Source organism: Rutidosis leptorrhynchoides, chromosome 1 (genome assembly GCF_046630445.1).
Source record: "Rutidosis leptorrhynchoides isolate AG116_Rl617_1_P2 chromosome 1, CSIRO_AGI_Rlap_v1, whole genome shotgun sequence".
In the NCBI taxonomy this organism is placed as follows: domain Eukaryota; kingdom Viridiplantae; phylum Streptophyta; class Magnoliopsida; order Asterales; family Asteraceae; genus Rutidosis; species Rutidosis leptorrhynchoides.
Genome location: NC_092333.1, coordinates 692,196,691 through 692,268,779, shown reverse-complemented (window position 1 = coordinate 692,268,779; position 72,089 = coordinate 692,196,691).

The following is a 72,089-nucleotide window of genomic DNA, read 5'->3' as shown; positions in this document are numbered from 1 at the left end:
TCACTACAGTACCTACCCGTTAAATAAATTTCGTCCCGAAATTTTAAGCTGTTGAAGGTGTTGACGAATCTTCTGGAAATAGATGCGGGTATTTCTTCTTCATCTGATCTTCACGCTCCCAGGTGAACTCGGGTCCTCTACGAGCATTCCATCGAACCTTAACAATCGGTATCTTGTTTTGCTTAAGTCTTTTAACCTCACGATCCATTATTTCGACGGGTTCTTCAATGAATCGAAGTTTTTCATTGATTTGGATTTCGTCCAACGGAATAGTGAGATCTTCTTTAGCAAAATATTTCTTCAAATTCGAGACGTGGAAAGTTTTATGTACCGCCGCGAGTTGTTGAGGTAGCTCCAGTTGGTAAGCTACTGGTCCGACACGATCTATAATCTTGAATGGTCCAATGTACCTTGGATTTAATTTCCCCCGTTTACCAAATCGAACAACGCCTTTCCAAGGTGAAACCTTAAGCATGACCATTTCTCCAATTTCAAACTCTATATCTTTTCTTTTACAGTCCGCGTAGCTCTTTTGTCGACTCTGGGCGGTTTTCAATCGTTGTTGAATTTGGATGATTTTCTCGGTAGTTTCTTGTATTATCTCTGGACCTGTAATCTGTCTATCCCCCACTTCATTCCAACAAATCAGAGACCTGCACTTTCTACCATAAAGTGCCTCAAACGGCGCCATCTCAATACTAGAATGATAACTGTTGTTGTAGGAAAATTCTGCTAACGGTAGGTGTCAATCCCAACGGTTTCCGAAATCAATAACACATGGTCGTAGCATGTCTTCAAGTGTTTGTATTGTCCTTTCGCTCTGGCCATCAGTTTATGGATGATAGGCAGTACTCATGTCTAGACGAGTCCCCAATGCTTGTTGCAACGTCTGCCAGAACCTTGAAACAAATCTACCATCCCTATCAGAGATAATAGAGACGGGTATTCCATGTCTGGAGACAACCTCCTTCAAATACAATCGCGCCAACTTCTCCATTTTGTCATCTTCTCTCATTGGCAGGAAGTGTGCTGACTTGGTGAGACGATCAACTATTACCCAAATAGTATCATAACCACTTGCAGTCCTTGTCAATTTAGTAACAAAATCCATGGTAATGTTTTCCCATTTCCATTCCGGGATTTCAGGTTGTTGTAGTAGACTTGATGGTTTCTGATGTTCAGCTTTGACCTTAGAACACGTCAAACATTCTCCTACATATTTAGCAATATCGACTTTCATATCCGGCCACCAAAAGTGTTTCTTGAGATCTTTATACATCTTCCCCGCTCCGGGATGTATTGAATATATGGTTTTATGTGCTTCTTTAAGTACCATTTCTCTCACATCTCCAAACCTTGATACCCAAATTCTATCAGCCCTATATAAGGTTCCGTCTTCCCGAATATTAATATGTTTCTCTGATCCTTTGGGTATCTCATTCTTCAACTTTCCTTCTTTTACAACCCCCTGTTGCGCCTCCTTTATTTGAGTAGTAAGGTTAGTACGAATAATTATATTCATAGCTTTTACCCGTATAGGTTCTCTATCCTTTCTACTCAAAGCGTCGGCTACAACATTCACCTTCCCCGGGTGGTATCGAATCTCAAAATCATAATCATTCAACAGTTCAATCCACCTGCGTTGTCTCATGTTCAGTTGCTTCTGATTAAATATATGTTGGAGACCTTTGTGTTCGGTATATATAATACTTTTGACCCCATATAAATAATGCCTCCAAGTCTTTAATGCAAAAACAACAGCACCCAATTCCAAATCGTGAGTTGTATAATTTTGCTCGTGAATCTTCAATTGTCTAGACGCATAAGCAATCACCTTCGTTCGTTGCATTAATACATAACCGAGACCTTGCTTTGATGCATCACAATAAATCACAAAATCATCATTCTCTTCAGGCAATGACAATGATTAATAATTTTATTAAGAAAATGATGTTTTTAATAATAATGACATTTATAATAATAGTGATACTTTTAATGATATTAATACTTATATTAATAATAATAATAATATTAATAATAATCATATTCATATCAAATGTAATAATTATATCAATAATAATACTAATTATAATGATATTAGTAATAATAACAATAATAATAACAATATTAATGATATTGATAATATTAATAATAATAATAATAAATACTATACCTTAAATAACAAGTGGATCTTGGAAAATCCATTAACAGTTAAAAAGAAGCCCAAATGCAATCCAAGTTAGGTTTAATTGGCCCAAGATGTATCAAATATAAACCGATAGGTGTGTGATAACTGTCGTTCGGTCCAGACGAGTTAAGCAGCAACAACACAATCGATCTAGGTTATTGATTCCACAATCGATCTAGGTTATTGATTCCACAATCGATCCATCAGAAGTAAAAGCAGGCAGCTGCAACCTATTGCGAATCAGAGGAGCAGCATCTTTTAACAAGGTGAAGATCAATTTTGGTGTTTGTTCAAACTAGGAAGAGATTAGTAATTACAGGAGCGTATAATTGCAGGTACCGTCTCAATTATCATTATTATCGATTAGTCATCGTCGATTATTATCATCATCGATTAACAATGGAAGACAGAAACAGTAATTGATTTCTTTTTATTTATTTACCTAATTATTTATATAAATATAAGTTTTATCAGTCATCATCGTTCATCGTAAATTATAAATCACATCATTAAGATTCACTGCGATGTAATCTATTTGTGAAGGATTTAAGTATTTTGTTTTCTTTCACTTACTTGTAAAAAGGTTCGATTCAATTCGTGAACAGGTTCAATTCGTGTAAAAAGGTTTGATGGTGTTTTGTGGTGGAGGTTGGTGGTAGGTTTAATGGTAGTTATGGTGATTCGTTGTCCATTCAGACAGAAACATAATAACGTAGCAGTAGCATAATTGGGTTTGAACAGGAACATGGTTCGTGGCTGGTTTTCTTTACAGATATGGCAGTAGCAATCCGAAACATAATGGAGATGGCCATATGATGATAACAAGGATGTATTGGATTGGTATTTGAGCATAAGAAGTTAACCAGGGAATCAATTTGCATCTAAAAGTGAAATGGAAATAGATATATGGTTGTTTGAAGGTGAATCAAAACAGAACCGGAATCAAGTAGTGTTATTTATGGTGATCGATTGGTGTTGAGGATGTTGTATTTGATGATATATTGTGGTGATTTATGAACCAGAAAGCAGCAAACAAAGCAGCATCATTTGTTGATGGTTGTGGTTTAGTGCTTGTCGAGTTATGAAACAGAAGGTAGGAAGTAGAGAGAAAAAAAAAATAATGGTGATGATCGAAGGTTACAACAATTAGGGGGAATTGAAAGTGTGATGGGTTTCATGGGTTTGAGTTTGTGTGTGTAATGGATATGTACATGTATATTTATAATTCGGATACATAAAGTTAGACAAAGATAGATAGAGATAGGTAACAGAAAGGTAAAGTAGAAGGAAAATGTGGGGATGGTTGAGTTGAAATATGCATGTATGTTATATTTTTAAAAATCGAGCATAGAACAATTAGTAGCAGGGAACTTTCAGTAAAGTGGTGGTTGGTTTGTGTTGAAATTCATGATGATGATAGATGATTGATATGTACTCATATATGTAATATGGATTTAAAAGTGGCACAATTAGTAACATAATTTGAAATTATCCAGAGTTACTACAACCAATAATTCAGTAGGCTTCATTTGTTTCTTTCTACAGCTAATATTATTCTCATATGACACTCCAAATTAACTTTTCACTAATAATCAAATAGAAGACTACAAGAAATCAAATTGAGATGTGAGACTACTGCAAATGATTGATAGATGTACATGTACTATGTTTAACTTTATTATTATACTATCTTTTGTAATATTATCTTGTCAATATATTGTAGCAATTTCTAAATCAAACTCCCGTGAACTTGTAACAAAAAGAAAAGAAAAGTATCACCGAAAAAGTACTAATCAGAGTTACATGACATCATATTTAACCAAGATTATTAATAAAAGCACAAAGTTAAATTCAAATTTAATACTATATCATAACAATCATGAGCTAGTTTCTAGTCTTAAACTAGAATATATATATATATATATATATATATATATATATATATATATATATATATATATATATATATATATATATATATATATATATATATATATATATATATATATATATATATATATATATATATATATATATATATATATGTGTCGCAAGTTATTATATACCTATATATATTCATATTTATTTAGAATCCGTTGTTCGTGAATTGTCGGAAACAGTCAAAGGTTAACTGGATTTATGAAAACAGTTCATAATTTTTGAGACTCAACCTAACAGACTTTACTTATCATGTCGAAAAAAAAATACAAAATCGTATCGAGAGTTTGGTTTAAAATTAGTCGTATTTTTTTTTCGAGTCGTCACAAAGTACCATTTCTCTCACATCTCCAAACCTTGGTACCCAAATTCTATCAGCCCTATATCGGGTTCCGTCTTCCTGAATATTAAGATGTTTCTCTGATCCTTTGGGTATCTCATTCTTCAACTTTCCTTCTTTTACAACCCCCTGTTGCGCCTCCTTTATTTGAGTAGTAAGGTTAGTACGAATAATTATATTCATAGCTTTTACCCGTATAGGTTCTCTGTCCTTTCTACTCAAAGCGTCGGCTACCACATTCGCCTTCCCCGGGTGGTATCGAATCTCAAAATCATAATCATTCAACAGTTCAATCCACCTGCGTTGTCTCATATTCAGTTGCTTCTGATTAAATATATGTTGGAGACTTTTGTGGTCGGTATATATAATACTTTTGACTCCATATAAATAATGCCTCCAAGTCTTTAATGCAAAAACAACAGCACCCAATTCCAAATCGTGAGTTGTATAATTTTGCTCGTGAATCTTCAATTGTCTAGACGCATAAGCAATCACCTTCGTTCCTTGCATTAATACACAACTGAGACCTTGCTTTGATGCATCACAATAAATCACAAAATCATCATTCCCTTCAGGCAATGACAATATAGGTGCCGTAGTTAGCTTTTTCTTCAATAACTGAAACGCCTTCTATTGTTCATCCTTCCATTCAAATTTATTTCCTTTATGCGTTAATGCAGTCAAGGGTTTTGCTATTTTGGAGAAATCTTGGATGAATCTTCTGTAGTAACCAGCCAATCCTAAAAATTGACGTATATGCTTCGGAGTTTTTGGAGTTTCCCACTTTTCAACGGTTTCGATCTTTGCCGGTTCCACCTGGATACCTTCTTTGTTCACTATGTAACCGAGGAATTGAACTTCTTCCAACCAAAATGCACACTTTGAAAACTTAGCGTACAGTTTTTATTTCCTCAATACTTCTAGCACTTTTCTCAAATGTTCTTCGTGCTCTTGATCATTCTTTGAGTAAATAAGTATGTCATTGATGAAAACAATGACAAACTTGTCAAGATATGGCCCACACACTCGGTTCATAAGGTCCATGAACACAGCTGGTGCGTTAGTCAATCCAAACGGCATAACCATAAACTCGTAATGACCATAACGCGTCCTAAAAGCAGTTTTTGGAATATCATCCTCCTTTACTCGCATTTGATGATATCCAGAACGTAAATCAATTTTCGAATAAACCGACGAGCCTTGTAGTTGATCAAATAAGTCGTCAATTCTCGTAAGTGGATAACGTTTTTGATGGTAAGTTTATTCAACTCTCTGTAGTCAATACACAACCTAAATGTACCATCCTTCTTCTTGACAAACAAAACAGGAGCTCCCCATGGTGATGTGCTTGGTCGAATGAAACTACGTTCAAATAGTTCTTGCATTTGGCTTTGCAGTTCTTTCATCTCACTGGGTGTGAGTCTGTAAGGAGCATGAGCTATTGGTGCAGCTCCTGGTACAAGATCTATTTAAAATTCAACAGATCGATGTGGAGGTAGTCCCGGTAATTCTTTCGGAAATACATCGGGAAATTCTTTTACGACGGGAACATCATTGATGCTCTTTTCTTTAGTTTGTACTTTCTCGATGTGTGCTAGAACAGCATAGCAACCTTTTCTTATTAGTTTTTGTGCCTTCAAATTAATAATAAGATGTAGCTTCGTGTTGCCCTTTTCTCCGTACACCATTAAGGGTTCTCCTTCTTCTCGTACAATGCGAATTGCATTTTTGTAACATACGATCTCTGCTTTCATCTCCTTCAGCCATTCCATGCCAACTATTACATCAAAACTCCCTAACTCTAGTGGTATCAAATCAATCTTAAATATTTCGCTACCCAGTTTAATTTCTCGATTCCGGCATATATAATCTACTGAAATTAATTTACCATTTGCTAATTCGAGTAAAAATTTACTATCCAACGGTGTCAATGGACAACTTAATTTAGCACAAAAATCTCTACTCATATAGCTTCTATCCGTACCCGAATCAAATAAAACGTAAGCAGATTTATTGTCAATAAGAAACATACCCGTAACAAGCTCCAGGTCTTCCTGTGCCTCTGCCGCATTAATATTGAAAACTCTTCCGCGGCCTTGTCCATTCGTGTTCTCCTGGTTCGGGCAATTTCTAATAATGTGGCCCGGTTTTCCACATTTATAACAAACTACATTGGCATAACTTGCTCTGACACTACTTGCTCCGCCATTACTCATTCCGACACCATTTGTTCCTTTCGTTCTATTAAACCCTGGTCCGTAGACCTCACACTTCACCGCGCTATGACCATTTCTTTTACACTTATTGCAAAATTTGGTGCAGAAACCCGAGTGATACTTTTCACACCTTTGGCATAGCTGCTTCTGATTGTTGTTGTTGTTGTTGTTGCGGTTGTTATTGTTGTTGGGATGATTGTTGTAATTGTTGTTGTTGTTGTTGTTTTGCCGTTTGTTGTAGTTGCGATTGATGTTACGATTGTTGGGATAGTTGTTGTTGTTTTGGTGACTCTTATCACCTTTTTCCTCTCACTTTCTTTTGACTAGCTTCACGTTGGCCTCTTCGGCCGCCTGTTCTTTAATTCTTCCCTCAATCTGGTTCACTAGTTTGTGAGCCATTCTACATGCCTTTTGTATGGAGGCAGGCTCGTGTGACCTTATATCTTCTTGGATTCTCTCCGGTAACCCTTTCATAAATGCGTCGATCTTCTCTTCCTCATCTTCGAACGCTCTCGGACACAATAGGCACAATTCTGTGAATCATCTTTCGTACAAAGTAATATCAAATCCCTGTGTTCGTAACCCTCTAAGTTCTGACTTGAGCTTATTGACCTCGGTTCTAGGACGGTACTTCTCGTTCATCAAGTGCTTGAATGCTGACCACGATAGCGTGTAAGCAGCATCTTGTCCCACTTGCTCTAGATAGGTATTCCACCATGTTAACGCAATACCTGTGAAGGTATGCATAGCGTACTTCACTTTGTCTCCTTCAGCACACTTACTTATGGCAAAGACCGTTTCAACTTTCTCGGTCCACCGTTTCAATCCGATTGGTCCTTCTGTCCCATCAAATTCTGAAGGTTTGCAGGCAGTGAATTCCTTGTAGGAGCATCCTACACGATTTCTTGCGCCGTTAGCTATATTGCTAGATTCAGAGTTATTATTGGTATGTAGCGCGGCCTGTACTGCGGCTATGTTTGAAGCAAGAAAGGCACGAAATTCCTCTTCGCTCATATTCAAGGTGTGTCGAGTAGTCGGTGCCATTTCCTTCAAAATAGTTAAATGAAACAAGTTAATCATACAGAATATTAAGAGTAGTCAATAGTATCTCGTAGCATAATATGAACTCATTTATAAAAGCTTTTTCTTCATATTAGCGTTTTATAAGTTTAAATTCGGGTACTACCTACCCGTTAAGATCATACTTAGTAGCTAATATACAATTCAACTACTACAATTCCATATGAAAAACTTGATTATAATAATATATCACATACAAATATTCTTCAAACTTACAACTTCGCTATATTACATATAAAATGAAATATAGTACACTATGATACAGGACAGTTTTAAAGATAAATCTAGTTAATACGCAAGTTGTTCAGCAAAGGAAATAAAGACACGTAATTCATAAGTCCAGAAACAAGTCATGCATTCTGGTTTTACTAAGACGACTTCCAATCCTTGGTCTTGTCTAAAATAACCGTTATGACCATTGGCTAGGCGGCATGTTGTAATGTCGTCAAAAGGACGAGGGTTTCGTAATGTCCAACAGCCCCGTAATAATCTAAAAACCTTGTTTCTCGCCCCAACTACTGAATCCGTCACTTGTGGGAAAGTTTTATTTAAAAGCTACAATCCGATGTTCTTTTTCTCACTTTGGTAAGAAGCGAACATCACTAACCCGTAAGCATAACATGCTTCTTTATGTTGCATGTTAGAATCTCTTTCTAATTCAAGAAATCCTATGTTGGGATATGTTGAGTCAAAATAGGTTCTTAACCCGTAGCGTAAAATTGCATTTGGGTTCCCCGCATTTAACGCTTTAAAGAAAACACGACGTAACTTACGGTCTCCCCAATGTGATATACCCCACCTATCAAAGGAAAGCCTTTTATAAACTAAGGCATTTCTGGAAAGTCTTTCAAATATTTGACAAGTTAATTTCGCCATAACTAAATTTGCGGATGAATTCTGACCAACTCTAGACAAGATTTCCTCAATCATATCCTCTGGTAGGTCTTCTAAAATATTCGGTTGTCTACCCTTAATGTCCATTTTGTTTTTATACTGTAAAATAGACAAGGATTAGATTCGAAAAACAAACAATACAAGCAATTTTTACATAGAACATAAAAGTACAAGCACACTACAATACATTTATTACACAACATGCTCACACCCCTCTAATCTGAATCACTGTTTCTTCTTCTTCGAACTTGGTTCTTTTTCCTAATCTTCTAGGGATATATGATGTTCCTCTAATAAGAGTCATCGTTTTCCACATTGGTTTAGAAAAACCTGGTGGTTTAGAGGTTCCCGGGTTATTGTCATGATATTGAAAATACGGGTGTTGACGGTACATATAAAGTTCATCGGGGTCGGAATCAGATTTCTCTATTTTGATGCCTTTTCCCTTATTATTTTCTTTTGCCTCATTAAATTGGGTCGGGGTAATTTCTATAACATCATCGGAATCCTCATCAGGATCCGATTCATCGGAAAATTGGTAATTTTCCCAATATTTTGCTTCCTTAGCGGAAACACCATTGACCATTATTAACTTTGGTCCATTGGGTGAGGATTTTATTTTATTTGACCGGTTTTCTATGGTTCCTACTATTCCCCCCTCCGGAACCTCTTCTTCTTCCGGTTCCTCTTCTTCTGGTTCCTCTTCTTCCGGTTCCTCTTCTTCCTGTTCCGTTTCCTCTTCTTCCGATTTTTCGGGTACTTGTGAATCGTACCAATATATATTCGACTCTTCGTTATTATTAGGTGAGTCAATGGGATTTGTGCTAGAGGTAGACATCTATCACACAATATCAAACATGTTAAGAGATTAATATATCACATAATATTTACATGTTAATAATATATAGTTTCCAACAAAAATGTTAAGCAATCATTTTTAAAGAAAACACGGTCGAAGTCCAGACTCACTAATGCATCCTAACAAACTCGATAAGACATACTAATGCAAATTTTCTAGTTCTATAAGACCAATGCTCTGATACCAACTGAAATGTCCCGTTCATATTGATTATAAACGTTCCATATTAATTGATTTCGTTGCGAGGTTTTGACCTCTATATGAGACGTTTTTCAAAGACTGCATTCATTTTTAAAACAACCATAACCTTTATTTTATCAATAAAGGTTTCAAAAGCATTACATAGATTATCAAATAATGATAATCTAAAATATATTGTTTACACACGACCATTACATAATGGTTTACAATAGAAATATATTACATCAACATATGTTTCTTGAATGCAGTTTTTACACAATATCATACAAACATGGACTCCAAATCTTGTCCTTATTTTAGTATGCAACAGCGGAAACTCTTAGTATTCACCTGAGAATAAACATGCTTTAAACGTCAACAAAAATGTTAGTGAGTTATAGGTTTAACCTATATATATCAAATCGTAACAATAGACCACAAGATTTCATATTTCAATATACATCACATACATAGAGATAAAAATTATTCATATGGTGAACACCTGGTAACCGACATTAACAAGATGCATATATAAGAATATCCCCATCATTCCGGGACACCCTTCGGATATGATATAAATTTCGAAGTACTAAAGCATCCGGTACTTTGGATGGGGTTTGTTAGGCCCAATAGATCTATCTTTAGGATTCTCGTCAATTAGGATGTCTGTTCCCTAATTCTTAGATTACCAGAATTAATAAAAAGGGGCATATTCGATTTCGATAATTCAACCATAGAATGTAGTTTTACGTACTTGTGTCTATTTTGTAAATCATTTATAAAACCTACATGTATTCTCATCCCAAAAATATTAGATTTTAAAAGTGGGACTATAACTCACTTTCACAGATTTTTACTTCGTCGGGAAGTAAGACTTGGCCACTGGTCGATTCACGAACCTATAACAAATATGTACATATAATTCAAAGTATGTTCAAAATATATTTACAACATTTTTAATACATTTTACTGTTTTAAGTTTATTAAGTCAGCTGTCCTTTTTAGAAACCTACAACTAGTTGTCTATAATTAGATGTACAGAAATAAATCGATATATATTATCTTGAATCAATCCACGACCCAGTGTATACACGTCTCAGGCTAGATCACAACTCAAAGTATATATATTTTTTGAATCAACCTCAACCCTGTATAGCTAACTCCAACATTACTGCATATAGAGTGTCTATGGTTGTTCCAAATAATATATATATATATGGGTCGATATGATATGTCAAAACATTTGCATACGTGTCTATGGTATCCCAAGATTACATAATATATTAGAATAAATGTATAAGACAATATAAGTTAGCTAGGATATGATTTGTATAGATTTGTTAAACATTTCTCGTAGCTAAAAAGATCAAAAATATCCAATCTTGTTTTACCCATAACTTCTTCGTTTTAAATCCATTTTGAGTGAATCCAATTGCTATGGTTTCATATTGAACTTAAGTTTATGAATCTATACAGAAAAGTATAAGTTTATAGTCAGAATTACAGGTTACAAGTCATTTTTGTAAAGGTAGTCATTTCAGTCGAAAGAACGACGTCTAGATGACCATTTTGGAAAACATACTTCCACTTTGAGTTTAACAATGAATTTTGGATATAGTTTCATGTTCATAAGAAAAATAATTTTCCCAGAAGAACAACTTTTAAATCAAAATTTATCATAGTTTTTAATTAACTAACCCAAAACAGCCCGCGGTGTTACTACAACGGCGTATATCCGGTTTTACGGTGTTTTTCGTGTTTTCCGATTTTAAATCATTAAGTTAGCATATCATATAGATATAGAACATGTGTTTAGTTGATTTTAAAAGTCAAGTTAGAAGGATTAACTTTTGTTTACGAACAAGTTTAGAATTAACTAAACTATGTTCTAGTGATTTCAAGTTTAAACCTTCGAATAAGATAGCCTTATATGTATGAATCGAATGATGTTATGAACATCATTACTACCTCAAGTTTTCTGGATAAAACTACTGAAAATGAGAAAAATGGATCTAGCTTCAAAGGATCCTTGGATGGCTTGAAAGTTCTTGAAGCAGAATCATGACACGAAACAAGTTCAAGTAAGATTTCCACTCGAAATAAGATTGTTATAGTTATAGAAATTGAATCAAAGTTTTAATATAAGTATTACCTTGTATTAGAAAGATATCTTACTATAAATAAGAAAGATTTCTTGAAGTTGGATGATCACTTTACAAGATTGGAAGTAAGCTAGCAAACTTGGAAGTATTCTTGATTTTATGAAACTAGAACTTATAGAATTTATGAAGAACACTTAGAACTTAAAGATAGAACTTGAGAGAGATCACTTAGATGAAGAAAATTGAAGAATGAAAGTGTTTATAGGTGTTTTTGGTCGTTGGTATATGGATTAGATATAAAGGATGTGTAATTTTGTTTTTATGTAAATAAGTCATGAATGATTACTCATATTTTTGTAATTTTATGAGATATTTCATGCTAGTTGCCAAATGATGGTTCCCACATGTGTTAGGTGACTCACATGGGCTGCTAAAAGCTGATCATTAGAGTATATATACCAATAGTACATACATCTAAAAGTTGTGTATTGTACGAGTACGAATACGGGTGCATACGAGTAGAATTGTTGATGAAACTGAACGAGGATGTAATTGTAAGCATTTTTATTAAGTAGAAGTATTTTGATAAGTGTCTTGAAGTCTTTCAAAAGTGTATGAATACATATTAAAACACTACATGTATATACATTTTAACTGAGTCGTTAAGTCATCGTTAGTCGTTACATGTAAATGTTGATTTGAAACCTTTAAGTTAAAGATCTTGTTAAATGTTGTGAACCCAATGTTTATTATATCTAATGAGATGTTAAATTATTATATTATCATGATATTATGATATATTAATATATCTTAATATGATATATATACATTTAAATGTCGTTGCAACGATAATCGTTACATATATGTCTCGTTTCGAAATCATTAAGTTAGTAGTCTTGTTTTTACATATGTAGTTCATTGTTAACACACTTAATGATATATTTAAATATCATTTTATCATGTTAAATAAAGTGTATCAATATCTTAATATGATACATATGTATTTAGTAGACGTTATCATAACGATAATCGTTATATATATCATTTCGAGTTTCTTAACTTAGTAATCTCATTTCTTATGTATATCACACATTGTTAATATCCTTAGTGAGATACTTAATCATCATAATCTCATGTCAACCATATATATATATCTATATATACCACAACATGTAGTTTTTACAAATTTGTAACGTTCGTGAATCGCCGGTCAACTTGGGTGATCAATTGTCTATATGAAACTTATTTCATTTAATCAAGTCTTAACAAGTTTGATTGCTTAACACATTGGAAACATTTAGTCATGTAAATATCAATCTCAATTAACATATATAAACATGGAAAAGTTCGGGTCACTACAATTTATATCGACTTGCTTTATTTATAGGTCGGCGTTGTGATCATTTCTGATCACTTTACTTTGTTATTGTTCGCTTTATTTGTGTGGTTTCTTCTTTTTCTAATAAGGTGAGTTATAGTCCCATTTTTACATACTTTTCAGAGTATATTTTTGGGATGTGATTACATGCAATTTATTTCACGTTTAGACACAAGTGACAATTAAATTTAAATTATTCATTGTGAGTTGGACAAAAATATCCCTAGTCTGGTAACTGTAATCATTGGTTTCTACCAGTGAACGCAAATCCTACGGATAGATCTATCGGGTTTGACAACCCCATTTCGAGCTAGTCGCACTAGCAATTTATAATCGGAATGTTTAGTACTTCGTATTTTGTTGTAGATACACTGTCCAGTGTATATTATTATTGTGTTTGGCAAGGGTAAATAAAGGGTTAAGTGGTTACCAGGTGGCTCATTGATAATGGAATAATGTTTAATGTTTTCTAACATTTTTAAATCTTGTGGTCTAAAGTTTATTCAATTATTTAAACCTATAATTCACTCAACCTTTGTGTTGACAATTTACTCGCATGTTTTCACAGGTACTTGAGTTTATGTGATGCTTTCGCTGTGTTTAGAAGAGTCTGCATGCATTTGGGCAGATTTTAATGAAACAATTTATGAAACTTTGGCTTGCATTCAGTTTTTGAATAATTAATACTTGTGGGTTGTTGACAATGTTTTGTGTCAACTTTGGATTATTAATATGTTTGGTTACTTTTAAACTACATATTTTGGTATGCTTTCCTTTTCGGGAAACTTTTAAAATAAAAGAATGCAATGTCGTTTGTTAAATTCATTTAAGTTCGATCAAGCTGTGGGACTAAGTGACGGAGCCGTTAAGTGTTTTGACGGGGCCATCACATACTTTGAAGTTTATATGATTATTATAAAGACGAGATGTTCGGTTTTGGGGATATTATTATGTGCATTATATGTTAAGGTCGGTTACCAAGCCAAGCTATGAAAGCAATGAAAAGTGAATGTTATGTATCGAGAGAATGATTTTATACACAGGTTATGTGTATGTTATTTTTGTGCACAAGATATGTTGTACGGTTACTAAGATTTATGAAAGATGATTTCGTACACGATAAAGGTGTACTGTATTTAAAAGATATCGCATGTACATTACAGGTGGGTATAGGATTCGGGCCCATTTGTACCATGCAGCATTTAAATCTTGTGGTATATCTAATTGATGAATTTTATTGTTTTATGATAAACCTATGAACTCACCAACCTTTTGGTTAACACTTGAAAGCATGTTTATTCTCAGGTATGAAAGAAATCTTCCGCTGTGCATTTGCTCATTTTAAAGACATTACTTGGAGTCGATCATCGCAATGGGACCAGATGTTGGTGACTTCGTCCAAATGGATTAGGACGGGGTATGACATATATGATGTAACACTAATAGCGCGGAGAGATAATTAATATCGAACGAGAATATTTATGAAGATATCTTCAGAAATATTGAGGATATTTATAATGAAAGATACGATAATATCTTATAATTCTACAATCAAATTATGATGAAGAAATTCATTCACAATGATTTAGAACAATTACGGAACAAGGTATTCGCTAAAGATTTCATCAGAACGGAATCATCTAGATTCTTTATGTACAAGTTTAGTCCTTGTGATTTGTTCAGAGTCTCCTTCATGGTTTGCTCAATTCATTTTCCAGTTCCAACTTTTCTAAGCTTTGCCAACATACTATTCCTTATCTTTATACCTTCGACTGTTAAGGTCGTGTACAGTTTTTGCTGCTGTATTCAGCTTTTTCAGAATTTGAAGTATTGATTTGTAGACTGGGTGCTTTTCAGAATTTAAGAATGAAAGATCGTAATTCTAAGAGATAAATGTTATATGTATACTATAACTGTTGATGTAGAAACGCTACGAGATTTGAAATACTGATTGCTGATTCTCGGTAATTTGTATGGTAATTCTCGTTATAAGATGCGGATGAGTATATGATAGGGTTTCAATGAATATAATGACTTTTTAGAAAGTCAAAGATCGACAAAGTTGTTGATAAGTTTACTGCTGATGTGGTGGGATATAAACCCCGGCAACGATGACGAAAGACGAACTTATATATCAAAGTTATAATAGAGTTTATTCGAATGAAAAGTCGAAATTGATTTGCTGAAGCTGTGACAAAATTTGCTAATTTGAACAGGGATTGCAAAGCTATTTTAGGTAATAACAATGCTAAAGAAGCTAGCACTGATACGTGTTAAACGTTTACTCAGGTTCCGAGTGTTTTCAGGTGCATATCTATATGCATCAATCTTTTCTTTCGTAGATGAAGTGCGGTTGGTTCATCCCCTTGATCGAGGTGTTTTCAAGAATCCTGAAAGGGTTGAACGCAGATTGTAATTGTCAAGATACAAATGAGGTTTAAGATGAAATCAAGTGGCAAACTTGAAGAATTGTTTAGTTTCATATGTTATAATCAATATTTTAATTCATTTTAATTGTCCAATGTTGATAGTCCTCAGTTGATAGTCCACAGTTAGCAGTTCAATAATTCATATATCGTTTAATATATTATATTCGAATTAATTAATACGTGTCATGACCCGTGTACATATCTCAGACTCGATCACAACTCAAAGTATATATATTATTGTAGAATTAACCTCAACCCTGTATAGAGAACTCGATCATTACTGCATATAGAGTGTCTATGGTTATTCCAAATAATATATATAGATGCGTCGATATGATATGTCAAAACCTTGTATACGTGTCCCGATATTTAAAGTGCGTAAAATAAATAGCAGAAATTAAATGACGATAAATAAAATTGCGAGAATATAAATTGTGATAAATAAATTGCGATAAATAAAATGTAATCAGCTAGCTAGGAACAGTTAGCGTGGATTCCTAACAAAATTTTTCTCATAGTTAATTTGTTTGTTTCTAACAAATTTTATTTTGTCCAATGTTTTCTTCATTATGCCACTTGTTGGATTCTGATAGGTCAAAATCCAAATATGAAATTGAATGAAAATGGTTATTCTGTGATGAACGGATTCGTATATCCGTGGATGTAAGTAAGATAGTAAATGACAGTTGAATTATATTCGAAGAATGTACAGTGTAACTTATTAATATGAAATCTAAATATTCCACGGGTATTACCTACCCGTTAAAATATTTTCACCATTACCAGTTTGTACAAAAGAATTATTAATTACAATCTTTATGAAAACATATATACATATATATTTTCTTCAGATGTAATCATAGATTTAATGAGTTAATATGATATTAATCTCATTTACTTTTCGGTTTGAGCTAGAATAGATAATCTCTAAGACTTTAGAGATTACATAATCGCCATGAAGAACGAAGATAATTGATGTAGAACGATACGTAGAACGGTGATTATACTCGAGGTACAGAATGAGATGTTGAGGCATGGATTGTTGATGGTACTGGTGCTATTAACGATGGTACTGTTGGTGCCGGTGATATTGCTGAAGCTGGTAATTTTTGCACCATATTCTCCAAATTGATTACTCGAGCGTGAAGTTCGTTGACTTCTTCTATTATTCCGGGATGTTTGTCGGTCAGAACGAGCGGATGAATAAGGTTTAGAATTTTAGATAGAATATAATCGTGAAGAGATATCCTGGAAATAAGGGTGAAAATGGTGTTTCGGACTGGTTCGCCAGTAAGTGCTTTAGGTTCTTCACCAAGAGTGCAGGTTGGTGGGTGGAAAGGACCGCCTTCCTCTAGTCTCCATCGATTAAGTCGACTACGAACCCATCAGATGAATTGGGGATGGCTGATTGGTTAATTCATTCTGGTGACGCTGCTTCCGGAGTTTAGGTGAACATCCATGTCGGAATAGCTATCGAAATTCGAGGGACTTGAACTAATGGCGAGTTCCATTTCGTACGATTGAGTAAAGGATTTTTCGATAGGAAATGATTTTCGGTTATCGGATGGTATCCTAACTACATAGAATATCTATATATATAGAATAAAAGATTTCGTAGATTACGGAGGAATTTACGGAATATGTCAGGCAAAGTTACAGTAACAGATACGCTAAGATATGAAGTAGCAGATACGCTAAAATATGAATTTTGTCTTTACACTATTCATGCAATCCAGGCAGTAAGATATGTCTAGATTGAGAATGATAAGCAAGTGATTCCCTAAGAATGATAAGCAGGTAATTTTCAACGCGAAATGATAAGCAAAACTTTTGACATGCAGACACGGTCGAAGTCCAGACCCACTAATGCATCTAAACAACTATCAGTTAGACACACTAATGCAAAACCTGGTTCGCTAAGACCACCGCTCTAATACCAACTCTAATGCCCCGTCCTAATCCATCGGACGAATACATTACATTTGGTTACATCGCGAGGTACTTGACCTCTATATGATACATTTTACAAACATTGCATTCGTTTTTAAAAGACAAACTTTCATTACATCGAAAGTTGACAGGCATGCATACCATTTCATGATATATCCAAACTATAATGAATTAATAATATTCTTGATGAACTCAATAACTCGAATGCAACGTCTTTTGAAATATGTCATGAATGACTCCAAGTAATATCTCTAAAATGAGCAAATGCACAGCGGAAGATTTCTTTCGTACCTGAGAATAAACATGCTTTCAAGTGTCAACCAAAAGGTTGGTGAGTTCATTAGTTTATCATAATCAATCATTTTCATCATTTTAATAGACCACAAGATTTTCATTTCCATTTCTCATAAAAATACGTCCCATGCATAGAGACAAAAATAATCATTCATATGGATTGAACACCTGGTAACCGACATTAACAAAATGCATATAAGAATATCCCCTATCATTCCGGGACATCCATCGGACATGATAAAACAACATCGAAGTACTAAAGCATCCGCAACCATGGATGGGGTTTGTTAGGCCCAATAGATCTATCTTTAGGATTCGCGTCAATTAGTAGATTGGTTTACTAATTCTTAGGCGATATTCGGCTTCGATCATTCAACCATATAATGTAGTTTCGATTACTTGTATCTATTTCGTAAAATATTTATAAAAGCGCTTGTATTCTCAGTCCCAAAAATATATATTGCAAAAGCATTTAAAAGGGAGCAAATGAAACTCACCATACTGTATTTTATAGTAAAAATACATATGACGAAACTGAACAATGTAGGGTTGTCCTCGGATTCACGAACCTATATTGTTCATATATATATTAGAACACATACACGTAGTCGAACAATTTCATATATTATAACTTTATAAATTATATTTAATTTATATATATATATATATATATATATATATATATATATATATATATATATATATATATATATATATATATATATATGAAAATGATTATTATTTGTATAGTTTAATATCTATATATTTTTAAAATACCTAATTGATTATATATATGATTATTTATATGAAGATTGTTAATATAATTAATTCATATGTAATGTAACTTATAAATATATTTTTACATCAACAGTAATAAAAGTTGTGTTTGATTATAATGATAATATCAATAATAATAATACTGATAATAATAATAATTATAGTAGTAATAATAATAGTGATAAAAATAGCAATAATGTCTCAAAAAAATTAATACTAATAATAATAATAATAATCTTAATATTAATTGAAATGATAATTTTTATAAAAATGTTATTTGTAATAATAATATTAATGATCTTAATAAATATAGTACTTTTACTTAAAATGATACCTTTCATAATAATTTTAGCAATAATAATGTTCATAATAATAAAAACAATAATTATAAAAATAGAAAAATAACAAATTATACCCTTTATAATCTTTGAGTAAAAAGAAATGTTGCGAAACTCGAACCCAAGACCTCTCGCCAACACAAAACACCTCTTAACCATTGCTCTACTTCTATTTTTCTTAAATTTTTACCCACGTCATAACTATTTCGGCCCACTTCATAGTTTAATGACCCAGCTTGTTTTATAACCCTAGGAATTTACGGTTTAAATAAAAAAAAATGAAACGAATCATAGCAAGTGGGGTTGGTAGGTTTTGACAGAAAAATAAAGGAGCAGCTCGATCCAAATTCTCTATCAATTATCATCATCTATCGTTTCATCTTCCACCATCATCAGACGTTAATTATCATTAATTCTTATCATTGTTAATAGTTATTATTATTATTAGATCATCGTCATCATCAATTCATCATTAAATCATCATCATCATCGTTCATCTAACAATAGAAAGACGAATCAATTGTTGATGTTTTTGTTGGGTTTCAATGGGTGGCGGTTTGGGGTGGTAACAGTAGCAGGTGATTGAGGTGTTCATTGGTGATTGATATGGTGATCGATGGTGTTTGGGTCGAATGAATCACTACAACTTAGCAACAAACAACCATGGTGCTGTTTGGTATTTTGAGTTGTAAGTCAAACGAAAACAGGAGGAATCGAAGCAGAAAACAAGATCAAAATAGAAGGGTGTCATATATATATGTGTGATGGGTTCATCCGATTAATAACCGAAACAAACAACAAGCAATTCGAGGGTGTGTATGGTGTTGTGTTCGGCCAGAAACAGAAGATATTAGTTGTAGATGCAGATGTGTATGTGGTTTTGTGATGATGATTGAGAAGGAAACTAAATAGTTAGTAGTAAAAGATCAGTGTAACATTTAAGTTGCAGGTTCCACTGTAGCAGTGGGTTTCGTTGGTTGAAAAGGATGAAGTGATGGCGGTTTTGTGGCTGAACAGGAAAGACAAAAGTACAGCAGTGAACAGCAGCATCATAGCATTAGTAGTCTGTGGTGTTGGGGTTGTTTTGGAAAAAAAATAAAGGTGATAGCAGTCTGGTGGTGGTGGTAATGGTTGGTGTTTATTGGGTGTGGTTGTTGGTGATAGTCCACGAAAGGAAAAGCAAGAAAGAGGAAGGGAGATAGGTGGTTTTCTTTAATTTCTGTCTTTAATTTCGAAAATGCAGGAAGCAGAGATATCATATGAGTAATTGAAGGATTAAAGTAGTATGTATTATTAATCTCAGATTGTTTTGTAGTGTGTAGTGGTCGACACAATATTGAGCAGGAAAAAGAAGAACAGAAAAGCAGAGAAAACAAATAAAACGATGGTGACTAGAAACTAATTGAATGATTCAACAATTGCGATGTCTAACTAATTTTTGTACCAAATTGAGATTTATTTGTAACAAAATCAGACAGTAATAAAATTTGGATAGTGATGCTTAACAACCTTCAATTATATACATAGGATTATATTATTTTTATCATTAATAATATATTAATAATAATAATCTAATTAATAATAATAATAATAATAATAATAATAATAATAATAATAATAATAATGATTTCTAATGCTAATGGTAATATTAATAATAATAATAAAAATGCTAACATTGATAGTAGTAATAATATTTAATAATAATAATAATACTTGTAATAATAAAGATATAACATATTACATGTATTAAATTTTACATCTATATATTTAAAATACTGATATTAATATTAATAAATATTTATTTTGAAAGTAAAATCAACATGAACATAACGACTATATTGTAATTTGAAATCAAATATGTTAATATTATAATTTAATAACAACGTAATATTTATTAATATATATATATATATATATATATATATATATATATATATATATTACATAGTTATTAAATATATATATATATATATATATATATATATATATATATATATATATATATATATATATATATATATATATATATATATATATACAACAATGGTTCGTGAATCGTCGGGCATAGTCAAAGGTCAAATGAATGCACGTAAACAGTTCAAGATTTTTAAGACTCAATATTACAGACTTTGCTTATTGTGTGGAGATCATAATAATAAGATTAAGTTTAAATTTGGTCGGAAATTTCCGGGTCGTCACAAAAACGAAGTCTGCTGTTTCAGCTACATCTCGCGGTCACGAGGTTATTTCTTGCGTTCACGATCTTTCTAATCCGGTAGCGAAGTTTGCTAATGTGGTCACGTGATTTCAACAGATGTTCAGAAACCAAAGAAGAAACACCTCACGATCGCGAGGTTATTTATCGCGGTCGCAAAGTCATGTTTTAGCACCTCGCGGTCGCGAGGTCTTGGGTCGCGGTCGCGAGATTTAAGTCGGCTAACAGTTTATTTTTGCTCCTATAAATAGGATTTATACCCTAAAACTCTCATTCAGTTTTTATGTTACGAAAATATTAGCTAGGGTTACGAATTTTACAGCTCTTTAAGGTTATTTTATGAGCTTTTATCATTGGGGTTTCAACTTTTGTCAGAGATTAATCATTGATACTCTTTTATCTTTAATTTTGATTAATATTATGATGAATTCTTGTGTATCCTATTTTTCAATTACTTTTATCATTACCGTGAGTAGCTAAATTCCTAGTATTTGCTTAGATGATTAAACCTAGGTGATGGATTGTTTGATCTTTTGTATGTATTAATAATTGCTCTTGATTGTAATTCTTAGTTGCTCCCATTAACTGATCCCATTGATTACTAGTTTGTTGGTTGATGTAACGAGAGTTACTAGATCAATTAATTTATCTAGGTTATTGAGAAATTGATAGATAAGTTGAATTACATACGGGAGACCGGTGTAATTAGATTAGTAATTAATCCCATCAATTGAGTAGGTAATTGTAAAGCCTAAATAGGGACGCTGATTTACCCTTCAACTGAATCATAATCTTGAGTAGTTAATATTGATTGATTGTGTTCTTCAAAAGCGTATGGGAGACCAACGTGAAAAACCGACACTTTCATAATAGAATTAGTATCTAAGTTAGGGACACCAACTTATCTTACTAATTGATTAATGAACTTGGTTAGCGAGAGTTATACTTAGGGATTTAATTATATTGTTCTTAATAAAAGCAATCCGGAACTTAGGGAATTGAATCTAAGTAAATACCCCTTATCTATTTGAACTCGTATTTACTTTCTTTGTTTTAATTAATTTTAAATCAAACCCCCATTTTACAACTAGAATCTTCAGAATAATTAATAGTTTTTAAATCCTAAACTTTGCTTCCTGTGAACGAATTCGTAAGTATATTACAATAAGATTAGATGTGTTTTACGCATATCAAGGAACAAAACGAAACTAACTACGTTCGAAACGGACACTTTTTAAAAAACGCTAAACACAACAACAACCCGTATCTTCTTGCTCGCCGCGAGTTAAATTTTTACGACAGAATCGTCAGACACGAAATAATTTTATGAACAAAACGAAACTAACTACGTTCGAAACGGACACTTTTTAAAAAACGCTAAACACAACGACAGCCAGTATCTTCCTGCTCGCCACGAGTTAAATTTTTTCGACAGCACCGTTAGACTCGAAATAATTTTATGAACAAAATGAAACTAACTACGTTCGAAACACTTTTTAAAAAACGCTAAAGACAACGACATCTACAACGGCAGTTAATACATGGATCGTTTTCCCTTATGTAAATATATAAAGTTACGTTAAATATGAATACGCAGGCCGAAAGTCCCCGCCGCATTGCGCGGGTCGGATCCGGACTAGTTGAATGCCATTAGTGGTGCAAGTTTTCTTAATGATAATGTCTTTTTTTTTTTTTTTTTTTTTTTTTTTTTTTTTTTTTGCTATTATAGTGGTATGTGATATACTAGGATATAGTCATCTAATAAAACGCCATATTTAAGGGAGTAAGAATTTCCGAATTAGAAGTATCTCGACGAAGTACCTTTGAACAATACAACCATGGAACATTATGATGATAAATCAAAGGTTTGATCCTTTCACATTATCATATTTTAATATCTATACAACTCTATGAACAAACCGAATAAGGGGTGATTGTTGGATATAATCATCGGTTTAGTGTCCCACATGGGAAACTGATAAATACTAAAGTGTGTATATAAGTTTAGAGGAACTTTTTTCTATCGCTAATTGATTTTAAAGTATTGGAGAACTCTTGAGCTTATATGTTGTATATGTTCTTAGACCTAAAAACGATCTTACAAATCCAACTGTTGAAAGCATAACTTAGTGTTAACATTTTTTGGTTACAAATATTTCTTAATGTATGTTCTAGCAAGTACAACAACCGCTAATTAAACTAAGTGCATATATAGAAATCATTTTAGTCGCAATTGGACTTTTAGCTTTAAGTGTTTTTGATTATTGAATTCAATGGTTTTGAAAGGTATCGTGAAATCGTCAATTTGAATCAGAAGATGAACACTTGTTATATTATGCAAAGCACATGAGTTTCACATGTTCTAACTTAATGAAGCGTTAGTTAAATTTAGTTAAAGGGATGTATTTGAGATAAAAAAAAAAAAAAAAAAAAAAAAAAAAACGTAATTAAGGACTAATTTTGCAGGTTATAATCGGTAGAGACTATTTTAGCTAAAGTTGACAGGGACTATTTTAATAATTTTGTCTAGGGGCAATTTAATAAATGTTGATCAAAACGAACCTTTCAAATATTAAGCTTCGTTGATTAATTATTTGTTTGGGGTTATAACATTAATTGATGAAAATTATAACCAAAACCGTTAAAATTCACAAGATGAATGTTAAACATCTCTTCGCCTTACTTATTACTTTTTTTAACGACGATTTTTTGGCATCAATAAATTATTTATTTCAGCGACCCTCATCATTTGCACGTAACACACACGTTCGGGCGGAAACCCGAACCCGATCAACGGTATCCGGGAACACATCCGTTCGGGCAGTGTTCCGGGTAGATGTCCGTGAACGAATCCGGTAAAACCTCCATATAGGGTCAATATATACCACCATTATTGGTACTCAATTGGTTTAAAGAAAATCTGTCATCCCTAAGGATCGAACTCATGACCTCTCTCTATCCCATGACACAAAGTACATGGGGGAACCGTTGGGCTATGCCCACAAGTTCTTCGCCCTACTTATTATTTCTCGTTTTATCACTACCATATATGTAAAAAGTAATGGGTATGCTTGGGAAAAATATCTGGTAGTTGATAGCTTGTAGATGATAGTTGGTTGCTTGTAGCTGATAGCTTATAGCTAGTAGTTGTTATCCTTTAAGTATTTATGGGTTTGACAGAGTAACTAAAACTGTTAAAACAAAGAGTACGATAGCAAAAAGGTGGCAGTTTTTTCTCAAACGCTAATTATATTAGCTTTTAGCTTTAGTCTTCGTCTATAATCTCTAAGTTTTTTAATCAAACGAAGCTGTTGATCAGATACGAGCTTTATCATAAAAGTTAGAAGCTAAAACTTCAAAAAAAACTTTTTAACAAACATACTGTTGGAAAGTTTGATGCTCATATCATAAAGGCTGATCCTTTCACCAAGCCTTTGCTACAGACTAAGCATGATGCTCATAGCATGTCTATTGGTATTCGTGTCATTCATGATAAAGTTTGATTGTACTTATTATGTAAGTTTGACACTATTTATTATGTAAGTTTGACACCTTAAACATTAGGCAATATTGTACTACAATTGATCTGATGATATGTGCATACTAAACTAGTTTATGTGCGTACTTTCACGAATCAGCGTATATGTGCGTACTAAACTAGTTTATGCTCTGGGATCTTATTTCATGATAATTACTTTCGTTAATGTTTTAAAACGTGCTATTAAGTGTTTAATCACTTAACTTGAACCTCGAATGCATTTTTGACCTATAGTGTCACTTGTCGTTTAAAACGAGCTACGTACTTTGTACACGTTAAACTTTTGTCATAATTGGAATATTATGACTGCGTAATACTAATTGTTATTTTCTAATGACAATTACTTGGCTTATTGGTTGCTTAATTACGCTTAGTAATTTACTAATGCACACTAGTTAGTCTTAATGGACTTTTTACCTTAATGAACTTAGGCCCACCCTACTCTAGCTATTGGACTCTTAAGTAAGCCCAATTTAAATGGATTTATGACCCATTAAGATGTAGGACAAAAACCCATTAAGATGAGCCAACATACTAGCATTTTTGTTAACCATTACTACACATGTTGCATGAGATCCCAACAACAAGCACCACCTTTAGACCACCACCATGCAAAAAGCAAAAAGTTGTCCCCCTTGTCCCCCGCCCCCCCCCCCCCTCGACCGACGGTTTTGGAGACACAAAGCACCACCTCCACCACTATAAATACAAGCCTTATTCTTTCATTTCACACTTGATCTCATTCTTATTTTACACACACTTGCTCTCTAATTCTCTCTCTAGTCTTTCTCACACTAAAATTGTAAGTTCTTGAATTTTCTTCTTCTTCTCTTTTTCTTCTTAACCAGGACATCATCATCATCATCATCATCATCAAAGGATCAAGCTTTTTAGCTTTTTGATCTTGTTACATCTTGAAAATTCAAACTTTGATTTGAATCCTTCAAGAACATGAAAGATTCAAGCTTTCTAGCTTTGGATCTTCATTACTTTGATGGATCTAAGCTTTATAGCTTAAGATCACCTTATTTTGTTAAAAGATCAAAACTTGTGTTTATGATCTTCATGAAACTTGAAGATCTAGCTTTTTGCTTTGAAGATCTTCAAGGACATAAGAGATTCAAGCTTTCTAGCTTTGAAATCTCATAATTGTTGTTAAGGGATCCAAGCTTCCTAGCTTAGGATTTCATTTCTTTATTTGATCTAATTTATGTAACTAAGTTCTTGCTTGCTTGATTTGAATCAAAGTTTGTAGCTTTAAATTTTGAATAAAACTTGTATTTGTGTTGAGACTAATAACATGATGTAACCTTGGTTCATCATTCATCTAAAACTCTTAAGTGAGTTGTATTTCTCCTTAGTCTTGACATGGTGTGTTGATGGTTGAAACTTAGTCAAAGTGATGCTAAAACATCAAAGAGTTGTACACTTGAAGCTTACACGCATCAAGGATGAGAACCGTGATGAGCATCAAACACCAAGAAACCCACCGGAGTACTTGTTTCTATTTTTCAGGGTCTGTTCAGACTCCTGGGGCTTCTGGAAAGTTGATTTCCAGATAGTTCGGTTTGAGTAGATGACTTTTCGTTTAAGACTCGCCTAAATCCGATATACGGTTTAGGATTTATAGCCTACCGAAAATCACTACGCCCTCGTAACGACGTGCTGAAATTTCTGACCTACTCGCGCTTGAACCGTCGCCACAGTCAAACGACATCGATTTAGGATCTAAATATTTTACAGCGGTAAGAGGACTCACATACGGAGCCATGGCCACTGACCGCGCGTCTTTTCAGTTTATATATAGGTCGTAGCAGCTGTCCGAAGTCAGCCTTTTGTTTCGATCTCTATTCTTGTTGAAAACTTACCTTATCTTTTACGAATGAGGATGACGATGATGATGCTTAGGACTTAACTTACGTACTTTTAAACCTTTTGGGACAATTTACCGACTTAGTAACCATTGACTTAGGTTGAGGACCTTTTGGATCGACCAACTTACTTGTTTGGACCGATCTACTACTTGCTTACATTTTCATATCGATTTTACCGCACATTCACTGGGAGTTATAGCTCCCTTTTTACTTTAACTATTTTTGGGACTGAGAATACATACGCTTTTTATGTTTTACATACTAGACACGAGTACTTAAACTCTATATTTGTGTGGGTGATATAACGGCACAAAGATTCCCCTTAACGCGGTAACGTTTAGTCATTGGTTTTTGAACCGGTGAATGCGAATCTTAGATATGGATCCATTGGGTTTGACATCCCTGAAATGTCCCGTTCATATTGATTATAAATGTTCCATATTAATTGATTTCGTCGCGAGGTTTTGACCTCTATATGAGACATTTTTCAAAGACTGCATTCGATTTTAAAACAAACCATAACCTTTAAAATATTATGACGATTATCAAATAATGATAATCTAAAATATAGCGTTTTTCACATGACCATTACATAATGGTTTACTGTAAGACCCAAATATTTATTGTACATAATGTATTTATGGTGTACGATGCGTGTATGAAGTTTACGTGTTGCTTGCTCGGACGCCGAAGGAAACTGGACGTTGTCTGAAGTGACAAGGTGTGTACGTATCCTTTCAACCCCAAATAAAGTTTGTGTTGATGTTCCAAAGCCTTACCATTGGAAAGGAAATCTTATCACGTTTCCAACGATATTTGATTTATCGAAAACGGAGCTACGGTCAAAAAGTTATGGCCAAAACAAGAAACTGAAAACTGACCTGATGGTTGGAGCGGCGCGCCGAACCCGTCTGATGCAATTTTCAGCCTTTTTAAAAGGTCTAAATGAAGGGTACTTTGGTCTTTTCACTTGGGGTCGGTTTGGGGACATCAAAACTGATCCTTTGATCAGTTTGGATCACATTTTCACTCATCAAACACTCCCAACCTTATCTAGTGAGAGAGTAAGAGTTTTAGAGAGAGAGAGGTGGATTTAGAGAAGAAGGAGGCGGATTCTCATCAAAGCTCGAGTTCTAAAGTTGTTCCTCTCGTTCTTAGCTACGCGGTGATAGTATTGGTAAGCTCAAACTCCGAATTTCATCTATTTGATTTGATATTCAAGTTAGGGTTTGAGTTAGTTTGATGAAAAACCCTTTTAGATGATGAAATGGGTTTAGTGATGCTAGTAATTGGGTTTATTGTTAATTGTTGGTGGATTTTGGGTTGGTGAACTAATTGGCCATGTTTAGGACTTGAAATTGAGTTTAATCACTTAAGTTAGTGATTATGGAAGTATTGAAACCCATTTAAGGTTATTTGGTTGACTAATTGTGACTTTGGGTCAAATTAGGGTTTGGTGGTGATTATGACCCATTTGGCGATTTAATGAGGTTTATAAACTTAAAATGGATTAAGTTGAAGTATTAAACCGAGTTAAATGTGTTTTGGTGTTAAAACTTGTAAATGGTGAGATTTTGACTTAATGGGTCAAAACTAGGGTTTTAGTGTCAAAATGGGTATGACGCGTGTTTAACACTTGAGTTCGGGTTTAATTGGCGTATTAGGACCATTCTCACTTGTGTTAGTGATTATTGGTTAGTTTTGGGCACGGTTTGTGCTTGGAAGTGCATTTGGGTCGAAATTGCACTAAGTGACGAATTGGGTTGATTTGTAAATCCACTCTAAGTGTATTGTTGTAATTGTGATAATGGAATAGGTACTTTCCATTGGCGAGTTGCGGATTACTTGGAAGCATTCTTCAAGACTTCAAGGTGAGTGATAATATCCTATGTGCATATGTATGTGTAGGATGGGTGCAGGTCGGGTGAAGTGATTCTCGGCTATAGAGCTCACTTCACATATAGATGGATTTGATGGACTTTTGTATGAGTCCAATTGGCACGGTTGTGCGTTTTGGTTGACCATCTTTGGCGAAGTACGCGTTCGCGTGTACATTATCACACGTGGTTGTGATGTGGTTGATATAACCCCAATGGCGAAGGGTATAATATTGAGAAGTGAATCACGTGTGTATTCGGATTCACGATGACGCGTGTGGTTTCGGTCATCTTATTGTATTGTGGAAATGAATCTCGTGTAGTTCGGATTCATGGTGGCTCGTGTAGTTCGGTCATCTTATTGAGGTAGTAATCTCTTGTGGTTTCGGATTACTAAGGCTCGTGTAGTTCGGCCAACCTCGATGTTGTGAAGATAGTAATCTCGTGTGGTTTCGGATTACTAAGGCTCGTGTAGTTCGGCCAATCTTCATTGTGGTATTTGGTTCTCGGTATTGGGTTAAGGTGTTAACCTTGTTCGTTTATATTGTTATATATTAATGCATTGTTGTGTTGTAGCTAACCCTCCGGGTGTAGCTATTTGGCGTTGTTCACATCGTCGTTGGTGAATTTATATTGTTGTTGTATCTTTAGCTCGTTGCTTAGAGATCGTACGGTATGCTTAGTGTAGTGCCTTATATGGATGCCTCGGTATGCGGTATTTGTTATTTTGTGGCGTGTCCATTTTATACATATATATGTATGTAGTATATTATCATTCACTAAGCGTTAGCTTACCCTCTCGTTGTTGACTCTTTTTATAGATTGCATGCGGATAGTGGCTCGGGTAAGCGCGAGGATTAGAGGACTTGCATAGTTTGCGTAGAAGGCTTGCTTTTGGATTTATTAGGATTAGGTAGCGTATCCCCAATCGCCATGCTCGGCTTTGTTTTGTATTAAAAGTCTTATGGTCGAAAATTGTATTTTGATACTTAAAGGGTAATTTGGGTCAATGTGGGCCCCGCTTCGTAAACTAATTTTTATTAATGGAACGCGCTAGTTTTCATATATTGAACATGCGGTTAAAAGCGTTTTGTCTAAATACGTCGGGAACTAGTCAAACATTTTCGCATTTAAGAACTTTTTGGACAGTCCACTTTGGCGCGCCGCGCGGCCTATATGGCGCGCCGCGCAACATGCTGTTCAGGAATTTTTTTTTTTATTTTGCTGTTTTCACGTGGTTTTGTCGTTGGATGGTTTGGGTTGTTACAAGTGGTATCAGAGCATGGTCTAAGGGATTTAGGTGACTTGAGATAGGTACCTAGACTTAGACTTTTGTGTGTGCTTAATTTGTTGCGGGACTTGTAGGATTACGGGTCGGAATAGGTTATAGTTAGTGCCTTATTTGTAGGTGGACTAACGTTTATATTAGTAATGTGGGTATCATTAATATACTTTTGTGTTGTGATAATAATTCTCGCGTGTGTCTATATCGCGTAGAATTTTGTTTGTATTTGTTTATATCATCAAGCGAGGCGGTCGTTGTACTAACAAGTTGATACGGCGTGTATGCGTAATAAGGACTTGCAAACCTTATTACGGGTGCAAATCATGTCTAATAAGTGATGTACGACGAGTGTTTAGCAAGATGGGACGGTGTTGTGCGTGTGGTTTATACGTTTGTGATCTAATCGTTTGCATTCCTTAGAATGAAAACGGAAGATGGATGCGGAACGAGTGAGCCTATTCACGAAGGGAATGATGAGTTAATGTTAAAGATTGAGGCTGTGTTTGAACGATATGTCTCGATTTTCACCGGCAGAGTTAGAGAAGTAACCAAGGAGTTGGTCGAAGGACAAATGACGAAAGTGGTCCGAGACCAAGTGACTAAAGTGTAAAGGAAGAGTTTGAGAAGAGGTTTCCCAAACCTCGAGGTAGCGATGATGAAGATGTACTTGCAAGGTTAGGATTACATGGTGCTCATGGTAAGAGGGCACGAAGTACGCCTGAAGGCTTCGAGAATGTAAAGAAGAAGAGTAAGAAGGGTTACAAGCTTACGTGCTTTAAGTGTGGGGAACGGGGTCATTTGGCACAAGATTGTACGGTGGTGCCTTTAGGTTCAATCAGATGTTTCATTTGCCGAATGGAGGGACACCGGAAGTCAGAGTGTTCCGAATCGCATGACGATCGGGTCAGGAGGTTAGAGCGCGAATATATGATGGGAAGTGGAGCACGGAAGCCCCACAGCGCTACATCAGGTACTTTTAGTACGAAATCATATGTCATTCGTTTGTAATAACATGCGGTATGTGCGTAAGTCTTAGCTAAACTTTATTCTCCGTTGGAGATAATTTGTAGCAAGCGGGCGGTTTACGTTTATGGTTCCGGTTTGCTCTCAGCAGAGCGTATAAGTGGTGTGTTGTGCCTTGACTCTATGGTGTGAAACCTTGGGTGCTTAGGCATTTTTGTTGGTATCGGGTTGTTTAGCTCGTTCGAGTGAGACCCTTAAGGTCTCAATTGTGTTGTGCATGTTATTGATATGGGTGACGTTCCTAATGGAAGTACCCTATGGTGACTTTGGATTGTCGGGCGAAGGGCGTAAGACTTGGCGTAACCAAGCATTCCTTAGTATTTGGGAAATGTCTCTACCAAGCCATGGAAATGAGTTTTGGTGTTCGGATGTTAGAGCGTGTTCGCTCTCGTGTTGAAGTTGATGAACCATGAGGTTCGACGGGTGGGATGAAACCCGAGAAATCGAGTGTTTTGGATCTCGATGTATGTTGGTAAAGGATTCTACGTGACGCGACATTAGGTGCCTCTTTTATACCTACTAGCGTGGTGTTCGACTCCGATTGTGTTGCGGTTACATTGTACTCAGGGCACCGAAGTGAAACCCTTAGGTTCATGAGTGATCGGGTGAAATTCGACAAACTAAAGCAATTGGATGATTGCGAGTGTATAGTTCGTGTAATTTGTGGTACACTTTTCGTTCGAAATTTTCAAGGATAGGTTAGGATCCTTGGTATGCTCAAAGTTGGAGCAAGACATGGTGATGGGCCGTGCGAACCCAATTATTGGTAAAGTCTACCTTTGGTAGCATTGTACGGGTGTACGAGATGCGGTTATGGAACGTAATTCCAAGTAGAGGAGTTACACTCCCGCACGAGGAGGTTTTAGTGTGAGATTTTGAACAATGTTTTAGTAAACCGAAACTTGTGTCGGGACCTAGATTTGGTCGATTGTGGTAGAGTACAATTTCGGTTAAATTGTACTTATGATTTTGGATTTGAATTATCACCAAGGTGGTAATGTGGTAAATCTCGTTGAGAGATAATGGACGTGTTTGGTAAGCAAGGTGAAATCCCTCGGTTAAGGGATGTGTGTGTCGGATTCTCTTTTAGAGAATTATTGTTTTGTACCTATGTTTGATATAGGTGGTTCTTGCTCGATTGTGTGGATGGTTAGTGGTATCCGTTAGGGTTCACTATAGTGTAACAGAGTGCGATGTTGCACTACTCGTTGTTCGAGGCCAAAAGTACGTATGTGATTGGTGAAGCATGACCTTCGGGGTCCGCTGACTTCATCATAGTATTTTTGATTGGTGGAGCATGACCTTCGGGGTCTGCTGACTTCATCAGGTGTTGAGTGATCTATTGGTTGTTTTATACACCGATGGTGGGATCGTGAGGACCATGTTGTGTGATTAGTGATTGCGATAGCCGTGTTTCGCTCACGTGTTGTTACGGGTGTGACAATAGTCGATTTTGGACACCTTAGGATTAGCGTTGCCATAGTCGTTTTGGGCGCTTTTGGTTTTAGTCGTTGCTTATGATGTTAGGATAGTGGCGTATTGGTTGTATTGCGCACTACAAAGGATGTTTAGTGGTAAGAGTAATCCGTGAGGATTCATGTGGTTCGATCTTCAACGTTCGGAGTGTTGACTTTAGGTTGAGACTTGGTCACTTTTAGCGTTGTCCGTGGTAAAGGTACGCTAAGGAATTTATATCTCGGTACGAGGTTGGTTGAGTTTTTCCCGATATGGGAAATTGAGCAGGTTTTAGTGCTCGGATTGTGGTTTTGATAAATCACGGTTGACGATTTTAGTTGTTAAAAGTGATCCGTTGGGAAGAATTATCTAGGAAAGTTCGTATTGGGACTTGAGTGAGGATCGTTGAGTAGGTCCGGATTGGTTAAGTGGAGAAGATCACGAGGACGTGATTGAGTTAAGTGGGGGAGAGTTGTAAGACCCAAATATTTATTGTACATAATGTATTTATGGTGTACGATGCATGTATGAAGTTTACGTGTTGCTTGCTCGGACGCCAAAGGAAACTGGACGTTGTCTGAAGTGACAAGGTGTGTACGTATCCTTTCAACCCCAAATAAAGTTTGTGTTGATGTTCCAAAGCCTTACCATTGGAAAGGAAATCTTATCACGTTTCCAACGATATTTGATTCATCGAAAACGGAGCTACGGTCAAAAAGTTATGGCCAAAACAAGAAACTGAAAACTGACCTGAAGGTTGGAGCGGCGCTCCACCTTTCGGCGCGGCGCGCCGAACCCGTCTGATGCAATTTTCAGCCTTTTTAAAAGGTCTAAATGAAGGGTTCTTTGGTCTTTTCACTTGGGGTCGGTTTGGGGTCATCAAAACTGATCCTTTGATCAGTTTGGATCACATTTTCACTCATCAAACATTCCCAACCTTTTCTAGTGAGAGAGTAAGAGTTTTAGAGAGAGAGAGGTGGATTTAGAGAAGAAGGAGGCGGATTCTCATCAAAGCTCGAGTTCTAAAGTTATTCCTCTCGTTCTTGGCTACGCGGTGATAGTATTGGTAAGCTCAAACTCCGAATTTCATCTATTTGATTTGATATTCAAGTTAGGGTTTGAGTTAGTTTGATGAAAAACCCTTTTAGATGATGAAATGGTTTTAGTGATGCTAGTAATTGGGTTTATTGTTAATTGTTGGTGGATTTTGGGTTGGTGAACTAATTGGCCATGTTTAGGACTTGAAATTGAGTTTAATCACTTAAGTTAGTGATTATGGAAGTATTGAAACCCATTTAAGGTTATTTGGTTGACTAATTGTGACTTTGGGTCAAATTAGGGTTTGGTGGTGATTATGACCCATTTGGCGATTTAATGAGGTTTATAAACTTAAAATGGATTAAGTTGAAGTATTAAACCGAGTTAAATGTGTTTTGGTGTTAAAACTTGTAAATGGTGAGATTTTGACTTAATGGGTCAAAACAAGGGTTTTAGTGTCAAAATGGGTATGACGCGTGTTTAACACTTGAGTTCGGGTTTAATTGGCGTATTAGGACCATTCTCACTTGTGTTAGTGATTATTGGTTAGTTTTGGGCACGGTTTGTGCTTGGAAGTGCATTTGGGTCGAAATTGCACTAAGTGACGAATTGGGTTGATTTGTAAATCCACTCTAAGTGTATTGTTGTAATTGTGATAATGGAATAGGTACTTTCCATTGGCGAGTTGCGGATTACTTGGAAGCATTCTTCAAGACTTCAAGGTGAGTGATAATATCCTATGTGCATATGTATGTGTAGGATGGGTGCGGGTCGGGTGAAGTGATTCTCGGCTATAGAGCTCACTTCACATATAGATGGATTTGATGGACTTTTGTATGAGTCCAATTGGCACGGTTGTGCGTTTTGGTTGACCATCTTTGGCGAAGTACGCGTTCGCGTGTACATTATCACACGTGGTTGTGATGTGGTTGATATAACCCCAATGGCGAAGGGTATAATATTGAGAAGTGAATCGCGTGTGTATTCGGATTCACGATGACGCGTGTGGTTTCGGTCATCTTATTGTATTGTGGAAATGAATCTCGTGTAGTTCGGATTCATGGTGGCTCGTGTAGTTCGGTCATCTTATTGAGGTAGTAATCTCGTGTGATTTCGGATTACTAAGGCTCGTGTAGTTCGGCCAACCTCGATGTTGTGAAGATAGTAATCTCGTGTGGTTTCGGATTACTAAGGCTCGTGTAGTTCGGCCAATCTTCATTGTGGTATTTGGTTCTCGGTATTGGGTTAAGGTGTTAACCTTGTTCGTTTATATTGTTATATATTAATGCATTGTTGTGTTGTAGCTAACCCTCCGGGTGTAGCTATTTGGCGTTGTTCACATCGTCGTTGGTGAACTTATATTGTTGTTGTATCTTTAGCTCGTTGCTTAGAGATCGTACGGTATGCTTAGTGTAGTGCCTTATATGGATGCCTCGGTATGCGGTATTTGTTATTTTGTGGCGTGTCCATTTTATACATATATATGTATGTAGTATATTATCATTCACTAAGCGTTAGCTTACCCTCTCGTTGTTGACTCTTTTTATAGATTGCATGCGGATGGTGGCTCGGGTAAGCGCGAGGATTAGAGGACTTGCATAGTTTGCGTAGAAGGCTTGCTTTTGGATTTATTAGGATTGGGTAGCGTATCCCCAATCGCCATGCTCGGCTTTGTTTTGTATTAAAAGTCTTATGGTCGAAAATTGTATTTTGATACTTAAAGGGTAATTTGGGTCAATGTGGGCCCCGCTTCGTAAACTAAATTTTATTAATGGAACGCGCTAGTTTTCATATATTGAACATGCGGTTAAAAGCGTTTTGTCTAAATACGTCGGGAACTAGTCAAACATTTTCGCATTTAAGAACTTTTTGGACAGTCCACTTTGGCGCGCCGCGCGGCCTATATGGCGCGCCGCGCAACATGCTTTTCAGGAATTTTTTTTTATTTTGCTGTTTTCACGTGGTTTTGTCGTTGGATGGTTTGGGTTGTTACATTTACAATAATATTACACATCAACATAAGTCTTCGAATGGAGTTTTTAAACAATATTATGCAAGCATGGACTCCAAATCTTGTCCTTAATTTAGTATGCAATAGCGGAAGCTCTTAATAATCACCTGAGAATAAACATGCTTAAAATGTCAACAAAATTGTTGGTGAGTTATAGGTTTAACCTACATATTATCAAATCATAATAATAGACCACAAGATTTCATTTTTATAACACATCTCTTATCAGGCATTTCGCAAACTGCATAGAGATAAAAATCATTCATATGTTGAACACCTGGTAACCGAAGTTAACTTAATGCATAGAATATCCCCAAAACAGAACCTCTCGTCTGTATAATAATCTCGAAGTACTAAACCATCCATAACCTGAATGGGGGTTGTTAAGCCCAATAGATCTATCTTTAGGATTCGCGTCAATTAGGGGCCATTTCCCTAATTCTTAGGCTACCAGACTTGAAGGGCGATATTCGGTTTAATAATCCAACCATAGAATGTAGTTTTGCGTACTTGTGTCTATTTTGTAAAACATTTATAAAGCTGCATGTATTCTCATCCCAAAATATTAGATTTTAAAAGTGGGACTATAACTCACTTTCACAGATTTTTACTTCGTCGGGAAGTAAGACTTGGCCACTGGTCGATTCACGAACCTATAACAAAAATGTACATATATATCAAACTATGTTTAAAATATATTTACAATATTTTTAATACGTTTTACTGTTTTAACTTTATTAAGTCAGTTGTCCTCGTTAGTAACCTACAACTAGTTGTCCACAGTTAAATGTACAGAAATAAATCGACATATATATTATCTTGAATCAATCCACGACCCAGTGTATACAAGTATCAGGCTAGATCACAACTCAAAGTATATATATTTTTGGAATCAACCTCAACCCTGTATAACTAACTCCAACATTACTGCATTATGAGTGTCTATGGTTGTTCCAAATAATATATATACATGGGTCGATATGATATGTCAAAACATTTGCATACGTGTCTATGGTATCCCAAGATTACATAATATATTAGAATACATGTATAATACAATATAAGTTAGCTAGGATATGATTTGTATAGATTTGTTAAACATTTCCCGTAGCTAAAATAATCAAAAAAATTTCCAATCTTGTTTTACCCATAACTTCTTCATTTTAAATCCGTTTTGAGTGAATCAAATTGCTATGATTTCATATTGAACTCTAATTTAAGAATCTAAACAGAAAAAGTATAGGTTTATTGTCAGAAATTTAAGTTACATGTCAATTACTAAAGAGGTAGTCATTTTCGTCCAAAAAATGACATCTTGATGACCATTTTGGAAAACATACTTTCACTTTGAGTTTAACCATAATTTTTGGATATAGTTTCATGTTCATAAGAAAAATCATTTTCCCAGAAGAACAACTTTTAAATCCAAGTTTATCATAGTTTTTAATTAACTAACCCAAAACAGCCCGCGGTGTTACTACGACGGCGTATGTCCGATTCTACGGTGTTCTTCATGTTTCCAGGATTTAAATCATTAAGTTAGAATATCATATAGATATAGAACATGTGTTTAGTTGATTTTAAAAGTCAAGTTAGAAGGATTAACTTTTGTTTGCGAACAAGTTTAGAATTAACTAAACTATGTTCTAGTGATTACAAGTTTAAACCTTCGAATAAGATAGCTTTATATGTATGAATCGAATGATGTTATGAACATCATTACTACCTCAAGTTTTCTGGATAAAGCTACTGGAAATGAGAAAAATAGATCTAGCTTCAAAGGATCCTTGGATGGCTTGAAAGTTCTTGAAGCAGAATCATGACACGAAAACAGTTCAAGTAAGATTTTCACTCGAAATAAGATTGTTATAGTTGTAGAAATTGAATCAAAGTTTGAATATGAATATTACCTTGAATTAGAAAGATAACCTACTGTAAATAAAAAAGGTTCCTTGATCTTAGATGATTACTTGGAATGGATTAGAAAGCTTGGAAGTAGACTTGCAAACTTGCAAGTATTCTTGATTTTTATGAAACTATACTTATGGAATTTATGAAGAACACTTAGAACTTGAAGATGGAACTTGAGAGAGATCAATTAGATGAAGAAAATTGAAGAATTAAAGTGTTTGTAGGTATTTTTGGTCGTTGGTATATGGATTATATATAAAAGATATGTAATTTTTTTTTCATGTAAATAAGTCATGAATGATTACTAATATTTTTGTAATTTTATGAGATATTTCATGCTAGTTGCCAAATGATGGTTCCCACATATGTTAGGTGACTCACATGGGCTGCTAAGATCTGATCATTGGAGTGTATATACCAATAGTACATACATTTAGAAGCTATGTATTGTACTAGTACGAATACGGGTGCATACGAGTAGAATTGTTGATGAAACTGAACGAGGATGTAATCGTAAGCATTTTTGTTAAGTAGAAGTATTTTGATAAGTGTCTTAAAATCTTTCAAAATTGTATGAATACATATTAAAACACTACATGTATATACATTTTAACTGAGTCGTTAAGTCATCGTTAGTCGTTACATATAAATGTTGTTTTGAAACCTTTAGGTTAACGATCTTGTTAAATGTTGTTAACCCATTGTTTATTATATCTAAAGAGATGTTAAATTATTACATTATCATGATATTATGATATATTAATATAGCTAAGTATGATATATATACAGTTAAATGTTGTTACAACGATAATCGTTACATATATGTCTCGTTTCGAAATTCTTAAGTTAGTAGTCTTGTTTTACATATGTAGTTCATTGTTAATATACATAATGACATGTTTACTTATCATTTATCATGATTAAACATAGTGTATCAATATCTTAATATGATTCATATGTATTTAGTAAGACGTTGTTATAACGATAATCGTTATATATATATATATATATATATATATATATATATATATATATATATATATATATATATATATATATATATATATATATATATATATATATAGAGTTTCTTAATTCAATAAACTCAATTTTTATGTATATAAATCATTGTTAAAATACCTAATGAGATACTTACTTATCATAATATCATGTTAACTATATATATAATCATATATATGTCATCATATAGTTTTTTACAAGTTTTAACGTTCGTGAATCACCGGTCAACTTGGGTGGTCAATTGTCTATATGAAACCTATTTCAATTAATCAAGGCTTAACAAGTTTGATTGCTTAACATGTTGGAAACACTTAATCATGTAAATATCAATTTCATTTAATATATATAAACATGGAAAAGTTCGGGTCACTACAATCCCCACTCGGGCTAGTCACGCTAGCATTTAACGGGTGTTTAATACTTCGAGAACATACGCACTCGCCAAGTGCACTTTTAGGGGGTGATATTTATTTTATGTTAAGTTAGTTACCGGGTGCCCACGGATAAGCATATACTTTATCATACTGATTTGAAATACTGATTTGAAATGCTGATTTGAAGCACTGAAATCTCGTGGTCTACATTACATTGCTGATTACAATAAAACTATAGCTCACCAACATTCGTGTTGACTTTTTAAAGCATGTATTTATCAGGTGCTTAGACGTTGTTGCTTCCGCTGTTAGACTTGCTGTTATAGTCTTGGTGTTATAGACTTGCTGTTACAGACTCGCTGTGTTAGACTTCCGCTGCATTGTTTAGAGATGTCTCAAGCATGGAACTTTTACTTTGCATTCACAACTTATGTTACATTTGAACAATGGTTTTGTAATAACCTTTGTGTCACGTACTTATGTTAATGCTTTCTATTCGTAGAAACACGTTATCCTTGTAAAACATTTGACGTTGGTAAAAATGTTACCTTTTCATGAATGCAAAACTTGTTTTAAAACAGCATATAGTGTTGTAACCGTGTAAAGATCTTGTTGTTGATGATCTGTACACGTTGATTTTGTACGGGGCGTCACATTAACTCTGGTCCCAGTGCTTGGCTTGACTTCTACATAACAGCAATATTCTACAGCAGAAGCAACTAATACCTGAGATAAAACATGCAAAACGGGTCAACATAAAGTTGAGTGATTCTACATGTTTAAGTAAATAGTTCATCATATGTTTCATAAAAAAGTTTCCATAAATCGTTTATCGAAAATCATTTATCAAAATCGTTTATCAGTAATCAGTATCCAAAAATCAGTATTCAGAAATCAGTAAACATTTATTAGTATAAAACCACCAATGTTTAATGTTAAAAGTTTGCATATAGAAAATGCTAAGTATTAAATTGTTTGTAATCAGCGATGTCATGTTTCAACTAAGTAGGACATCCAAAAGGTTTTGCTTCAAATGTTTGTAGACATTACCATGTCTAGTTTCAAGTTCGTAAACCACAGGTTTAAGTAGCATAAAGCACAGTCTGAAAAACAATATTCAGTGCAATAATTCTTTGTTAACATATATCGTAAGTTAGGCCACGAGATTTTTTGAAAGCTTCATAAAAGTATACATTTGTCATGAGCACTTGATTATAAGACTTCAACATGCGGATAGCTCATTCGCTATGTGTCTTCCTTTTACCCTTTCTAAGCATGCACTGATCATGTGTACAAGTTACAACAAAATAAGTACCCCGTACGTTGGGGAGAGGTTTGTCAAACCTAACTGTACCGTCCCTATAAGTCGAGCTTACGTAAAGTAATTAATATAATCAAGGGATTTTTGATCTGAACTCATATGTATATTCGTTTAAGTTATTCGTGCCTAATATGTAAAACATTTGAAATAGCATGTTATCTTATCCCACAAATGTTAAAGAAAATGGCACTGTAGACTCACCTTTGTAAATACACAGAAAACTCTTAGTAAAATGGTATGGTACTCGGACTGTCACGACCGTAAACGTAACCTAGTAAAATAGGTTACCTTAAGTAAATACATAAGTTACACTATGTCAACCCATAGTGTACGCATAGTCCTAGTGCTCAGACTGACTCAATAAGCAAGCGAAAGTCAACTAGTCCAAGCAAGTCAACAAAAGTCAACCAAAGTCAAACCAAAAGTCAACTCGGTCAAAGTGGTCAACTAAAGTCAATCATCTCAATAGGTCATGCAAACTTGGTCAACATGTCAATCCTAAGTCAAATAACATGTTCTGGTTCACAGTTCGTCAATTACACTTACACTGTTTATTGCATGGCATCGAATATACGCACATCTTACAAACAACGAACACAATTCATAGCACATAAATCATGACAATATGGAAACCTCCATATCATAACTACACTCAAAATAGATTCCAAAAATCCGAACCCGGATCTCATACGATATCTACAAGTCGGGTTTCAGAAAGGGTCTAGTTAAGGTTTGCCAAATCAGTTTCAGCATGCGCATCAGTTTTAGAAAAATTCTCATTTAATATTGAAAATATCTTTTAACGAACGGCCAATTGGACATGACTCTAGACACTCCAAATTTCCAGTGATAAAATAACCAAAGACTTTCAAGTTGCCAATTTGTACAGTTTATTCATCAAAGTCATACCTTCTGTTTTGGACATCATTCAGACATATCATTTGGTGATACATATAACACATAGCAAACAACGTTTTCAGAAGCTATCATACAAATGAAATATGCTTAGGAACATCTAAATAACATTATTATAGAAGATCAAAGTCTCAAACAATTTCTAGTTCATGTGACGTCATTTAGCGTGCATACGATCACACTTTCAGCTCAATACGAGTCACCAATATTCGTTTAATCATACCGAGAGCTATACGTAACCTTTTATGTAACATCCCATTTTTCCCACACGTGATTTAAGGTACATATTTAACCGTTAGTACGCTTATAACTCGTTCGTTAAGTGATGAAATGAAATAAAGTGTTAGTGGATGTGTAAATGTGTGTGTGTGTGTGTGTGTATATATATATATATATATATATATATATATATATATATATATATATATATATATATATATATATATATATATAGTGGCAGGATCAATGGGGAAGTAACCAATCGGGGGAAGCGGGGGGAAGCAAAAAAAAAATTTCGTTTTTTTTTTGAATTTTTTTTTTCTGGCATCAAGATCACACAAAAATATGAACATTTAGAAGAGACACTTCGTGATGAATGTTATTATTTAGGCGGGAAAACGATCGACAAAAATAACATTCAAGATAATATTGTTCGTGAAGAATATGAACGTTTTTTTTCTTCATGTTTTGTGAAGTAAAATTTAGCCCGATTTTGAGTTTAGGGTTTAGGGTTTAGGGTTTGGTGTTTTGGGTTTATTCCATAAACCCTAAACCCTAAACCATCAAACCCTAAACCCTAAACCCTAAACTGTTCGTGTTAAAAATTCAATCTAAATCCTAAATCTAAACCCTAAATCTAAACCCTAAACCCTAAATTTCTAAACCCTAATATCTAAACCCTATAAACCCTAATATCTAAAGCCTAATATCTAAACTCCAATAGCTAAAATCTCAAAATACGCTCGAAAAACATGATAATTGTTATATATTACTTCTTCGAGCGTTTTCCCGCCAAAATAAAAATATTTATCACAAAGTGTCTCTACTAAATGTTCATATTTTCATCTCATCTATAATGTTCGTGAACAAAGTTTTTTTAAAAAATGAAAAAAAAGGTTTTTGCTTCCCCCCGAATGGTTACTTCCCTCTTGATCCTACCACTATATATATATATATATATATATATATATATATATATATATATATATATATATATATATATATATATATATATATATATATATATATATATATATATATATATGTATTTTAGAATGTATTCATGTATAAGTATATGCATGGGTTTTGATGGTGTTAAGTCATGTGAGGTTTAAAGACGAAGTTTAGACGTATATAGGAAGCTTGAACGAGGTGTACTAGTCGTATAAATCGATAATTGGTTTAACATAGTCGAAATGGTCAGGTGCAGGCCAATGCCGCGCCGTGAGTTTCCTGGGCACGCCGCGACGAATAACATGAATCAGATTCAGGAGGCTTGTTAAACAGCTCAAAATATTAGTGTATCACCACGCCGCGGCATTTGAGGTCGCGCCGCGACATTCCTGGCAACCTGATGCCGATTTCAGTTTTTAAAAGGTGTGGTTCGAGGTTATTTTCATATTCTTGCGTATGGATCTGATTGGGACTCTAAATCCCAACCACTTATCTCATTTTATTCATTTTCTTTTCCATTTTCTTCTCTATTTTCCTCTCAAAACACAAAACCCACTTAGATCTAAATTAAGATTTGAAGGTGAAGATTTGAGAATTGATCTTTGGAGCAAGAAGTAATATTGTTCTCCTCGTTCTTAGCTACGAGTGGATAGTGTTGGTAAGTCTTAACTCCGTATTTTGAGTTTTAGTTAATTTATGGCTAGGGTTTGGCCATTTGAGGCTTGTAAGACCCATTTGGGGACTTAATGGGTGAATTTAGGTTAATATGATGTAAGGAAACCCAAATGGGGTTAATCTAGGGTTTGTTCATGTAAATTGAGACTTGTAAGTGTTAATGGTGTTGTTAGTCACTAACACACTTGTAAAATGATGAAAACTTGTTAATGAGTTAAGTTTGACCAAAGTTGTAAGTATAAGTGTTAAAATGGGTCAAATGGGTGATTGTTGACCTAGTTGAGTGAGATGGGTATGAAATACCCATAAATTGTGTTAGTTGGTGATAGTAGACTCAAATCACTAGCTTTTAGTGATTTATGATGAGTAATGGCCATTAATGGGCGGTTTTGGTAGAAGTGAGTCATTTAATGCATTTGGGCCATTAAATGCTCAAGAGTTAAGTGTTAGTAGTTAATTCCACTAGATTGTATGTTAATTAAATGCATAATGTGATAGGTGCATTTCATTAAAGGTTGCGAGCTTGATTCCTAGTTCACCAAAGGCGACAAGGTGAGTGGAATAATTATATGCGTGCATATATAATGTATTTATTTGCGTAGCATGAGTTATGAAGTTTCGACGTGTTAAGACACCACATCTCACGTGGCGAGTGAAGTGTTAACGTGTTAAGACACCACTCGGGGGTGAAGCATCGACGTGTTAAGATGCCACTCCAAGTGTTGTAATGGGAGAAGTGTCGACGTGTTAAGATACCGCCCGGGGTGAAGTATCGACGTGTTAAGATGCCACTGTGGGGTTAGTGTACGACGTGTTAAGTACTCTAACGGTTGTTATGAATAACGATGAGAAATGCGAGTACCATTCTTTGTATTATTGGTTAACCATGGTTACGTGTCGTAATGTAGCATATCTTATCGTCGAGTTATATGCTTTTGTTATGCTAGCTTGTGTGGTCGAAGGAATTGTGTTATACTTGTGATAGTATGATTATTTAAATTGCTAGCATGTATGCGGTAAATGCGTAAGTGATTGCAATTAAGTAGGTTGTATATGTAATCGTATAATTGTTGCACTCACTAAGCATTAGCTTACCCCTCTCGTTGTTTATCTTTTTAGATGCAGGCATGGAGAGAGGGAAAGGGGTTGTTGGGCACTAGTTCCCTTGTTGGATGCTTGTTGAAGCTTTTGAAGTTGGCCTAGTGTTTTGGGTAGTTTAGCCCCAAACCATGCTCAAGTGTCGTTTGGATTAAAACTATCATTTTTAACGGGTCGAACTTGTATCACATTTGTTAAGGGCCTTTGTGCCGTTTGTAAACATTAAACTTGAATGGGTTGTATGCAACTGTTACTTTGGGCGCTAATGGTTTATTTATTTAAAAAAAAAAAATTGTCGTGTTGAATTCGGGTTGGGTTGTTTCATTTTAACATGATTCTAAAGTCTATCTTGAATAATTTTTAACAAGGAATTCAATGGTTATCATTTTAATGACCAATTCATAAAGCATATATTCTAGAAAATTCGTATAGCATGCAAAACCCTAACGAAAACTTCGATTGATCATAACTTACGCAAACGGTAACGAAAATACGCAAATCCAAAGTTCAAATTTATTAATTTTTCGAGGTCTATCTATCTAGATACATTAAAAGGTCAGTACATAAACTCATTTAATCAGATACATAGTAATTAAATTCCTGATTTATACAAATGACATCAATCACGCAAAACAACGACTAGTAACGAGTAATAACACAATCAATTGAGCACTAGACACTAATACAATATGTAATTGCATAAAAATCAGATCTAGAAAGATTAGGATTAGTGATTACACCTTAAAACACAAATTAATTTATACTAGCGCGTGTAGAACGATCAAAGGAACGACTTTTACGCACGAGACTTGCTTTAATTTCGAAGTTTGATGATGGTGGTGGTGTGGGTTGTAGTCGACGATGGGGAGAGGAAGAAGAGAGCAATCAACCAAGAAAATTAGGTTTAGGGATTATGGAAAATAATGAGCTTACTAGTCTCTTTTATATTAGGGCCTAATTACACTAAGGGACTACTAGTGACCAAACATAAGCCCAAAACAAAACATAAATGGGGTGGGGGCAGGGGTTTGGCCAAATGGCCCAAGTGGTGTGCTTTCGGGCTCGTTTTGCTTAAATACTCGTACGCGTGGTCCGTTTCGAGTGCCGTTAACCGTACCGGGTCTCCGGAACGTTAATCGGTCGTTGAAATGAAATCACCGGGTTTAATTCATTAAATAAATAATATATTAAATAAGTTCTTCATAAAGTTAATAATTATTAAAAATAATTATATTATCATTTTTCTGAGTTCCGTAAACTGAAAGGCATTCTAGACGATTATCGTAACTGTGTCGTTTTCTAAGTATTTCATTATCTGAAACAAGTTAATTAAGTAATATAGACATATTAATTCAAGTAATCCACTAGGATCATGTATACATTAAAATCAATTAAACACACAAAGTTTAACGTAATCACCGTTAAATAATTTACGGACAAGTAACGATAGTAACGGAAAAGTATGGTTGTTACATTACCCGCCTGTTATTGAAAATTTCGTTCCGAAATTTTAGTGCACGTCCGCCGTAGTCGTCTCCTCATGAAACAGTTGCGGATACTTTGGTCTCATCTAGTTTTCATGCTCCCACATGAATTCTGGTCCTCTACGGGCGTTCCATCGAACTTTAACTATCGGGGTCCTGCTTTGCTTTAGCTGCTTGACCTCATGGTTGATGATCTCAACAGGTTCCTCAACAAAATGAAGCTTCAGATCAACTTGTATGTCTTCTAAAGGAATCCCTAAACTCTAGTCCGATAAGCATTTCTTCAAGTTAGAAACATGGAAAGTGTCATGAATTTCGCTGAGTTCTTGCGGTAGTTCCAGTCTGTATGCTACCGGTCCAATTCTTTCGGTAATCTCAAATGGTCCAATATATCTTGGACTTAGCTTGCCACATTTACCAAAACGCACTACACCCTTCGAGGGTGATACCTTAAGCATAACTTTGTCTCCAACCTGAAATTCCAATCTCGCCTTTTAACGTCGGCATAACTCTTTTGACGACTTCGAGCCGTTTTCAGTCTCTCTTGTATCTGTACGATCTTCTCAGTTGTTTCGTATATGATCTCGGGACCAGTCAGTTGACTGTCCCCTATCTCAGTCCAACATACGGGTGATCTGCACTTTCTGCCATAAAGTGCTTCAATAAGCGCGACCTTTATGCTCGCGTGGTAACTGTTGTTGTACAAGAATTCTGCCAGTGGTAGATGTTTATCCCATCCATTTCTGAAATCAATAACACATGCCCTCAGCATGTCTTCTAGTGTTTGGATGGTTCTCTCGCTCTGGCCATCAAATTGTAGGTGATACACTGTGCTCATGTCTAAACGAGTTCCCATTGCATCTTGCAGGGTTTGCCAGAATCTAGACGTAAATCTGCTGTCTCTGTCGAAAATAATGGATATCGGCACTCCATGTACGGGAAACCACTTCTTTGATGTAAATATGTGCTAACTTCTTCATCTTATCTGTTTCCTTAATCGGTAGAAAATGAGCTGACTTTGCGAGACGATCAACAATAACCCAAATCGTATCATAACCTCCCACAGTCTTGGGTAACTTAGTAATGAAGTGCATTACAATACATTCTCATTTCCACTGGGGAATCTCTGGCTGTGTCGGCAGTCCTGACAGTTTCTAATGTTCTGCCTTAACTTTAGCACATGTCGAGCACTTACCAACATAAGTAGCAATAACAGCCTTCATATTAGGCCAACAATACAGTGCCTTAAGATCTTGGTACATCTTGTCAGATTTAGGTGAATAGAATACCTGGTCTTGTGTGCCTCATCTAGCACTAGTTCCCTTAATCCACCAAATTTCGGTACCCAGATCCTGTCTATGAAGTATCGGGTTTCATCTTCTCGGATGACAAATTTCTTATCCAGTCCTCTAAGTGACTTAGTAGCAATGTTCCCTTCTTTCAATGCCTCAAGTTGTGCATCGCGTATCTGAGAAGTAAGGTTCGTTCGGACAGTCATATTCATCGCTCTAACTCGTAGAGGTTTAGCCTTCTCTTTCCTACTCAAGGCATCTTGCAACGACGTTAGCCTTGCCAGGATGATAGCGAATCTCACAATCGTAGTCATTCAATAGCTCTACCCAACGTCTCTGCCTCATGTTGAGCTGTTTCTGGTCGAAGATATGTTGCAAGCTCTTGTGGTCGGTGAAAACAGTAAACTTAGTACCATACAAGTAGTGTCTCCACAACTTCAATGCAAAGACCACAGTACCAAGTTCCAAATCGTGCGTAGTGTAATTCAGTTCATGTACCTTCAGTTGTGGTGATCCATAGGCAATCACTTTCTTCCGTTGCATCAACACGCACCCAAAACCCTGTCGTGAAGCATCACAGTAAATCACGAAGTCCTCATTCCCTTCGGGTAAAGACAAAATCAGAGAAGTAGTCAATTTCTATTTTAGCAACTGAAATGCAGACTTGTGTTGCTCAGTCCACTCATACTTCTTACCCTTGTGAGTCAATGCTGTTAACGGTCGGACAATAGTAGAAAATCCCTCAATGAATCTTCTATAATAACCAGCGAGACCTAAGAATTGCCGATTCTGCGTTGGCAACTTAGGCGTCTCCCATTTCTTGACTGTTTCTATCTTCGCATGATCAACTTGAATACCATTGAAACCTACCATATGTCCCAAATTTTGAACTACTTGCAGCCAAAAATCACACTTCAAAAATTTCGCGTACAACTGCTCTTTCCGGAGCATCTCAAGCAACAAACGGAGATGTTGTTCATGTTCCTTCTCTTCCTTAGAATATACCAGAATGTCATCAATAAACACAATAACAAACTTGTCTAGATATGGCTTACACAGACGGTTCATGAGATCCATAAACACTGCCAGTGCGTTTGTCAATCCAAATGGCATTACTATAAATTCATGATGTCTGTAGCGTGTTCTAAACGCTATCTTCGGTATATCTGTCTCCTTTACTCTCATCTGATGGTAACCTGACCTCAGATCAATCTTAGAGTAATATCCTGATCCTTGCAACTGATCAAACAGGCCATCGATCTTCGATAACGGATATATATTCTTATTCAGTTCCCTGTAATCGATACAAAGTCTCATAGATCCATCCTTATTCTTTACAAAATGAACTGGAGCTCAAACTCTGAACTCTTTGACTTGGCATTCATAGCCGACAACTATTGTAGCTCTGGGGGTGCAGGTTCATACGGTGCGCGAGCCACTGGTGCCGCTCCTGGCACTAGATCAATCTAAAATTCATCTTCCCGGTGAGTTGGAAAACTAGGTAACTCTTCCGGAAGAACCGTAAGGAGAATTTCTAACGGTTGGGTCGTCTTCAATTCTCTTAACTGCTGATTCAACTTTGCTGACATGTGCCAGAATTGCGAGAGATCCTTATCTCATGTACTTCTGGACCTTCGAGCAATTTAATGTAACACAACGGTGTACTGATATTCTCTCCGTACTCCATCATTGATTCGCCGTCGGTAAGAGGAATTCGACTAGCCTTCTATTTGCAACAACCTCGATAAAAAGTCCGCTCCAACCATGAGGTCAATACTTTCCAGTTTAATAGTTCTATAGAGTACACGTTGTCTAAGGAAAAAATTGGATTCTAAATGTTGTGACGAAATTCTCTAGCAATAAAGCTTCTATCAACACCGGTGTTGACAGTATATAAACATTATGATTGTTGAGTAAGAACGAACTCGTGACAAACTTCATTGAAGTTGATGTTGAAAGCAGGGTGAGCTATCAGACTTGTCCCACATCGGTGGGGGAGGAGAACGGAATACCCTTTAAGAGGGAGGGTATGAATAACTCTTCTGGTAGACTCGTATTGGAAAGCAAAATTGTGAAGCCGCGAGTGACTGAATGATAGGTAAGTCGTGAAATGCCTCGTTCATATCGATTATAAACGTTACATAATAATTGGTTTCATTGCAAGGCATTTGACCTCTATATGATACATTTTACAAACATTGCATTCATTTTTAAAAGACAACCTTTCATTACATCGAAAGTTGACAGGTATGCATACCATTTCATAATATATCCAAACTATAGATAACTTAATCTGTCATTTACTTAATAATGATCTTTATTGAACTCAATGACTTGAATGCAACGTCTTTTGAAATATGCCATGAATGACTCCAAGTAATATCTTTAAAATGAGCAAATGCATAGCAAAAGATTTCTTTCAAACATGAGAATAAACATGCTTTCAAGTGTCAACCAAAAGGTTGGTGAGTTCATTAGTTTATCATAAACAATCATTTCCATTAATTTAATAGACCACAAGATTTTCATTTCATTTCTTATAAACATCATGCATCTGCATAAAAATCATTCATATGGATTGAACACCTAATAACCGACATTACCACAAATGCATCTAGAATATCCCCATCATTCCGGGACTCTCATCGGACATGATAAATCGAAGTACTAAAGCATCCGTAACCCGGATGGGGTTTCTTAGGCCCAATAGATCTATCTTTAGGATTCGCGTCAATTGGTGGCAATTATAATTAACACCAATTCTTAGGCTACCAAGCTAAAAGGGTGATATCCGGTATAATAATCCAACCATAGAATGTAATTTTAAGTACTTGTGTCTATTTCGTCAAACATTTATAAAAGCAGCGCATGTATTCTCAGTCCCAAAAATATATATTGCAAAAACATTTAAAAACGGAGCAAATGAAACTCACAATACTGTATTTTGTAGTAAAAGTACATATGACGGCATTGAACAAGTGTAGGGTTGGCCTCGGATTCACGAACCTATATTAGTATATGTTGATCAAATAAATGTCTAACAAGCTAGGTCAGGTCATAGTGTATCACAATCCTAATGCTCGAGACGGACATGCAAAAGTCAACAAAAGTCAACTTGACCCAAAATGGCTTCCAAAATCTATATATGTTTATTATATAACTTAAATATAGTCGTTTTATATATTTAAATATGTTTATCAGATTTTATTAAAGTAAGTAATACAAATCATTTATTAATAAATAAAAATTTATATTAAAATTTATATATGATAAAAATATACTTTTATATATCTCAAGTAATAAAATTTATATAGTTCACTTAATATCATAAAAATTATAGTGGTATGTATTATTAATGTAATTATATTATGTGTGGTAAAAATATCTTTGTATCAGATATTTATTTGATAAAATAATATTGATAATAATAATAATGAGTAAAAGTTGTATTATTTTTTAATAATAATATAATTGTTATTATTCTACTAATAATAATAACAATATTTATTTACTAATGATGATATTAATTATAATAAAATGATAATTCTAATCATGATACTTTTAATAATAACGATACTTTTTAATATTAACTATAATAATAATATTTTATATAAAAATAATAATTCTATTCAGAATGATAATTTTTTAATTATAATAATACTAAAATGATAATAATAATGATACTTTATAATAACAATGCTATTTCTATTAAAAATGATAATTTTAATAAAAATGATAGTTTTAATATTAATGATACTTTTTTGAATAATAATAATGATAAAAATAATGAAAATGATATTTTTATCTAAATTAATATCTTACAATATTTTAATTTCATCATAATACTTATACTCATCATTTCCTAATCGATTTGTTTAACAGCTTTTAGTCCTCTTTTATATCGCATTCATAATAATGATAATAATAGTAATCATAATAATTAGATGACATTAATATTAGTTTTAATGATAATGATACTAATAACAATAATTATAATAATACTAATGATAATACTAATAATTATTATAATGATAATAATAATAATAATAATATTAATAATAACCTTAGTAATAATAACGATAGTATTAATAATAACAATAACAATTTTAATGATAATACTTATATTGATAACGATAATGATAATAATAATAATATAATAATAATAATAATAATAATAATAATAATAATAATAATAATAATATTAATAATAATAATAATAATAATAATAATAATAATAATAATAATAATAATAATAATAATAATAATTAGATAATAATAATAATGACGATAACAATAACGAAGATAGTAATAATGATAATAATAATATTAGAATTAATGATAATTCAGTTGACAATATCTTTTAATCCGTTCATCGAAACCATACGATATCTAAATGAAAAGTTATTAATTTTTCGCCAGCTTTCCAACGACATATATATCATATACCTTATCTCAGTAGCATATGTATCAAATTCGTGATTTATCATAAACTATTTAACGATAAAATTAATCATACAAGCATGCATAAACATAGATACTCGAGCACTAGTCAGGGATACACTATTAATATATAAAAGATAAGATACGAATGCTCACGTATCAATATTGTGATTCAATATTGCAGGAAAGTACGTAGACGAAACGGAACGGATAAAAACTAGGTTGACCTGACGAACAATACCCATGAAAATTACACATAATCTCCATAGCTATAACCCATAGTTTTCTTAGCTCTATCCCGCTCGAAAAACTCGTTTTGAAATAATTCGCTCATAACCTAGTCGTAGTATTTTATGTATAATATTAATAATAATAATAATAATAATAATAATAATAATAATAATAATAATAATAATAATAATAATAATAATAATAATAATAATAATACTAATAATAATAATAATAATATGATTAATAATATTAATCTTAATCTTAATAATAATAATAATAATATATATATATATATATATATATATATATATATATATATATATATATATATATATATATATATATATATATATATATATATATATATATATATATATATATATATATATTAGAGAGCAGAGATATAGAGAGATTGAAATTGTGAATGATGAGCACCAGTTCGATCAGGTTTTATAGATAGTTTTTGGCCAGGGTCACCATGCGATCGCATGGCTCCCTAGTGCTTTTCCCATGCGATCTCATGGACCGCAGGTACCAGCTCATCATGTTTTGTTTTACGCTGCTGACAGTTTTATATATTTATTAAATATATTTATTTAATCTATATAATTAAATATATTTTATATTATATATACGTGCATAGATGACTTGTAACTTTAGTTCTGATGACTTGTACGATGACACTCGACTTATGTCCCGATTCCGGTTTCTCGAACGCATTTTGGTACGCTTAGAAAACTGGTACTTTATGTTTCGTGTATTGTACCTTTATTGATAAGAAGACTCAAATCAATGAAAAATTATCCCACACCAAGTGTAACTTATTCATTTGAGTGTTTTGGTCATTTGCTTCTTTAAATCATCGTTTCGATACACACACACACACACACACACACACACACACACACACACACATATATATATATATATATATATATATATATATATATATATATATATATATATATATATATATATATATATATATATATATATATATATATATTCATTTAGAAATATAAATTTATATATATCAGAAATATTTATTTAATAATATAATATTTAGTTTTTCCAATACTAATTATATTTCAAAGTGTAATATATATAATTTAAAATCGTTTACATAATAGAAAATATTTTATCATATAACGTTTACATTTTAAAACTAAAATGGATATAGTTCATTTATGCGCCAACGTTTATTTTTAACACCTTACAAGTTTTAAAATACGTTTTTATTTCTCGTTATATTTATCTATATTTTATTGAATCACGGACCTTTGTTATGGATAATTTGTCAAAAGGTTTCTAGAAAGATTCTGAAATTTAGGATAACGTTAAAACCTTTATCCTTATTAAAATGGCTCGGTAACAATTTGTCAAAAGTGGTTCCGAATATTTATAAAGTTATATTCTTTTTAAAGAAGACGTGACACTCAAATCATTTTATATAATTTCTAAAATTTATAACAATAAAAGGTATTAATAATAACTTTAATAATCTAATTATTGACATGTTGTAAAATGTACTAATCTTTCGAAATATATCATAGTATGTTTTATATCTTTGAAACAATATATATATATATATATATATATATATATATATATATATATATATATATATATATATATATATTTTATATTTATAATATAAAGCTTTAATTAAGTTTTCTAACTTTATATATTCAAAATGTTTTATCCTTTTGAAACAAAAATTATATGTACTTGTGATTATATATGGCATAAAACTTTAATTATATTCAAATTACATTATGAAACGTTTTAGTAATAGAATTCTTTTAGACTGAAAACATTTTCGTACGTTTGAAATTAAATCAAATAACTATTATAAAGTTTATTCTTCTAAAACTAATTATATTCAGATCACATAATCTATTACTAGAACTTATGTTTATTTTAGATCCTTATAAGTTTCTATTAACTTGTTTAATAACAATCAAGTGTTACTATATCTATTAATTGTATTCGAAACCGCTTATATATATATGTTTAATATACTTTGTCTATATATATATATATATACATGTTACACATAACACATTTTATTACATAGATGTCTATCTACAACGAATAAGTATAACGTTATACGTTTAATACTTTGTTAACGTTTCCAAGCCATATAATAGATTTCATAACTTATTCTCATATCAACCAAACCGTTTAATGTTTTATTAATATTTCTAAATTTAATACACACACACACACACACACACACACACACACACATATATATATATATATATATATATATAAATACATATCTATTCACACATCATTGTTCTTGAATCGTCGAGAACAGTCGAAGGGCAATTGAATACATGAACACAGTTCAAAGTTTTTGAGACTTCAACATTACAGACTTTGTTTATCGTGTCGGAAACATATAAAGATTAAGTTTAAATTTGGTCGGAAATTTTCGGGTCGTCACAGTACCTACCCATTAAAGAAATTCCGTCCCAAAATTTGATTGGGATCGTCATGGCTGACAATAAGTATGTTTCCATGACTCATATGAGTTAAAAATTAGAGTTTTATCGTCATTGAGTAATATGGATAAAACAATCTGTTTATGTGAAGCGTACGAGTGAAGTTATCGTAAAAGAGTGAAATGAGTAAATGCGGGTTCGTCTTAATAGGTGACGTAGTCGCGGTTGATTTCCGAAATTCAAGGAATTTAAAGTAAATCTTCGTAATAAGATTTGGTTCTTCGGTAATTAAGGAAATTAAGATCTTCTTTTGTTAAATGCAATAATCTGTTTCGATTGCTCTGTCGGATATTTCACTATAAATCCACTCCCTTCATTTCCTTATTTCCACAGCTCACATCTTCTATTCTTTCTTCCTCAATTCATGCTTTAAAGCATTCGTCAATATGCTCCATCCAGTTCTGATTCTTGATATACTCCTAACTTTCATATCTGTCATTCTTCTTTTTCATCTGCCGCCGGAAGAATCTATTTACTTCTATTATACTCTTGGTTTTATAGTGTTTTTAGTCCTCCCGTATCTTTATATTGCTATGTGCATTGATATATATGGTTTATAATTTCTGGGTTTATGTTGTGTTTTATATCTTCCCTTATATTCTAATGTCTCTGTTTTTGTCTTTCTATAATCATTGACATCCATAGTTAATGCTCTCTCCTATTTTCTGCGATTTATACTCCCATTTCTATTTCGGAGCTTCATACTTTTGTTTTTTTTTCGCAAGTAATGGTCCAGAATTCGTAGGTATGGAGTTTCGAATGAACATGGTGTGATGACCCGGAAATTTCTGACCAAATTTAAACTTAATCTTTGTATGATTAACATTTCCGACACGATAAGCAAAGTCTGTAAAACTGAATCTCAAAATTTTTAAACTATTCAAATACCTTTCGGTTGTTCTCGACGATTCGCGAACAATTATATGTAAATAGATACATATATACTATAACTTGAAAAGGTAACAATGCATTAATTGTTTGATACCGTACATTAAACTTATTGGTTTAAATATCTATTTGAACATATATGATAAGTTGGAATTGTAATTGTATGAATAACTTGCGATGTGTACTTAAAACGTGTTTATGAATATTAACTTGGTTATTAAACGTTTTGATTTAAAACAATATTATTAAATTTACTTTGATAGATAACGAGACGATGATTTATATAAGTAAATGACCAAAACACTCGAATGTATAAGTTATATTTCGAGTGATATAATTTATGGATAGTTAAGTCTATATTTTGACAAATGTACGAGTCACGAAAGGTAAAGTGCCAGTTTTCTCAGTGTACGTAAGGACGTTCGAAAAACCGGAACCGGGACATAAGTCGTGTGACAACGTACGACTTATCGGAACAAAAATTACAAATCAACTATGCACGTGAATTTAATATAATATATAATTAATTATATAAATTATATATATTATATTTATATTTATTTTATATGTCGACAAACTAGAAGTTAAAACAGATGTGAGCTGGATTTTCGGGCCATGCGATCGCATGGCATTTACCCACAAAACCCATGCGATCGCATGGGGTCAGATTTCAGGAAAAGTCTATAAATTTGATCGAGTTCTGGCATAATGCACACACACATATCCATCTATATTACACTGTATTATATTTATAATTTATATTATTATTATTATTATTATTAATATTAAGATTATTAATATTAATCTTCTTCTTATTATTATTATTATTATTATTATTATTATTATTATTATTATTATTATTATTATTATTATTATTATTATTATTATTATTATTATTATTATTATTAATATTAATACATAAAATACTACGACGAGGTTATGAGCGTGTCACTTTCAAAACGAGTTTACGAGCAAGCTAAAGCTAAGGAAATTGTGGGTTATTGCCGAGGAGGTTATGGGTACTGTTCGGGGGTATATTTATGAATCAAACCTAGTGTTTATCATCTCCGTTACGTCTACATACTTTTCCACAATATTGAATCTCAATATTAATACGTAAGTATTTATATTTTATATTTTATAAATTAATAGTGTATTCATACTAGTGCTCGAGTGTATATATTTATACATGCTTGTATACTAAATTTCTTCGTTAAATAGTTTATAATGAATCACGAATTAAATACATATATTACTGGTAAAAAGTATATGATATACATGTTTTTGGAAAGCTGGCGAAAAATCAATAACTTTCCATTTAGATATCGGATAGTTTCGAAGAACGAATCAAAAGATATGGTCAACCGAATTATAATTGACGTTAATTGAAATTGCTTTTGAATCTACAATTAGGATTTAAACAACTTGTTTACGAGATTGATAAAATGGATTTTTGAATATTACCAGCTGAGTAAATGAATCCTTATATAAAACACGTCTCGTTTGGTTAAACAACTGTCAAAATTGACTTTTTGAAACGACTTTGGATAACTTTTGTGTGTCGATCTCGAGCATTAGGATTGTGATACACTATGACCTGACCTAGCTTGATAGACATTTATTGACCAACATATGTTCTCTAGGTTGAGATCTACGATTATTTGATATACCGAGTTTCGATCACATTTTGGTGAACAACTTTATATGCTGCTAAGGTGAGTTTCATTTGCTCCCTTTTTAATTGCTTTTGCAATCTATATTTTTGGGCTGAGAATAATGCTCTTTATTTTAAACGCAATGGATACAAGTACATACTAAATTCTACACTGAGTTTGAACCGAAAATCCCTTAGCTTTGGTAACTAGTAACTGCCGGTTATAAGAACTGGTGGGCGCGGGTAGTTATATATGGATCCATAGGGCTTGATATCCCCGTCAGAGCTAGAGCACTAGCCTTTTAACGGACGTATGCTATTTGAGAAGAATACACGTTGGTTTACGTGTATTATTAAGATGATTATACAAAGGGTATAAATTATATATACGTTAAGTTTAGTTACCAGGGTGCTCAATTTCGTAGAATATTTTGATAAACGTTTCTGGATGAAACAACTGAAATCTTGTGATCCACTTTTATATACAGATTATTTGAAACACTAAAACTATGAACTCACCAACCTTTGTGTTGACACTTGTTAGCATGTTTATTCTCAGGTTCCCTAGAAGTCTTCCACTGTTTGCTTATATGTTAGACAAGCTATGTGCATGGAGTTTTACATGGCATATTTTTCAAGGAAACGTTGCATTCACCAAATCATCACCATGTATCTTATTTTGACTGCATTGTCAACGGAAGTACTATTGTAAACTATTATTTATGGTGATTGTCTATATGTAGAAATAATCAGATGTCGAAAACCTTTGATTTAAATATTCATTTATGGTGTGCCTTTTTAAAAGAATGCAATGTTTACAAAACGTATCAAATATAGGTCAAATACCTCGCAAAGAAATCGATGAATGACGTGTTCGTCCATATGGATTTGGAGCGATCGTCACAGTTGGTATCAGAGCGTTGGTCCTAGCGAACTAGGTCTTGCATGAGTGTGTCTAACTGATAGTTGTTAAGATGCATTAGTAAGTCTGGACTTCGACCGTGTCTGCATGTCAAATGTTTTGCTTATCATTTTTGTCGGAAATTACCTGCTTATCATTCCTAGTCTAGACACGTTTTACTGCATTGATTGCATGAATAGTGTATAGACAAAATTCATATCTTAGTGTATCTGTTACTGTAAACTTTTCCTGACATCTTCCGAAAATTTCTCCGTGATTTATGGAATTTGGTATTATATATACATATGTAAATTATGTATTGGAGAATACCAAACTAAATTCTATAATCTAATTCATATAAAAAAATCATCTCCCTAATTATACAAGATGGATCTCGTATCTAGTTCAAATTCCTTAAACTCTGACAGCATTCCGATATGGATATTCACCTGAACTCTGAAGAAAGTGTAACCGGAATGGATCAACCAATTAGCCATCATCTATTCTGGATGAATTGGGGATAGGTTCGTAGCCTGCTTAATTATTGCAGATAAGAAGAAGGTGATCCCTTCCATCCACCACATTGCCCTCTTGGCGAAGAACCTGAAGCACTTACCGGCGAACCTGTTCGTAATACCATTTTCTCTCTCATCTCCAGAATATCTCGTCATGATCATATACTCTCTCAAATTCTGGATCTTATTCATCCGCTAGTCCGAACCGCCAATCATCCCGGTGTAGTAGAAGAAGTCAACGAGCTTCGCGCTCGGGTAGTGGCTTTGGAGAATATGGTGCAAAGGTTACAAGCACCAGCAGCATCACCGGCATCAACAGTACCACCGACAACAACACCAACAGTACCATTACCACCACCAACAACATCCGCATCGCAAACCTCAACTTCACAATCTGTTCCATGAGCATCAACGTCATACGCACCGTAGTTACCAAGAAATACCAGCAACAATAACCGATGAAGTATTAACTCATTTCCCCTGAAGAAATTTTATGTATATTTAATATATATGAATTTTGAAATCAAAATAAATCTTTTCTTACCAAGTTATTACGTGTGAATCTTAACTGGTAGGTACTACTCGGTTAATTCATATTACTAATATGCTATGATGTACATCCTTCGTTAATGACTTAACCATCGTTAACTACAATCTCCGTTTCCAACTCAATGAATTCCATTTCATAATAAACTAAGTATATTATTCAATTATATGGTTGATTTTATACTTTCATCTTCGATGTATTCGAAACTTTCTAGAAAACATCATTCATACCTTGCGAAGTTAGCAAGAGTTCCATGAGCACCAACATGATTCACTTAGAAAATATCAATAAAACTGAGTATTGATTACATTAGTGAAATACTCCGTAAAGATTATTAAATCTTTAATGTTTTAGAGATTATTCATTTCTAATTCAAGTCAAAAATCAAATGAGCTTAATATGATATTAACTCATCAAATCTGTATTACATCTGAAGAAAATATACATACATATATTTTCATAAAAACGGTAATAAAAATTCTTTTGTACAAAATATTACTTGTGAAATCTTTAACGGGTAGGTAATTCCCGGGAAATATATAAGTTCACAATTAATATGTTATACTGTACATTCTTCAACTTTGATTCAAAAATTATTAACTATGCTCACAGCGATATACAATCATTTCCATACAAATTCAATTACATATTCTGATATTGACGGATCAGAATACAAGTCAAGATTTAACGGGTGACATCATTCTTAGATCTCTACATCTTTCAAAGCTTTACTTTGACTTCAAAAATGTGAAAGATCCTTTAGCATTTTTATTACTGAAAATAACCTTGAAATTTCGAAGCTATCTTTGATCTTCCGAAAAATAACCTTTCAAAGCTAACAAAAAATAACCTTTCAAAGCTATCTTTTCAAAAAAAAAAAAAATAACCTTGCAATTTCTTTTCAAAGTATCCAGTATTATCAACCGTTCAACCAGTCAACGACGACCTTTCAGACTTGTAACTTTGGCATATATTTTTTTTTATCGGGGAATCTTTCATGTTCCACCACATTAGCAGTAAATTTACCAACAACTTTATTGATCTTTGACCTTCCGAAAAATCCTTATACTCATTGAAACCGTATAATGTACTCATCCACATCTTGTAACGGCAATTGCCATACCAACTATCGGGAATTAGCAATCAGTATTTTGAAATCTTGTAGCACGTCTACGCCAACAATTATATGTGCACATATAACGTCTACCTCCTGGACTTACATACTTCGAATGTGAAGTTTCCGAAAAACACCCCAAACTACGAAACTAGTTCTCCGAATTTTGGAAAAATGTTGATGAAGCAGCAAAAACTATAAACAACCTTAACAGTCAAAAGTTTGATGATAAAGAATAGTATGGTGGTAAAGCTTAGAAAAAGAGAAGGTTTGGAATTGAAAAACGGATTGAGCAGGCCATGAAGGAGGCTGTGGACAAATCACAAAGACTAAATCTACCTTCAAAGAATCCAAATGATTCATAGTCTACTGAAATCATTAGCGAATACCTTGCTCCTTACTCTAAAACCTTTGCGGAAAATATTCTTTATAATGATCTTATCTTAATTATTAGAAATTCTAAGATATCATCATATCTTTCATTATAAATATCCTCCATATTTCTGGAGATAATTCCATAATCATTCTTATCGGAAATCAATTTTCTCCTTATGATATCTGTGTTACATCATAAAAGAAACTATTTTAGTTTCTAAATTCTAAAACCTTCGAGTTTAAAATATGAATATTTTTAAAGTAGTATTGGGAATTGAAGCATGAGTTAGTATAATATAATGACACTTAATCAACGTGATTATATTACAGTAAGTGATGCTGAGTTTCTAATGGAACGTGATAAAGGTTCACAGATCCCACCCTCATCATGAACCATGTTACATAACTCTTTAATTTAGTTAACCTCCAAACGTATCAAGAAAATATTTTTCTTGATGATTCGGTCTTTTTCGGATATTCTGGTAATTTGACAAGTCAGATTGTGCCATTATGTAACACCCCGTTTTTCCCCGTACATGACTTATAGGTGTATAGTGTACGTACGATAGGCGTATGAAGGGTTTGGGACATGTCCGGGTGTTAAAGTCTTGTGTATGAGACAAGGAGTCAGATCACGCCTTGTGTCGCGGTGCGACAAAGGAGGCCGCGGCGCGGCAAACAACTGAAATCTGGATCAGAAGTTAGACAAAAAGTGATCCCAGAACTAGTCAAATGTCGCGGCGCGACAAATTAGGCCGCGGCGCGGCGAATGGTGTGAACTGGCACCAGATTCTTGTAAATTTAAATGAAGTTCAAGGGCAATTTGGTCTTTTCGCGTTTGAGCCAGATTTGAGGATTTAACCTCATCCATTCATTTCATTTCTCATTTTAATTTCCCTTTCCTTTTCATTTTTCCTCTCAAACTCAAACACCCATTTGATTTCAAAAGGATTTATGGAAAGGAAGGATCGGGAGTTGATCCTTGGCGTAGTTGACAAGTGTGTTCTCCTCGTTCTTAGCTACACGGTGATACTAGTGGTAAGCTCTAACTCCGAAATTCATTTTCGTGTTCATCATTCAAGTTTAGGGCTTTTGATTGTATGATTCATAGGTGAAACCCATTTAGTTGTTAATTGAAGGTTAACACCAAGATTCGGGTTTTTTGTTGTTAATGTCGGGTTTTGGGTTTGGTGTGCAAGTTCATGCTTGTAAGACTTGTAAATGGTGTATAATCACTAGTATTAGTGATTATTGAGGTTTTGGGGACATTTAGGGTTCTTGGAGTTGACTAATTTTGACTAGAGCCAAAATTAGGGTTTGGTGATGATTTTGACCCGATTGTTGATTTATTAAGGTTATAAACTTAAAATGGATTAAGTTGAAGTATTAAACCGAGTTAAATGTGTTTTGGTGTCAAGACTTGTAAACGGTGAGATTTTGACTTAATGGGTCAAAAGTAGGGTTTTGGTGTCAAAATGGGTGAGACATGTGTTTAACACTTGTGTTTGGGTTTACTTGGAATATTAGGACCATTTTCACCCGTGTTAGTAATTATTGGTTAGTTTGGGCGCGGTTTGTACTTGGAATTACATTTGGGTCGAATTTGCACTAAGTGTCAAATTGGGTTGGTTTGTAAATCCAATCTAAGTGTGTTGTTGAATTTGTGATAATGGAATAGGTACTTTCCATTGACGAGTTGCGGATTACTTGGTTGCATTCATCAAGGCTTAAGGTGAGTGTTAATATCCTATATGCATATGTATGTGTAGGATGGGTGCGGGTCGGGTGAAGTGGTTCTCGGTTATAGAGCTCACTTCACATATAGGTGGATTGATGGACTTGTGTGTAGGTCCAATTGGCACGGCTGTGCGTTTTGGTTGACCATCTTTGACGAGGTGCACACCTTGCGTGTACTCTATCACATGGGCGTGTGATGTGGATTATATAACCCCAATGGCGAAGGGTTAATATTGTGAGTGGAATAATTATGCGTGTACGTATATAATGTATTTATTTGTGTAGTATGAATGTGGAATTGTCGCGGTGTTTAAGACACTACTCATTGTTTGATTGGCATGTGGTATTGTCGCGGTGGTTAAGACACCACATTGTCATGGGAGTGGAATTGTCGCGGTGTTTAAGACATCACCTGGGGGATTAGTGATTACGCGGTGTTTAAGTAACGCTAATGGATGTTACGAACTCCGACGGTCTCTTACGAGTATCGTTCCCTTGTACGATTGGTTAACCATGGTTATTGTGTTGTAAGCGTAAGCAAATTATGTTATTCGAGAGATATATACATATATATACATATATATTGTATACATATAATGTTGTATTGTCGTGTTGTAGCTAACCCTCCGGGTGTAGCTTATTGGCATTGTTCACATCGTTGTTGGCAAACTTATATTTTGTTGATGTATCTTTAGCTCATTGCTTAGTGATCTTACGGTATGCTTAGACTAGCTTGCCTTTATGTTTGGATGCTCCGGTATGCGGTATTTGCTATTTTGTGGCGTGTCCATTTTATGCATATATATGTATGTAGTATATTCTCACTCACTAAGCGTTAGCTTACCCTCTCGTTGTTGATATTTTTATAGGTTCGCATGCTTGGCGGCTCGGGTAAGCTTGGGAATTAGAGATCTCGGCTAGGTTGCTTTAGAAGATCTTGCTTTTGGACTCGATTAGGATTTCGGTAGCGTAGTCCCAAATCACCATGCTCGGTTTTGTGTAAACGTAACTAGTCGGGTCATAATGATTATAACCGGTTTACGATTTAATTAATGAACCATTGTATTAAGGAGTTTAAATCATTAATGTATGTTTTAAGTTCGATGAACTTACTTTGATAACAAATACGTTTTGGAATATGTGTAACGGGACCTAAAGTATTATTTAACGCGTATTAAAAGGAAAAATTTTTATGGGCCAGTTTTAATACGGGTTGGGTTGTTTCAAGTGGTATCAGAGCATGGTCTAAGGGATTTAGGTGACTTGAGATAGGTGCCTAGACTTAGACTTTTGTGTGTGCTTAATTTGTTGCGGGACTTGTAGGAGTACGGGTCGGAATGGGTTCTAGCTAGTGCCTTGTTTATAGGTTGACTAATGTTTATATTTGTAATGCGAATATTATTAATATGCTATTGTGATGTGATAATAATTCTCGCGTGTGTTTATATCGCGTAGAATTTTGTTTGTGTTTGCATATATCATCGAGCGAGACGGTTGTTGTACTAACGAGCCGATACAGCGTGTATGCGTAATAAGGACTTGCAAACCTTATTACGGGTGCAAATCGTGTCTAGCAAGTGATGTACGACAAATGTTTAGCAAGATGGGGCGGTGTTGTGCGTGTGATTTACACGTTCGTGGTCTAACCGCTTTGCATTCCTTAGAATGGCGACGGGAAATGGGATCGAGACGAACGACGCTGAGTTTAACACTGGAGTTGCGGCCGCCGTTGCGGAGCAAATGAGTGCGTTTCGAGAAGAAATGGATAGGAAGTATTCCGAATTTCGAAATGGTGGAGAAATGAAGCATTGTCTTTAGAGCTTCATGAGGACTAAACCTCCGATGTATGACGGGAAACCGGATCCTTTAGTAAGCACAACTTGGATCTCGAATGTTGAAGGGTGTTTTCGTACTATTGAATGCCCTCCCGAGAAAAAGACAAGACTCGCTACTAGTTATTGCGGGGTAGGGCGAAGGATTGGTTGGATGGTAAGATTGATCTTGTCGGTGGTGAGCCGTTTATGGCATTATCGTGGGACGATTTTAAGAAAGAATTCTTCGAGGAGTTCCGGACTTCGGCCGACTTGTCGGAATTGCGTGATGAGTTACGAAACTTGCAACAGGGATTATTGATTGATGAAGCATGACTTTCGGGTCCGCTGACTTCATCATGGTATTGGTGATTGATGAAGCATGACCTTTAGGGTCCGCTGACTTCATCATGGGAGTATGCGATTGGTGGAGCATGACCTTCGGGGTCCGCTGACTCCATCATGAGCGAGGTGTTATATCGGTGAAGCATGACTTTCGGAGTCCGCTGACTTCATCCGGTATTGAGATTGGTGAAGCATGACCTTTAGGGTCCGCTGACTTCATCATGGTTGTTGATTGGTGAAGCATGATCTTCGGGTCCGCTGACTTCGTCAAGGGAGTAGTGTTATGTCGGTATGGTGTAACATTATCGGGAAATGCGAGTACCGGTGGGAAATGCGAGTACCATTCCTGAGTTGTGTTGTGGGACGTGAATATCGGGTTATTCGTATTCACAATATTTCGGGTAGTACGATTGTCCCTGTTGGTTGGACTCATAGTTTGAGGTAGTGAATGTCGGGTAGTTCGGATTCGCTAAGGCTCGGGTTGTACGGCCATCCTCGGTTATACTATGTGGCGTTGGTGGTGAATATCGGGTTGTGCGTATTCACGATGACTCGGGTTGTGCGGTCATTTCGTTATGAGATATATGGATTGGGTAGGTGAATTTTGGGTTGTGCGAATTCACTAAGGTTCGGGTTGTTTCGACCATCCTCCATATGTGTTCAGGCTCGGGTTGTTTCGGCCATGTTGAGTTGTGATCTATCGGTTGTTTTATACGCCGATGGTGGGGTCGTAAGGACCGTTTGGTTTGATCTATTGGTTGTTTTATGCACCAATGGTGGGGTCGTAAGGACCATGTTGTGTGAACTATCGGTTGATTTATACACCGATGGTGGGGTCGTGAGAACCATGTTGTAGGATTAGTGATGCGATAGCCGTGCTTCGCTCACATGTTGTTACAGGTGTGACGAATTGTCGATTTTGGTACACCTTTGGATTAGCATTGCCATAGTCGTTTTGGGCGCTATCGGTTTTAACCGTTTGTTATGATGTTACGGTAGTTGCGTATGGGTCATATTGCACACTACAAGGGATGTTAAGTGGTGAGTGTTATCCGTAAGGATTCGCTTTATTTAGGTCTTCTTCGGTTTGATGGTTGACCTTACCTTGGTTTGCGGTTGTTACTAGCGATGTACTTGGTATGGTACACGAGGAGTTGAAATCTCGGTACGAGAATGGTTGGGTTTTCCCGATGTGAGGGTTTGAGTTGGTGCTAGTGCTCGGAATTTTGTAATGTGATAAATCGCGGATGACGAATTTGTCGTTAAGGGTAACTTTTTGAGGAGAATTGTCTAAGGGATCGTTGTAGACTTCGGTTGTTGCGGGTATTGTACGTCTCGGGATGCGAGCAAGTGTGTGATATGTCATTGGATTAACCTTCGGGTTAGTGAAATTGTGGTAGAAGTCGGTTTGAAATGCATGTTCAAGGACCATTGAGTGTGGGTCCGTGTGGGTTCGTGACTAGGATCACGAGGACGTGATCGATTTTAAGTGGGGGAGAGTTGTAACACCCCGTTTTTCCCCGTACATGACTTATAGGTGTATAGTGTACGTACGATAGGCGTATGAAGGTTTTGGGACATGTCCGGGTGTTAAAGTCTTGTGTATGAGACAAGGAGTCAGATCACGCCTTGTGTCGCGGCGCGACAAAGGAGGCCGAGGCGCGGCAAACAACTGAAATCTGGATCAGAATTTGGACAAAAAGTGATCCCAGAACTAGTCAAATGTCGCGGCGCGACAAATTAGGCCGCGGCGCGGCGAATGGTGTGAACTGGCACCAGATTCTTGTAAATTTAAATGAAGTTCAAGGGCAATTTGGTCTTTTCGCGTTTGAGCCAGATTTGAGGATTTAACCTCATCCATTCATTTCATTTCTCATTTTAATTTCCCTTTCCTTTTCATTTTTCCTCTCAAACTCAAACACCCATTTGATTTCAAAAGGATTTTTGGAAAGGAAGGATCGGGAGTTGATCCTTGGCGTAGTTGACAAGTGTGTTCTCCTCGTTCTTAGCTACACGGTGATACTAGTGGTAAGCTCTAACTCCGAAATTCATTTTCGTGTTCATCATTCAAGTTTAGGGCTTTTGATTGTATGATTCATAGGTGAAACCCATTTAGTTGTTAATTGAAGGTTAACACCAAGATTCGGGTTTTTTGTTGTTAATGTCGGGTTTTGGGTTTGGTGTGCAAGTTCATGCTTGTAAGACTTGTAAATGGTGTATAATCACTAGTATTAGTGATTATTGAGGTTTTGGGGACATTTAGGGTTCTTGGAGTTGACTAATTTTGACTAGAGCCAAAATTAAGGTTTGGTGATGATTTTAACCCGATTGTTGATTTATTAAGGTTATAAACTTAAAATGGATTAAGTTGAAGTATTAAACCGAGTTAAATGTGTTTTGGTGTCAAGACTTGTAAACGGTGAGATTTTGACTTAATGGGTCAAAATTAGGGTTTTGGTGTCAAAATGGGTGAGACATGTGTTTAACACTTGTGTTTGGGTTTACTTGGCATATTAGGACCATTTTCACCCGTGTTAGTAATTATTGGTTAGTTTGGGCGCGGTTTGTACTTGGAATTACATTTGGGTCGAATTTGCACTAAGTGTCAAATTGGGTTGGTTTGTAAATCCAATCTAAGTGTGTTGTTGAATTTGTGATAATGGAATAGGTACTTTCCATTGACGAGTTGCGGATTACTTGGTTGCATTCATCAAGGCTTAAGGTGAGTGTTAATATCCTATATGCATATGTATGTGTAGGATGGGTGCGGGTCGGGTGAAGTGGTTCTCGGTTATAGAGCTCACTTCACATATAGGTGGATTGATGGACTTGTGTGTAGGTCCAATTGGCACGGTTGTGCGTTTTGGTTGACCATCTTTGACGAGGTGCACACCTTGCGTGTACTTTATCACATGGGCGTGTGATGTGGATTATATAACCCCAATGGCGAAGGGTTAATATTGTGAGTGGAATAATTATGCGTGTACGTATATAATGTATTTATTTGTGTAGTATGAATATGGTATTGTCGCGGTGTTCAAGACACCACATTCTAAGTAACGAGTAGTAGTGTCGCGGTGTTTAAGACACTACTCATTGTTTGATTGGCATGTGGTATTGTCGCGGTGGTTAAGACACCACATTGTCATGGGAGTGGAATTGTCGCGGTGTTCAAGACACCACTCATTATTTTGATTGACGTGTGGATTCGTCGCGGTGTTTAAGACGCCACATTGTCATGGGGGTGAATTAGTCGCGGTGTTTAAGACATCACCCGGGGGATTAGTGATTACGCGGTGTTTAAGTAACGCTAATTGATGTTACGAACTCCGATGGTCTCTTACGAGTATCGTTCCCTTGTACGATTGGTTAACCATGGTTATTGTGTTGTAAGCGTAAGCAAATTATGTTATTCGAGAGATATATACATATATATACATATATATTGTATACATATAATGTTGTATTGTCGTGTTGTAGCTAACCCTCCGGGTGTAGCTTATTGGCATTGTTCACATCGTTGTTGGCAAACTTATATTTTGTTGATGTATCTTTAGCTCATTGCTTAGTGATCTTACGGTATGCTTAGACTAGCTTGCCTTTATGTTTGGATGCTCCGGTATGCGGTATTTGCTATTTTGTAGCGTGTCCATTTTATGCATATATATGTATGTAGTATATTCTCACTCACTAAGCGTTAGCTTACCCTCTCGTTGTTGATATTTTTATAGGTTCGCATGCTTGGCGGCTCGGGTAAGCTTGGGAATTAGAGATCTCGGCTAGGTTGCTTTAGAAGATCTTGCTTTTGGACTCGATTAGGATTTGGGTAGCGTAGTCCCAAATCACCATGCTCGGTTTTGTATAAACGTAACTAGTCGGGTCATAATGATTATAACCGGTTTATGATTTAATTAATGAACCATTGTATTAAGGAGTTTAAATCATTAATGTATGTTTTAAGTTCGATGAACTTACTTTGATAACAAATACGTTTTGGAATATGTGTAACGGGACCTAAAGTATTATTTAACGTGTATTAAAAGGAAAAAATTTTATGGGCCGGTTTTAATACGGGTTGGGTTGTTTCACATTACCATTTCTTTCTTAGAACATTAACTACGTTCATTTCAAAATCCATACCTACGAATTTTGGACTATTATTCGCCCAAATATAATGGAAATCATGAAGCTCCTAAATATAATGGAAAATATAAAGCCCAAAAATAACCCCGAAATTACAAACCGTGTATATGGATGCGTATAGCAATATAAAGACACGGGAGAATGAAAAACACTATAACCCCAAGGTAATAGTAGAAGAAAATAACCTCCTCTGGTGGTAGATGAAAAAGAAGAATGAAGGATACGATAGCCAAGAAAATATCAAGAATCAGAACAGGATTAAGCATTTTCACAATCTATTAAGAAGTATGAAATAAGAAAGAAGATTATAGGAGTGGTGAAAATAAATGAAAGGGAAGAGGTCAATTTATAGCAAAATATCAGACATAGCAATCGAGGCAGATTACGCATTTAATCAAAGGAAATCCTAATTTCCTTAAATTTCGAAGAATCAAATCTTATTTAAATTATGAAGATTTTCTATTCCTTAAATTCCGGAAATCAATCGTTACTACATCAAGAGATAAGACGAATCTCTATTCTCCATTTCACTCTATTACGATAACTTCTCTCATACGCTTCGAATAATCGGATTGTTTTATCTATATTATTTAACGGTGATAAAACTCTATTTACCAACACATGTACGGCATGAAAACATTTTTATTGTTAGTCATGACGACCTCACTCAAATTTCGGGAAATTTCTTTAACGGGTAGGTACTGTGATGACCCAGAAAATTCTGACCAAATTTAAACTTAATCTTTGTATGATTAACATTTCCGACACGATAAGCAAAGTCTGTAAAACAGAATCTCAAAATTTTTAAACTATTCAAATACCTTTCGGTTGTTCTCTACGATTCGTGAACAATTATATGTAAATAGATACATATACACTATAACTTGAAAAGGTAACAATGCATTAATTGTTTGATACCGTACATTAAACTTATTGGTTTAAATATCTATTTGAACATATATGATAAGTTGGAATTGTAATTGTATGAATAACTTGCGATGTGTACTTAAAACGTGTTTATGAATATTAACTTGGTTATTAAACGTTTTGATTTAAAACAATATTATTAAATTTACTTTGATAGATAACGAGACGATGATTTATATAAGTAAATGACCAAAACACTCTAATGTATAAGTTATATTTCGAGTGATATAATTTATGGATAGTTAAGTCTATATTTTGACAAATGTACGAGTCACGAAAGGTAAAGTGCCAGTTTTCTCAGTGTACGTAAGGACGTTCGAAAAACCGGAACCGGGACATAAGTCGTGTGACAACGTACGACTTATCGGAACAAAAATTACAAATCAACTATGCACGTGAATTTAATATAATATATAATTAATTATATATATTATATATATTATATTTATATTTATTTAATATGTCGACAAACTAGAAGTTAAAACAGTACGGGCCATGCGATCGCATGGAATTCACCCACAAAACCCATGCGATCGCATGGGGTCAGATTTAAGGAAAAGCCTATAAATTCGATCGAGTTCTGGCATAATGCACACACACATATCCATCTATATTACACTGTATTATATTTATAATTTATATTATTATTATTATTATTATTATTATTATTATTAATATTATGATTATTAATATTAATCTTATTATTATTATTATTATTATTATTATTATTATTATTATTATTATTATTATTATTATTATTAATATTAATACATAAAATACTACGACGAGGTTATGAGCGTGTCACTTTCAAAACGAGTTTACGAGCAAGCTAAAGCTAAGGAAATTGTGGGTTATTGCCAAGGAGGTTATGGGTAATATTCGGGGGTATATTTAGGAATCAAACCTAGTGTTTATCATCTCCGTTACGTCTACATACTTTTCTACAATATTGAATCTCAATATTAATACGTAAGCATTTATATTTTATATTTTATAAATTAATAGTGTATACATACTAGTGCTCGAGTGTATATATTTATACATGCTTGTATACTAAATTTCGTCGTTAAATAGTTTATAATGAATCAGGAATTAAATACATATATTACTGGTAAAAGGTATATGATATACATGTTTTCGGAAAGCTGGCGAAAAATCAATAACTTTTCATTTAGATATCGGATAGTTTCGAAGAACGAATCAAAAGATATGGTCAACTGAATTATAATTGACGTTAATTGAAATTGCTTTTGAATCTGCAATTAGGATTTAAACAACTTGTTTACGAGATTGATAAAATGGATTTTTGAATATTACCAGCTGAGTAAATGAATCCTTATATAAAACACGTCTCGTTTGGTTAAACAACTGTCAAAATTGACTTTTTGAAACGACTTTAGATAACTTTTGTGTGTTGATCTCGAGCATTAGGATTGTGATACACTATGACCTGACCTAGCTTGATAGACATTTATTGACCAACATATGTTCTCTAGGTTGAGATCTACGATTATTTGATATACCGAGTTTCGGTCACATTTTGGTGAACAACTTTATATGCTGCTAAGGTGAGTTTCATTTGCTCCCTTTTTAATTGCTTTTGCAATCTATATTTTTAGGCTGAGAATACATGCACTTTATTTTAAACGCAATGGATACAAGTACATACTAAATTCTACACTGAGTTTGAACCAAAAATCCCTTAGCTTTGGTAACTAGTAACTGCCGGTTATAACAACTGGTGGGCGCGAGTAGTTATATATGGATCCATAGGGCTTGATATCCCCGTCCGAGCTAGAGCACTAGCCTTTTAACGGACGTATGCTATTTGAGAAGCATACACGTTGGTTTGCGTGTATTATTAAGATGATTATACAAAGGGTATAAATTATATATACGTTAAGTTTAGTTACCAGGGTGCTCAATTTCATAGAATATTTTGATAAACGTTTCTGGATGAAACAACTGAAATTTTGTAATCCACTTTTATATACAGATTATGCGAAACACTAAAACTATGAACTCACCAACCTTTGTGTTGACACTTGTTAGCATGTTTATTCTCAGGTTCCCTAGAAGTCTTCCGCTGTTTGCTTATATGTTAGACAAGCTATGTGCATGGAGTTTTACATGGCATATTTTTTAAGGAAACGTTGCATTCACCAAATCATCACCATGTATCTTATTTTGACTGCATTGTCAACGGAAGTACTGTTGTAAACTATTATTTATGGTGATTGTCTATATGTAGAAATAATCAGATGTCGAAAACCTTTGATTTAAATATTCATTTATGGTGTGCCTTTTTAAAAGAATGCAATGTTTACAAAACGTATCATATAGAGGTCAAATACCTCGCAATGAAATCGATGAATGACGTGTTCGTCCATATGGATTTGGAGCGATCGTCACACATGGCTAATGTTCTAAGAGAGAAATTGTAATAGCACGATCTTGATTGGTTAAATTACTAGAATTCAAGACAAAAAATAGAACTATCAAGAAATTATGTTCTTGATATGTTTATATATTAGATAGAGTGTAAGAGTCGTGTAACATGGCACATGATGACGTTATGATCTGTGAATCATCACGTTCCATTAGAAACTCAGCATGACTTACTGTAATATAATCACGTTGATCAAGTGTCATTATATTATACTAACTCATGCTTCAGTTCCCAACACTACTTCAATAACATTCATATTTTAAGTTCGAATTTTTCAGAATTTAGAAACTAAAATAGTTTCCTTTCTGATGTAACATTGATATCGTGAAGAGATAAATGATTTCAGATAAGAGTAGTTATGAAAATATCTTCAAAAATATCGAGGATATTTATAATGAAAGATACGATGATATCTTAGAATTTCTAATGTCGATGGATGATGAAGAAGATTTGTCCGTAAAAGTGTAGAGTCAGGAGCAAGGTATTCGTTAATAACTACAGCAGATACTGAATCATTTAGATTCTTTGAATGCATGTTTAGTCTTTATGATTTGTCCACAGCCTCCTTCATGGTTTGCTTAATCTGTTTTTCAGTTCCAACATTTCTGAGCTTTGCCAACATACTATTCTTTATCATCAAACTTTTGACTGTTAAGGTCGTTTACAGTTTTTGTTGCTTCATTCAACTTTTTCAAAATTTGGAGTATTGATTCGTAGACTGGGTGCTTTTCAGAATTTCAGAATGGAAGATCAAAATTTTAAGAGATAAATGTTATATGTACACATATAACTGTTGATGTAGAAACGCTGCGAGATTCAAAATACTGATTGCTGATTTCTCGGTACTTGGTATGACAATTCTTGTTACAAGATGCGGATGAGTATATGATAGGGTTTTAATGAATACATATAATGGTTTTTCGGAGAGACTTAAGCTGATGAGTAATGAAGTTGCTGGTA